Raw genomic sequence first — 72,089 nt, 5'->3', positions numbered from 1 at the left:
TATATGTTTATACGAGCAAATAAAGTAAGATAGTTGCCTAAAAAAAAGTAAGATAGTACAAGTTATTATTTATTTTGATGAATTTGTATCATGTTTATGGCCTGTTTGGTTTCAAGCATTTCATTTGAAATGCTGGATTTGGGCCAAATAACAAGTTTGGGTAATGTTATAATTTGAATTTGTATTTGATTTAAATCCAGCCCTTAAAGAATTATATCCAATTTATCAAAATTTCAAATTCCATCCCAAAACCTATAATTTCAAATTCTTACTTTCTTATAAAAAAAAAAAATAAAAAAAACTGACTTTTCTCTCTCCTAGGGTTAGACCCGATTTCCCCCCTTTTGATTTTCTCTCTCCTCAGCTTGATTTCTCTCTCCTCCATTGAAGCATTTTATGAGCTCTCTACTCCATTGAAGATTGATGTGGTTTTTCGTACTCAAATTCTCCATTAAAGCAACAAGTGAGCTTTAATTTGTCTTCTCCATAAAAGTGTACTCTCAATTCTCCAAGGAAGCGTTTGAGTTTTTCTCTCTCCTCCATTGAAGTGGTGTATTAGCTTTCTCTCTCCTCCATTGAAGTGGCGTATGAGCTTTCTCTCTCCTCCATTGAAACGGCGTGTGAGCTTGATCTCTCCTTCACTGAACAGACTATCACTCCTCCACTGAAGAAGCTTTTGAGCTTTCTCTTGTCCTCCATTGAATCAGCTTTAATTTCCTGATGATATTGATTAATTTCACAGCTTTTTGGTCAAAATTATCAATTGTATATGTTAATTTTTCACTAATTAATGTTCAGGTTTTTCGATTAAATTTTTAATTACTGATTATAATTTCCTCAAATGTTTAGTTAAATGTTAATTACTTGATTAGCTATTTTTTTTAAAAAAAATTCTACTTGTTTTATTTAATTAATTATCTATCATGACTCATGAGTATTTGTAGGCGTCGTTCGAAGTGCGCCTACGTTAAAGCACGTGTGAATATGCTTGGCACTCAAAGGAAGTGGGAATTGACATTACGATTAAGGACAACGATTAGGGACAAATAAAGTAGGGAGCCGCCAACAAGTTTTTAAGGAACTTGTAAACCGTTCACGGATCATAAAAGGCAACCACGATAGGCAACAACGATTGACCCGTGAAGGTTACACCCCATTCATAATCCATGAGATTACTAACTCCATATGGTTCGGAACCATGAAAGAAGGATCGGGGATGATGGTACGAAGTGAGTCATGGAGTCACATTCGCCCGTATTAGCCTCTACTCGATTCTTATAGTGAAAAGTGATTCCTGCGATCTCAAAGGCATCCAAACAAAATATTCAATTTGCTCCAAACTATTATTAAGTTGAATTGGTTGAATATTAATGCAACATATTATTCTAAAATATTGTGATCACTTGATTAAACAACAAGATTAAAAAGGAACCTAAACCGGTCGTCCAAATTATCTTATTAGGCGTGATTTTCAATTACATATTCCCTTTAAACATGCAATATGGTGATCATAAAAATAATAGAATAACATCAATATTGGAAGCAATTCAACAATAAATTGTTAGTCAAATCAAATATAAAAAGACCTAATCATGATACTAGCAATATTAAAATAAAATAAGAGTAGTTAAATTAATTAATTACTCACATTCTGCGCGTTCCTTTAAATTGCTACATCATGAATAAACTGTTAGTAGTTTCAATAAAAAAATATAAAACAAATGAAAATTAAATTAAATAAATGTAGATTTGATTTGGTCCAAACCCTCAGTTAATTATAACTTTCACGCCTTGGTTAAAGTAAAGAACTTCGGGTATTGTATGAACTCCTTGGAGTGCTTAAGGGAAGAATGGTGAGAAAATAGGGTGGCTAGTGTTTAGGCTAAAGAGAGAGAAGAGAATTATTTGATGATTAATCTTGTTGATGATTGAAAAAGGGGTGATATGACCTCTATTTATAGAGAAAAAAGAGGGGTCGAAGAATTAAGATAAAATCCGAATTAAATCGGAATAAAACTCGATAGACTGCAGTTTTTGCGGGTTTTGTTTTTATCATATCTTTTGATCCAGAAATCGGAATAAGATAAATAAGATATCGTTGGAAATATCTTGAAGTCTACTTTCTAACCTAATTAAAATCAGATTAAAATATTTTGTAGAATAAAATATATGGCCGAAATAGTGAGACGGTGTAAGTTTTGGATAGAGTTTGACATTTTATTCATATCTTTTCCGTTATAGCTCGGAATAGATATTATAATATATCATTGGAAAGATAATTTCAAGGGCTATCCAACCATATAAAATTTGGATAAAAAACTTGAGGAACAAAAATAATATCTGTCTATCTTTGAACGTCTTTCAATTCGGATATAATTAGGACTTTCAAAAAGAAAAGTTTTATTCAATTTCAAACTCTTTAATCTTATCTTTTCAAAAAGGATAATTAGGATCTTTTAAAAACTTATAGAAGTTTATAATTCATCCTAATTGGTTTAGGAATTGGATTAAATCATTTGGACCCTCCACATGATCATTGGGTCGTAGGTAAGGTGGACTTAGGTTCGGTTTGGGCCCAGTTTAATATTTTGGCCATAACTTATTCGTTATAACTCGGATTTGGGCTTATAATATATCGTTGGAAAGCTCTTTTAAATACCCATCCAACTATTCAATCATTAAACCCTTATTATGGACCAAAATAAACTGGATCAAGCGTTTTTATAAAAAGGACACGAAATGAATGATTTTAAAGGATACGAAATGAATTATTTTTTGTTTAAAGGCACGAAAAGAGGAAAATAAGTTATGGTTTGGGGAAATGGGATAAAATTGGGTTGGTTTATGAAATGTAAATATGGATTTAAGCACTCTAAATATTAAATACTCAACCCGACCAATAATGGTGGTGAAAGGTTGTTCATCATCAGGTTTGGTTTTGGGGAGACATTTTTATTAGGTGTCTATAGTATTGATTAAGTAGATGTAATTTTTTATCTTAATGAAAATCTTATTTTCTTAATTCAAAATTTCACTCATCTCCAAACATAATTTAGAATTTGAAATTTTGGAATTGAAATTCTAATGTTTCCCTAACACCCAACAATGGAATTGAATATCATGATTTCAATTTCTGAAATTCAATTCCAACATTTGAAATGAATATCATGTTTCCAAACACAACCTTATATGATTTTGTGGTTAATTTGTACAAGTTATTTTCTGCAGTTGCCTTTTCCATTTCCGTACATGTTTTTGCTTTCTTCTCCGATTTCTAGCTGTGATTTTGTGTGTTTAATATGCATTTATGCTGCAATTTTGTGTAATTATGTAATTTATGTTTATTTTTTTGATTAATTTGCAATGTACTACTGTGAGGTTGATTAGGAGTTGCCCAGTTACTTTTTTTTTATTTTTTTGACAGAATGCATAGTTACTTATTACTTTATTGCCAATTACTAATTCTTCTCTTTGTTTGGTTTGTTTTTTTATTCGAGGATGTTGAAGATGTTAGCAGTGATGAAGATTAGTCCTTTCAGGATAAGGATTTTGGATGCTCATATTGGACTTGGTCATTTGTAACATCGTACTTTTTTTAATGTTTGGAATTTTATTTTTTCAAAGACAATATGTGTGTTACTTTGTATTTTTAGTTGTATAATCCTAATTTATGTATTGAACTTGGTTGAAATGCATTTTTATCACATTTGTTTCAAAAAAGTAGGCAAAATCTACAGGACCCGTTTGATCCGACCCGTTGCCATCCCTAGTTGCAAGTGCTCTAAACACTTATGAATAGTGTTGATGAGACAGTTATGTCCCTCAAAAAGATAATTTACATATTTACCTCTATATTTGTTACTTCATTTTAAATTATGAATAGTGTGTGTTAAGATAATTATACCCTTTAAAATATTTATTTACATATTTGCTTTTAAACTATATTTGTTTTTTATGCATAACGTGAGCTAATTATGCCCTTTTAATATTTATTTGCCTTCATTGATGTATATAGACTCTTTTTTGAACTCTTAATAAGTGTGCGAACATTTATATGCTAAAAAAATTATTTACATATTTTTTCCTTATTAATATTGGTAATACAGCCACACCAAAAAAGTTTTCCAGATATGGCTAGCTATGGCGTGTGCGTTAGGTACCCTAATACTTTGTAGGAGATAGTTGCAAAGGAGGATAGTCTCAAAAAATGGATTATAACATCACAAAAATCTTAGACTTTTATAAAACACCACAAATAATTCAAAAAAAATGGATTTCACAACCAGTTAACGAATGACATCCAAAAACCCGGCATGGGGCCCCACAACACGCACGTGTCACTTATTTATTGGATTAAAAAAGGAAAAATAAAAAAAATCCCTAACCCTACTACCACCACCCCCACCCCCGGCAGCCCTACACCCCTATTGCTGCCAAGCCCACCCTGCCGCCGGAATCTCCTCCTCCATTGTCGTAATCTCCATTTAACCCCACACAAATCCCATCTCCACCAACCCAACCCAACACAACCCTCTAGAATATAGTGATACAGTTAATGTACTTCGATCTATTGTAAATAATAAATGCCCCTATCTTAAATGAACACAGTATAACAACTAAACAACGATCACATTTTACAAGACATCGCTCCCTTTTTGACGTGCATGGAAGGACGATATTGCCCTTTGTGTAGGTTGTAGTTGTACATGTACCATATAATTAATGGTCCATTATGGAACATATTTTCATTATAATATTGTTCCGACCCCTCCACTTACTACCACGTGGTTAAAAAAAATTCTCGAATCCACCACATTTGACCCCACTACATTCGATCCACCACCAAAAAATTCGATTTTTTTTTTTAAAAAAATTTATTAAACTTTAGCGACGGGTTTAGGGCGATGGATGACAACAACGTTTGTACACCATTGGCATCGTCGGAGGATTATGTAAGTCGTCGTACTTTTTTTTTTAATTTTTTTGAAAAAATACATCTGCCTAAAATTTCCAGAAAGACCTAGGTGGATCCACTAAAATTTCCGGAACCACTTAATTAAGGAGATCCAGAAATTTAAGGCGGATCCCTTCATCCGCCCAGAATTTCCAAATCTACCTAGGTGGTTCTGAATATTTTAAGCGGGTCCACCTAGATCTTTCTGGAAATTTAAGACGGATGTTTATTTATTTATTTATTTTATTTTTTTAGCTGATTAATTAATCAAATTTATTAATGTAATCTTTTGTATTATTATTATAATTTTTATTGTGATTATTATTAATTTTTTAATTAATTGAGTAATTAATATTATCATTGTTATTGTGACAATGCTGTAATTTTATTTGTTGATATTAATTATTGTTGGAATTTTTTTTATTTTTTTTTATTTTCCAATGTAATTAATGTTTTAAATATATTAAGCTTATTAATATTATTATTGAACTTGTGATTAGTTATCTTATTATTAATATTATTGTTGTTTTATATATATTGTTATTAACATTATAATAAAAGAAATAATATTGATTATTATGTGCTTTATTTTATTTTCAAAGGATTTGGAGTTTGAAGACGGCGGTGATAGTGTGAACTATAGTGTCAATTTCGTCACGAACACGTTATTTCCAACGTTTGATGATGCAGTTAAATGGGCGGATGCTGTTTCCATAAATCTTGGATTTATTTTGGTTAAATCCTCTTATAACAAAACTAGAGATGGTCGGCCGTATCTATATTTGAAATTTTATTAGGGACGAAAGAGCAAACCAAGAGACTTAGAGAACGCGATACGCAAGGACACAAAAACCAAAGCTAATGCTTGTCCTTTTTACATCGAGATATATTATGAATTCACCACATGCAGTTGGAAGATCCGTGCAAAAAATGATGAAAGTGGGACACATAACCATCCAATGATTGTGTATCGGGAGGGTCATCGTAAAATTAGTGGCTTGAGCCCAGGTGCAAAAAAGGTTGTGCGTGACATGACAAAGTACAAGGTTGCACCGCGTGACATCATGGCAACTATTGCAGAGCAATTTCCTGATGATCATCCAAACATCAAACACATTTACAATTGCTAGAATGATTTGAGAACGGAGATGTCTGAAGGCAGAGGAGTTGTCAGCATTTTTTTCATTTGGCGAGACAGAGTCAGTACATTTACTAGGTTATGGCCAATGACCTCGGTGTTCTACAACATGCATTTATGGTGCACCCAATCATGGTAAACATACTATGCACATATCCACACGTAATCGGTATGGATTCCACTTACAAGACCAACCCATATGAGATTTCGTTCTTTGAGATAGTAGGTGTAACACCGACAAATTAGAATTTCCTCATTGGTTATGTGTTCATGGGCAATGAGTGCACGACAAGCTATCTGTGGGTGTTGCAGAGATTAAGAGAGTTGATTGAGTATGATAAAGAACCATCGGTATTTTTGTCTGACCACGAACTTGGCCTCTGTGCGGCATTGAGAGAAGTGTTTCCAGGGATGACCCGATCATCATGACTTGCGAGCTCTTTATCCTCATCGTCAGATGTAGGCAGTCCACCCAACGAGTACATGGGGCGGTTCCCTTGTGATTGATGCTCTCCCAACCAACTACTAGAGAGCCATATTGCTGCTCATGACGAAACGATGCCCCTCGTAAATACTGAACAAGATGACTCACTCCTAACGGACGCATTCAAACGTCGTGATATTGCATGACAAGCACTCGAACCCTCAATCTACATTAAATAAGTACAAAATCAAATATTAGAAATAATTACAAATATAATTAACTATTTCATTATAGTTGAACAATCCATATTAATATTGAAAAAAAAAAGAATATTTCAGAACAACACCACCACCACCAACACTATTAAAAATAATAAGGACGATAATAATAATAATAATAATAATAATAATAATAATAATAATAATAATAGTAATAATAATAATTATAATAATTATAACAATTATAACAATAGTAATAATAATAATAATAATAATAATAATAACATTACTAATATAATAATAATATAAATCAAGACAAAAAAATCACGAAAAAATAGCTCACAGGACTTCCGCCTAAAATATTCGGATGAACTAAGGAGGATCCGGATATTTTAGGCGATTCCACCTCGAACATCCAAAAATTTTAGGCGGATGGGTAGATTCACATGAAAATTTCGGATCCACCTTGGTTTTCCAGGATTTGTTAGGTAGATCCCACCTATATATATATATATATACCTTCTCGGACATACCTTCTCACCTTTGGTGCCGCCGCCTCGACCCCCGTAGGTCACCCAGATTCGCCGCGGGTCTGCCATCGCCAAAATTCTGCCGGATTTCTGCTCGCCTTCCTAGATTGGTGGCTGTCGATGGTGGGTTGTGGGTGTTTCAGTTTTTTTTTCTTCTGATTTTACTAATTTTATTTTTAAAAAAATTTAGAGAGATGAAATGAGAGTGAAGTTATGAGAGAGTTGTGATTTCAGAAATGAGTGTCGTGAGTGAGTGTCTTGGCTATTTATTTATGAGGGGTAATTGTTAAATAATTTTGAGAATTTAGACAAAATGTCAAGTTAATTAATTAATTTACTTAGGCAATGGTGTTGTAAATTAATTAAATAAGAATATTAAAGCAAATAATATGTTGAAGGAATTTTAAGAGTTCTCGGCAACGAGAAACGGTTACTCATACTATGGTAATTATTTTAACTCCATATGACGGTTTTTTCTTCCAAATATGGCAGTTACATATGACGGTTTACATTTGTAAAAATGAAAGTTATTCGCGTGAGTGGGCAGTTATTCGCGTGAGTGGCTGCTATGTTTGGACGGTTACCTTCGAAAATCAAGGACGGTTTTCATATGTCCGTTGATATCCATTTGCTTTGGTATATATATGCTCTTGGGAACATATGTGTCAGAGGCTTTTCAAGAAGGAAAAAACTTGTTTCCTTATTTTTCTTTCTTAAAAATACCGATTGCAATATTAAAGTTATCATCATCATAATTTCATAATTTTGTTTTACATTTTAACCACAAATATACTACACATAATTGTGGTTGTCTTCATTGTATCTTCTAGTAATTTCGTGATACCCGGTGTATTTAATCAAGGTCGAAATATTACTTTGGGAAACTGATTTTGTTCAGGCCTCGAAGTGTTAATTTATCCAATTTCGTGTCATTTTTGTGACCCGGTAATTCGTTTTCTCCAATAATCCAAAGTAATAATTCCAGCAAAAATGGCAACGGTGAAAGAATTGATGTCAAACTTTCAAAAGTTGGACAAATTTGAAGGAGTTGATTTTCGAAGATGACAGAAGAAGATGCATTTCTTCTTGACCTCGATTGGGGTGGCTTATGTTCTCGCTACTCCGAAGCCCGCGGAGAAGGAGGATGAATCTTTGAATGAAACTAGGAAACGCAACAAGTGGGAAAATGACAATTACATTTGTTGTGGTCATATTCTCAATGGTATGTCTAATGAACTCTTTGATGTTTATCAGTTTAATGATTCTGCTAAGTCTCTATGGGATGAGTTAGAGGCTAAATATATGGCTGAAGATGCTTCTAGCAAGAAATTTCTTGTTAGCAAATTTAACAATTACAAGTTTGTTGATAGTAGGCCAATTATGGAGCAATTTCATGAAATTCAAAGAATATTAGGAAGTCTTAGACAACATGACATAAATCTTGACGAGACCTTTATAGTGTCATCTATTATTGACAAATTGCCTTCCTCTTGGAAAGACTTTAAAAATGGTTTAAAGCATAGAAAGGATGATGTAAATCTTGAGGGTTTGGCTTCTCACATTCGGATTAAGGAAGAAATCCGGGTACAAGAGGGAAGTAAGGATGCAAATCCAAGTTCCATTACGGTAAATGTAGTGGAGGATGCCAAGCCAAATGAGAGGAAAAAGGGTAATGACTCAAACAAAAATAAGGGCAAGAAGCCTAAATTTAGCGGTGACGGTGCAAAGTCACGTGCTTGTTGGGTTTGTGGAAAACCCGGACATTTCAAGAAGGATTGCACAATCTGGAAGAAAAAATTGAGCAAGAAGAAGGCTCAAGATGGGAATGGCAATGCTAGCCAATCCTAAGACAAACAAGGTAAATCTTGTGCACAAATTTCATTTAATTCATTTATGGATTATGTATGTATGATTTCTGAAATCAATTGTGTACAGGCTGATTGTTCCTGGTATATCAATTCGGGCGCATTGAGGCATGTGTGTAAGGATAAATCATTGTTCAAGACCTTTTTGGAGGTTGATGATGGAGAAATTCTCTATATGAGCAATGACTCTACAGCTAAGGTGCTTGGAAAAGGACAAGTGGAGCTAGTCTTTAGTTCGGGAAAGTCTCTTATTTTAAGAGATGTGTTGTATTCTCCCGAACTCAGGAGGAATCTTGTATCCAGTGCGATCTTGAATTGATTAGGTTTTAAAATGGTGTTTGAGTCAGATAAGTTTATTTTGTCTAAAGGAGGTCAATTTGTAGGACTTGGTTATTTGTGTAATGTTATGTTTAAGTTAAGTATTTGTAATACTTTGAATGATGTTGTGTATGTTGTTAATGACAATTCTTCTCCATGGCATTTGAGACTTGGTCATGTTAATTATAAAAAGTTATATTTTATGTCTAAGCATGATTTGATACCCATGTTTGATCCAAGAGTAGAGAAGTGAAAGACATGCAAGTTAACCAAAATCACAAGAAAACCATTTCCTAAAGTTGTTGAGAAAAATACTTCATTGCTTGATTTAGTGCATAGTGACTTGTGTGATTTTCACAACACACCTTCTTTAGGGAATAAGAAATATTTGGTAACTTTTATTGATGATTTTTCAAGGTTTTGTTACATTTATTTTTTATTCTCTAAAGATGAAGCCCTTGACAAATTTAAAATCTACAAAAATGAAGTAGAATTGCAAACTAATGGAAAGATTAAATATTAAGAACCGACAAAGGAGGTGAATACTTTGACCCAAGTTATTTCCAATCTTTAGGTTTAATACATGAAACTACCGCGGCATATACATCACAAAAAAATGGTGTAGCAGAAAGGAAGAATAGGACACTAGAAGAAATGGTAAATTCTATGTTGTCATATTCAGGTTTGAGTGATGGATTTTTGGGTGAAGCCGTTTTAACGGATTGTTACGTGTTAAATCGTGTTCCTGTGAAAGGGAAAGATATTACCCCATATGAGCTATGGTACAAAAGGAAACCAAACTTGAGTCATCTCAAAGTTTGGGGTTGTAGGGCAATTGTAAAAGTGTCGGAACCTAAACGTAAAAAGTTAGGTGAAAGAGGAGTTGAATGCATTTTTATAGGATATGCGGGTCATATCAAATCCTATAGTTCTATGTAATAGAGAAAAATGACTTTTGGTCAGTTCACACCACCATTGAGTCAAGGGATGCATTGTTTGATGAAAATCGTTTTTCTTCAATTCCTAGACCAAAGGATATAACTCCAAATACCAATGCTCAAAGTTTTGATCAAGGTTTCATTGATCAAGAGGTAGATGTCCAAACTCATTTAGAGGAGGCATCTATATCATCATCACAACCTAGGAGAAGTAAGAGGCCAAGAAAAGAAAAATATATTTTGGCCCGGACTTTCATGTGTACTTGGTTGAAGTATCAAGGAATGAAGTTTCAATACAACATCCATACATTTTTAATGTGGAAGATGATCCTTTAACGTATGAAGAGGCTATGAAGTCTCGGGATGCTCTATTTTGGAAGGAAGCAATTAATGATGAGATGGATTCCATCATGGGAAATAACACTTGGGTTTTAGCTAATTTACCGCCTAATTTTAAACCAATAGGGTGCAAGTGGATCTTCAAAAAGAAATTGAGGATTGATGGAACTGTTGAAAAGTTCAAGGCCTGGTTAGTGGCACAAGGTTTTACACAAAGCCTGGTATTGATTATTTTGATACATATGCACCGGTAGCAAGAATATCAACTATTAGATTGTTAATTTCACTTGCGGCAATTAAGAATCTAGTGATCCATCAAATGGATGTCAAGACAGCTTTCTTGAATGGAGATTTGGAAGAAGAGGTTTATATGCGACAACCGGAAGGATTTGTTGTGGAAGGCCAAGAGGAAAAAGTTTGCAAGTTAATTAAATCACTGTATGGGCTAAAACAAGCACCTAAGCAATGTCATCAAAAGTTTGATGAGGTTGTGTTGTCTAATGGATTTAAGTTGAATCATTCTGACAAATGTGAGTATAGTAAATTTGATGACAACGGTCAAGGCATCATAATTTGTCTATATGTAGATGACATGTTGATCTTTGGAACAGATTAGTCACAAGTTGAGATGACAAAATCCTTCCTTAGTTCTCAATTTTCCATGAAAGACATGAGAGAAGCGGATGTCATCTTGGGCATAAGAATAAAGAGAGAAGAAGGGAAGTTGATCTTGTCACAATCTCATTACATTGAGAAAGTGCTCAAGAAGTTCAATGTTAATGAAAGTTCAATCTTTCTTTACTCAACACCTATGGATACTAGCATAAAGTTGGTACCTAATGAAGGTAATGCAGTTTCACAACTGGAATATGCTAGAGTTATAGGATGTTTGATATATGCCATGACAAGTACTAGGCCGGATATCGCTTATGTGGTTGGTCAATTGAGCAGGTTCACTAGTAACCCTAGTATGCTCCATTGGCAAGCGATTCGTCGTTTGTTGAAGTACTTGAAGAAAACCATGGATTATGGTTTGTGCTATAGTGGATATCCATCGGTTGTTGAAGGTTATTCGGATGAAACTTGGATCTCAAATAGAGATCATTCATCCACAAGTGGATGAGTATTCCTATATGGGGGAGGTGCCATTTCATGGGCATCTAAGAAGCAAACTTGCATTGCTGATTCTGCAATGACATCGGAGTTTATTGCATTACATTCTGCTGGTAAAGAAGCAGAATGGTTAAGGGATTTAATGCATGAGATACCTTTGTTGCAAAAGCCAATATCGCCAATTGTGATACATTGCGATAATAATGCTACATTGGCTAAGGCATTAGCCAAGTTTTTAATGGTAAGTTAAGGCATATTGGAGTGAGGCATAGCTACATCCAAGGGCTTATCAAGAATAGTGTGATCACTATTGATTATGTTCGAACAAATTTCAATCTAGCCGATTGTTTCACCAAGGCATTGGCTAGAGATGTGAATAATAGGATGGCAATCAATTTGGGATTGGAGCCCTAATTAATTACCAATGAGGGAGTCTTAACTTAACGCCCAATAAGACTTTGGGTCTTAAGTTCAATAAGATTAACTTTCTTATTTGGTAATTGGGAATTTGTTTAATCATCCAAGGTAAAGTTCCGGTTTACTGTGATGTAAAGAGGTTGTTTTAAACTTAATAGAATTCCTGATAAAGTGCTTTGGTCACAGGAGCATGTTGGAAGTCTACCTATATAATTACGAAGTTTAGCCGCTTCAAGAAGCTATTTGGGCATAGTTTTGAAGTACTTATGAAAAGATAGGGACACATGGCTTTACGTGTCAAGTATAAATGTAATCAAGTAATTTATCTTGTGTGTGTAATATCTTCATGAATTCAATATGTATTGTTTTGGTTCAATCGCTTTATGACACCGAATGGATACGGATTCTTGAAATGTGTATTGCACTAAGTGGAAGTTCAAGTCTTTTTACACTTTCATTTATGCACGAGATTGTTTTTTATGATGATGATGTTTTTGCAATGTGTCTAGTTTAATTCTTAAAATGGGGGAGGATTTTTAAATAATTTTGAGAATTTGGACAAAATGTCAAGTTAATTAATTAATTTACTTAGGCAATGGTGTTGTAAGTTAATTAAATAAGAATATTAAAGCAAATAATATGTTGAAGGAATTTTAAGAGCTCTCGGCAACGAGAAAAGGTTACTCGTACTATGGTAGTTATTTTAACTCCATATGACAGTTTTTTCTTCAAAATGTGGCAGTTACATATGACGGTCTTCATTTGTAAAAATGACAGTTATTCGCGTGAGTGGGCAGTTATTCGCGTGAGTGGGCTGCTATGTTTGGACGGTTACCTTTGAAAATCAAGGACGATTTTAATATGTTCGTTGATATCCATTTGCTTTGGTATATATATATGCTCTTGGGAACATATGTGTCAGAGGCTTTTCACGAAGGAAAAACTTGTTTCCTTATTTTTCTTTCTTGAAAATACCGATTGCAATATTAAAGTTATCATCATCATAATTTCGTAATTTTGTTTTACATTTTAAGCACAAATATACTACACACTATTGTGGTTGTCTTCATTCCTTATCTCTCTCTCTAGAATTTAAGAGAGTGTCTTCCTTTTCTCCATCGCATTGACTGGAGAAGCTTTCATAATTTTCCTTTAATCCTCAGAAATTTTGCCTTTTTCTATTACTGCCCTTCCTTAGTTTACTACCTCACAAACAATGAGCTATCAAAATCACCCAATCAACCTCAATAGAATGGGAATTGGAATTCCAAAGCTCCCAATTGATGAAGCAGAGGATGTTGACAAGTTTAACCTGGCAGTAGTAGCCAAAGTGGTTGATGCCAGAGTATTTAGCGAAATTTAAATCCAGAATTGGGTGGACATTATCTGGAAAACTAATAGACCCATTATAGTGCAAAAGGTAAGCCACTCAAAGGACCTCTTCTTCTTTTTCTGTACCGGCTCAGAGGATAGAGACAATTTGATGTCACTAGGGTCGGCATCATATAAAGGAGCACTGGTTGTTTTTAAGGCCTTGAGAATGGGAGATAAGATATTGAAAATGGACTTCTCGCAAGCCTCAGTCTGGGTTAGAGTGGATGGAATTCCTACAGAGAAATGTCATTCGTTTGTAGCTAGGAGAATGCTGGAAAGATTGAGTAGGGTAATTAAATTTGACCAACCGTCCCTAGAGGATAGACCTCACAGCATCCTGAGAGCAAAGGTGGAGATTGATGTGTGCAAGCCATTAGTTTTGGGATTCTTTTATGAACTCTCACCAGAGAGAGTTTTGTGGGTCTGGTTAAGGTATGAAGGAGTTTTCATTTTTTTGTCACGGTTGTGGAAAGGTAGGACACAAACACCCAATGTGTAAAGTTCCAATTGAAATTGCACACAGAGAGGTGAGTTACAGAATTAGGAGTCTGTGTGGCACAAATCACGACCTACTACTAGCAAGCATCAAACTCCTCTGTTTTCGAAGAAGGTAATGAGACTAAGGATATTGAAAGGTTCAGAATGACTAGAGTAAACCTGAGAGTGTTTCCCCACCCAAGCCCGGCTTCGAGCACTTCAGAGAACACGCCATCACATCACTCTCCAAGAAACCATTCGGAGAATGGTGAAGGAAGAGAGGAAAATACAGGGGATTCATCTAACTCTAACCAGAAAATATTTCTAGTACCTCAAGTTCGTCCAGTTCCACTGGTAACTCAAGTGGATCTGGTCCGAGTACCAGACCACGAAAGAGAACTTTATCACACATGCTTTCGATAGGAGAGTTTGGGGAATCAAGTATGAGCCAGCTAAAGAAGATCCGAAGCATTGAGAAGGTTCCACTTCCTACATCAACCACAGCGGTGGAGAGAGCAATTTCACTCAGGGAAAGGAGAGGTTTAAGCCAATTACAACCAATCATAATCCCAGCCCTACAATCGAAAAAAAATAGAATTACTTTGTGGAATTCAATTAGACAATCAGTCCAAGACCCTATAAGGAAGAATAAGACTTTCGCCAGGACTTGGTGCCAAAGGACGAGCCCGCCCACCACTTCTGAGAGTGAAAGGGCAAGGAAGCGGTGGAGGTGGGGTTCAAATTCTAGTAACTCCAGTTCCCCTAATCCAAAAGCTTTGAGGGAAGACAGAGATGGGAGCAGATGGGAGGGTGAAATTCTGTCTACAAACAAAGGGAAACGAGGAGAAGAGCAGAACGGAGTTCAATTACAGTTCTCTATGGCAGAACAGGGAAGATCAACGGAGACAGTTAGTCAAATAGAATCGGAACAGACTCCTCATATCCCAGGTAATAATATCTTCCCCTCCGAACCCCCAACTGTCGATTTAATTCACCTGGCTGCGACTGTATTCACTCAGTTTTGTATGACTTGAGAGGCTTTGACCATGGAGGGGTAAGGGAGGAGAGAGTGCCAACTCAGCTTCCTCGAGCCTCAGAAAGTCTTAACGTTGACCGTTTGACTTCCCTTAGTGAGCTAGCTCCCTGGAGCATTCATTACACTCTGTCTCCACTCAAAGTGTTTAACTCCGGGTATTTATTCGCCCTAACTACCTGCTTTAATGGTCCTTTAGAGTTTGATTCTGATATCCTCCTTTATTCTCTGAGGGAAGATGTTCATCCCCCTTTATTCACGCTACAAAGCCCCACCAAAGATTACTTTGGATATTTTTTCCTTTTTCATCCCCAACCTACTTGTCCTCTACAAATATGGGAATCACAGATGAAGTGGGTGTTCTCTTGTCCCAATCAGATAGAGTTTATACTAAAAATCCTTTTTTGGACCACTTTTGCCCAAAGAATATTTTATTGGATCCAATTATTAGGGGGGATAGAATTTACTTTTCCTATTATAATGATGAACAAGGAAGAACTTAATACCTATCGTGAGTTTCAAGCTTCTCACTCTTATGTTTCCCTTCAAACCCTTCTGTCTTCACCCTCACCAAATCCGAGTGACCCTTCCCCTGCCGAGTCCTCAAACCCAGCCCATAACTGGCCTAAGCTGAAAGGGCCTGTTGTCTACTCACCTGCAAGCTCTTTCAAGAGCATGGACATTTCTTCGGAGGGGGTGCTGAGCCCTCCAAACTCTCCTCACTCAATTGAATCCTTTGCCACTACACCCTCTTCTATTTCTTCTGACTCCTTCTTGTCAGTTTTGGGCTTGGGTAACTTGGATATAGTATCGAGAGAGGAGTCCTCTGACTTTAAACTTGAATATTACTCTCATGAAGAGAAAAAACTGTTGTTCAAAAGGAGGAAGGGTATACGATGCTCGGAGGAAGGGCCAAGGAGGAAGAAGTGGGGAAAAGCTGTAGAAAAGGATCTTACTGGGGATAATATGAAGTCTCGTCAAGGCTGTGACACAAGCACCAAGCACAAGGTATGCAGGATGGAAGGATCTAGAGGGAATGGTAACACAGCAACAGGACAGCGGGAGAAGATCAGTTTTGGGGTCAGCAGGGAAGACGACCTGTGGGAAAAATTTGCTGATGAAGAGAATATAGGGAAACTTCTTGTTCGCATCCAGGTGCTAAGAATGGTGGTCAAGGAAGATACAATGGATTCTGGGGATGAAGTCTCAAGAAGGGAACCTGTCACTCCTGCAACTTACAGCTTGGAAGGTCTATCGCAGTTGAAGCATCTCAAAGAAGGAGGCGCGGCTGGCCGGAACAGTCTTCGGTCGGAAAATGAAAGTCTTAAGTTGGAATTGTAGGGGGATGAGTAACCTAGCATCCCCAATTTTTGGTTATCTGTTCATGTTATTGGATAGGTTTAATGTTGATTTTATTTTTCTAACAGAAAGTAAGTGTAGTGTAAGCTCCCTTGAGCCCTCTTTTGCTAGACAGGGCTTCAAAGGATGTATGGGTACTAACGACATCAACGGTGGAGGAGGCAGTATTTTGTGTTGGTCACACCGTTGTAACGTAGAAGTAGTTAGTATTAACCGTAATGTGATCTTGTGTAAAATATTATTAACTAGTGGAACTGTTTTCTTTTATGCCTTTGTGTATGGAAGTCCGTATCTTATTGAAAGGGGGGTGGTGTGGGAAAGACCAATGGAGCTAATGATAGATATTAGGGAGGGATTAGCAATCATTGGATACTTAAATCAATTAGACTCTCTAAGTCAAAAATCAGGATGAAATGATTCGATCATCGTGTAGGGAAATATAGGTACTACGCAGCGGAAAAACCATGAATCATATTCATATAGCACCTAACCAAGGATATCATGCATAACACATAAAGAGTAAGAATAATACCTTTGAAGCGTGATTCCACTAGCAATCGAGCAAGAACAAGGGAGACAAAGAACCTCAAACGTGATTCCTCTACTTGGTCCACAGACACAGATTAAGACCTCCACTAATGCTAGTTAGTCGCGATCGAACTCTTCAATCGACCTTTTACGGAGAGGTATGAGCAACGAACTAGTCACGAACCACCACGAACCACCGCGAGCACCACCAAGGGTGGTCGGCCGCAAGTCCAAGGGGGGGAGAGGGGTGCCGTGAGAGAGAGAGATGGAGATGAGAGTATAGGGATTTGGTTGCCTTGATTCACAATTCACTGTAAGTTGATTGTGACTCTTGTATCATGCAACCCTAGGCATATATCTTATTTATAGATCATATCCATAAATAAGAGTCCATGACCAAGCCCAATTCCTAATCCCAATCAAACTACACTAGCCCAATCCTATTCACGATCAGTTAAATACTCATAAGGCCCAATAATGGGCCTCTTACTTTCTTAACCCAATACCTTTGTGTGTGACCTCATAGGATCCATTCTACCGGGCTTTGGACTATTTTACTAGCCCAAAGATCATCTCTCATAGTCTAGCAACAGATGATGACGCCCCAAGAGAACGAACTTATTATCTCCATAATAGTGATCCTTGATATATCTAGTAATTGCACTTATCGAAGACATAACTCCTTCAATCTCCCACTTGTCTGAGACAAGTGCGCAATATTCAAATTCCTTAAGTCAATGTGTGTCAATTTGATAATGTGATTGCATTTCATGTCGTGATCATATTAATCCACAAATCTTTTCTTGAAAACTGAGTGAGAATTACAAAACAAATTGTTATTGTGTAATCCATTTGAGCACAGCCATGCATTTTTCTGAATCCTCCCTCTTCAAGGAGCCAAGACACATTCCTAATTAAATAGGTAGACTCAATCCAATCTTGTGGCAACCAAAGCTCCCACTCAATTTCAGAAATGACCGAGAAACACCCTTTATAATCTCCTACGGGCAGACGTTTGATGTACCACAGCCATAACATCCATTGAATGAAATCAATGTTCCACTCATGTCAAAGGAATCCACTAATATATCCGAAAGCTCTATACTTGAACTTCAAAGTAGGTCTATAGTTCGATCATTCATATCCATGTGATTGACCGAGCCTCACTATGCTCCTATAGCCCATGAAATTGCGCTATCCAATCAATCTTACATGCTAGTCCATTATTAGAAATCATTTATGTCCAATTTAATGATTCTGAACTAGGAACTTAAATAATATATGGATTTTGTTCACCTGTGGGGTTTCATTCACCAGGTCATCAACCTGATGAGCCCATCAATCCATAATTATTTTGGACATTTTATTTAATATTGAAAACCATCATTAAATAAGAGAAATAATAAAATTTCTGATTAAACATAATTCTGCAAATGAGTGTATTACATATGTAACTTATTTTTCTCCAAAAATAAATACAACTTCTAATTACATCATTTGCTTCAATCCAGATTCACTAGCATGTTTCTCATGCTTAGGTAGTTGAAGGGGTTTAGTAAGAGGATCAGCGATATTCTCATCCGTATGAACTTTGCACATCTTCACATCTCCTCTGTTAACGATTTCTCGAATGAGGTGATACTTCCTCTCAACATGTTTGGATTTAAAATGTGACCTAGGCTCCTTTGATTGGGCAATGGTGCCATTGTTGTCACAATACAATTCAATTCCTTTTTGAGCACTTGGTACGATATCCAGCTCAGTTAGGAACTTCTTTATCCAAACTGCTTCCTTGGCTGCCTCAACTGCAGCCAAATATTCTGATTATGTTGTAGAGTCTGCGACAGGGCTTTGCTTTGAAATCTTCCAGCTCATTGCTCCTCCATTCAGACAGAAAATGTACCCAGATTGTGATCTAAAGTCATCCCTATCCGTTTGGAAACTCGCATCCGTATAACCTTTGACAACCAACTCATCTTCGCCACCATAAACTAGAAACATTCCTTTAGTTCTTCTCAAGTACTTAAGGATGTTCTTGGCAGCTGTCCAGTGTGCATCACCTGGATTTGCCTGAAACCTGCTACACATGCTTAGAGAAAATGCAACATCCGGCCTCGTACAAATCATGGCATACATTATCGATCCTATTGCAGAAGCATAAGGAGTGATAGCCATACGTCTCATCTCATCCGGCATAACCGGACATTGATATTTACTGAGCGTAATGCCGTGAGACATGGGGAGAAATCCTCTCTTGGAGTTCGTCATCTCAAACCTGTCAAGAACCTTATCAATATAAGTCTCTTGACTTAGTCCAATCATCCTTCGAGACCTGTCTCGATGGATCTTGATTCCCAAAATGTACTCGGCGTTACCCAAGTCCTTCATGGAAAAACAACTCTTCAACCTTCAACCATTCCTTGACTAACTCAAGCATTGGTATGTCATTTCCCATGAGCAGTATGTCATCTACATACAAGACTAGGAAAACTATGCTGCTCCCACTAGACTTCTTGTATACACAAGGTTCTTCTTCACTTTTGAGAAAATCAAACTGTTTGATTGCTTCATCAAAACGAAGATTCCAACTCCTGGATGCTTGCTTCAATCCATAAATGGATTTCTGAAGTTTGCATACCTTACTAGGATTTTCTGGATCTTCAAAACCCTCAGGTTGTGTCATATACACTTCCTCCGTCAAGAACCCATTCAATAAGGCGGTTTTGACATCCATCTGCCAAATTTCGTAATCGAAAAATGCAGCAATCGCTAGAAGTATCCGAATGGACTTAAGCATAGCTACTGGGGAAAAGGTCTCATCATAGTCAATACCATGAATCTGTTTGTATCCTTTCGCAACCAGTCTTGCTTTATGGATGTAGGCATTTCCATCCTTGTCTGTTTTAATTTTGTAAACCCATTTACAACTAATAGGTTTTTCCCCATCAGGCGAGTCAACTAGGGTCCACACTTTATTTTCAGACATTGATTCCATTTCGGACTTCATGGCCTCAAGCCATTTATCTGAGTTGGGGCTCGCCAAAGCTTGCTTGTAGGTAGTAGGTTCTTCATTCTCCAATAAGAAGATTTCAGAATCCTCAGATATCAAAACCTCAACAAACTGTTTGTTTCTGATTCTGGTAGATCTACGTGGGGTAGGAGAAACAATAGAAATATTCTCTCCAACTCCTTGAAGATTTTCGCATGAACTAGGTTCAAGTAGGACGATAGGAGTCTTGCTAGTCGAATTAGCTTGCTTCGACGCATGATTAATCGACTCATGCGCCCTCGCCTCTGATGTGGTGTTATCCACATCCATTTGTTGCTCGTCTCGAATTTCTTCGAGAACTACTTTACTCCCACTTGGCTTTCTAGACAGGAATTCCTTTTCTAGAAAGACAGCATCGCGAGCAACAAACACTTTGTTATCTTTGTAATTGTAGAAGTAGTACCCTTTTGTTTCTTTTGGATAGCCCACAAAGAAACACTTGTCTAATTTAGGTTGTAGTTTATCACCTTGTAAACGTTTTACATAGGCTTCACATACCCAAATCTTGAGAAAAGACAATTTTGGTTCTCTTCCATTCCATATCTCATATGGAGTCTTTTCAACTGCTTTGGACGAGCTTCTGTTTAGTATTCTAGCAGCTGCTTCTAATGCATATCCCCAAAATGATATGTGAAGATCAGTAAAGCTCATCATGGACCTCACCATATCAAGTAAAGTCTTGTTCCTTCTTTCTGACACACCATTCAATTGTGGCGTTCCTAGAGGAGTTAACTGTGAAAGTATTCCACAATTAATCAGATGTTCATCAAATTCTTGGGTTAAATATTTACCACCACGATCTGATCGTAATGCTTTAATCGTCTTCCCAAGTTGGTTTTGTACCTCATTCTGGAATTCTTTGAACTTTTCAAAGGATTCCGATTTGTTCTTCATTAAGTAGACATAACCATATCTAATTAAATCATCAGTAAAAGTAATGAAGTAGTTAAATCCACCCCTTGCTTTTGAACTCATTGGTCCACACACATCCGTATGTATGAGTCCCAAAAGATCACTAGCTCTTTCACCTATACCCGTGAAGGGTGACTTAGTCATTTTCCCAAGCAAGCATGACTCACAATTTTCAAATGATTCATAATCAAATGAAGAAAGAAGTCCATCCTTGTGTAATTTCTGGATGCGCTTTTGGTTAATGTGACCAAGCCTACAATGTCATAGGTAAGTTGGGTTTGAATCATCTGTTTTCTGCCTTTTATGATCAATATTGTAGACATGGGTTGTATATTCTAATACATACAAACCATTAATTAATTTGGCGTTAGCATATAACATATTTTCTTTCGAAATAAAACAACACTTGTCTCTTATTTCAAATGAAAATCCTTCAGAATCTAAAACAAGAACTGAAATAATGTTTTTAGTTATTGTTGGTACATAATAACAGTTATTAAGCACCAAAATAAGTCCAGAAGGAAGTCTTAAATGATAGCTTCCAATAGCAAGTGCAACAACTTTTGCTCCATTTCCTACTCGAAGCGTTACTTCCCCTTTTGCTAACTTCTTACTTTCTTTCAAGCCCTGCACGTTATTAAAGATATGAGCACCACATCCGGTATCAAATACCCAAGTGGAAGATGAAGTAAGATTAATTTCTACAACGAAAACATCAAGTAACTCTTTACCTTCAGTTTTCACTGGTGTATAGTGGGGACACCCTGGTCTATGGCATGGCCAACTACCGCAAAAGAAGCATTCGCTTCCTCTCCTCTTCAGGAACTCCTCAGCATGGTTAAGCAACAGATTGATCAATGTCACCGAAGATCCCTCATCATTATGAGTGAGCTTGACAATATCAAAACCATCATGGAGTGAGAACAAAATAATATCATGAGCAGAGTCATCATCGATCGGTTTCCCAAGGACATCCATTTGATTGAACATTTCAATCAATTCCCTTACATGGGCCCTTACTGACTGACCAGGCATGAGTATTTTAGCCATTATCTTACAATGAATATTGTAAGCCTCATACCTGACACTGTCAGTCCAGGAATAGTAAATCTGAGGGATTGAGTTAACGACCTCTCTTACATTTTGATCATTTATGCCTCCACTTCCTAGTGCTCCTATGCCACCTCGACAGATGGCACGAAGACATTTGTACAATATGGTTAGCTCATAGTGCCTGAATCTTCTTTTCCAACAAGTTGGAATAGATTCTAAAATGAGCTCTCTGATTTTCTCTGTAGCTGAAACAATTTCAGCATGCCTTTCAGCTCCATACTTTTCTGTGTATTTGCTCTCAACAGGAATGTATAAACGAGATTCAAGCCCATGGCTTGTGAGAACATTTCTCAACTCCTTTTCCCATTCCCTGAAGTTTCTGAGATTTAGCCTTAAGTTAAGTTTCATTGGTAAAATTGTGTTGTCGTATAAGTTATTCATCTACAAACAAAAACAAACGAGGCAAAGTTCAATAAGTATTAATAAACTTTTAAAGTACCATAAGCGATTATAAAACTGGTAACTTTAAAACATTCATTCAATCTTTAATTGATCCCTATTGAATAGAATGATTCCAAGATCCTTTATTTGTGCAATAATTGACCGGTATTCATCTACAAACAAAAACAAACGAGGCAAAGTTCAATAAGTATTAATAAACTTTTAAAGTACCATAAGCGATTATAAAACTGGTAACTTTAAAACATTCATTCAATCTTTAATTGATCCCTATTGAATAGAATGATTCCAAGATCCTTTATTTGTGCAATAATTGACCGGGCTGAGGCCCTACCATCAACTATTGCATTTTCAAGGTGAGTAAACTCTTTACTGATTACAACTCTTTGTAATTCTTGGTTGAATAATTAACCATCACATGTTTAATTATTACCCTTATTTTCAAGGTTCTAAACTCTTTAGGTAACCTCGTTGAGTATAACCAATTAAAAGTGTAAAACGTGATTTACCCCCACTCCCCTAAGATATAGTATGACACCCAGCTGAGGCATGACCTGCCATAAATATTGAAGGTTTCATCGGGTTTTTAATTGGGAAAGCAACCTCAATATTACTGGGACCTAGATTCATTATGTTGTGATTATTTAGTGAACTCTAGCGCATCATCAAACAACATAAATAAAATCTAACATGCATAATCTACTAATGCATAAATAAAACATGAAATAGTATGGCCCCTTAATCCTAAAAAAACTAATAAAGCAAAAGCTCCCACTTGAACCTTCATGGATCTCATCCATCTTGCTCCTTTGGGCCTCCACTCCATGGATTCTTGCATTAACTGCAACCTGTAATTCTATTCTATTCTATCTACTACTTAAATAAAATAAAATAAATTACAAAAATACTTAACGGTACGCAGACCGTATTTAGATTACAAAAATACGAAACGATGCGCAGATCGTATTTAGAATCTATGGGCCATACTAGTCTATATAGCAATATATAACAACATATATTATAAAATGCCATATAATAAATCACTCATCATGCTTTCCTAAACTACAACATCGAATATTCACAATAAAGGAAACATGGCTCCTAAAATATCTCATATTTTAATTAATTACTGTAATTAGATAATATCATATATTATTCATAACCAATTATAAAATATCATATATTTTAATTTAGGTATGAGATAGAATCAAATCTTATTTTAATTATGGAAGATAAATCATATTTATTTTCCATGATTATCCTAACTCTTAGGAGATTCTATCCTAATTACTTGCCAATCACATATTTTAAATCAACTAATATCCTAAAATAATTATGGGATAATCACATTATTTAATCAATTATTATCCAAATAGAATCTTTTGCTCCATATTATCCTATCTTAACAAAATTAACAACTTTAACTTTGTTAATTATCCTTTCAAAATCAAAACTTATCTTTAATTTTAATTTTGAAAACTGATTTTATTCAAAATAAAATAGATTTTTTTTTTTTGAAAAAGCGGCGTCAGCCACCGTGGTGTGGCCAGCCGAAGCCGGCCACGGTGGTCGCACACCTTGCGGTTCGCGCTGCCCCTGCAGCGACGCGCGGACAGCAGCAGCAGCACACACATCGGGGTGGTGCACTGCTGCGCTGCCCCCTTGGCTGACCCGTGCCCAGCCCACCCTCCCTCCTGGACCACCACCGGTGCGGCAGTCGCCGTGGCTGCCGAACCTCAATCCCCTCCTTTTCACTTTTTTTTTGATTGATTTTTAATTTAAAACAAAACATATTTTTTTATTAAAATTAAAATTAATGTGGTCCATCCAATTTTAAAATTAAATCATATTCAATTTTAAAATTAGGGTTCTTCATGAATTTAATCCCAATTCAATTTAACTTTTAAATTAAATAGGTTGATCATGAAAAATTCATAATTTATCATGAAATCAATTAGATTAAATTCTTTAAACATAAAACTTTCGAATTAAATCAAAATTAAAAACACAAATTTCATAAATTGGGGTTAATGATTTCGAAAATGTCGAAATATTAAGGGGGGGGGTTCGAATTTTTCGAATATTATAGGGCTATTTTCGGATCAATTTAGGGCTAATATGGAGCAAATTAAACAACTTTAATGATTCTATATTGTTAAATCGCATTTAATATAATAATTGACTCATAATTAAATTATTCTCCCTCCTAATTAAATTAAAATTGTGGATTAACAAAGGCTTAATACTCAACATATGTAATTGCAAGAGGCTAACTGATACCACTGTAGGGAAATATAGGTACTACGCAGCAGAAAAACCATGAATCATATTCATATAGCACCTAACCAAGGATCTCATGCATAACACATAAAGAGTAAGAATAATACCTTTGAAGCGTGATTCCACTAGCAATCAAGCAAGAACAAGGGAGAAAAAGAACCTCAAACGTGATTCCTCTACTTGGTCCACAGGCACAGATTAAGACCTCCACTAATGCTAGTTAGTCACGATCGAACTCTTCAATCGACCTTCTACGGAGAGGTATGAGCAACGAACTAGTCACAAACCACCGCGAGCACCACCAAGGGTGGTCGGCCACAAGTCCAAGGGGGGGAGAGGGGTGCCGTGAGAGAGAGAGGGGGAGATGAGGGTATTGGGATTTGGTTGCCTTGATTCACAATTCACTGTAAGTTGATTGTGACTCTTATATCATGCAACCCTAGGCATAGATCTTATTTATAGATCATATCCATAAATAAGAGTCCATGACCAAGCCCAATTCCTAATCCCAATCAAACTACACTAGCCCAATCCTATTCACGATCAGTTAAATCCTCATAAGGCCCAATAATGGGCCTCTTACTTGCTTAACCCAATACCTTTGTGTGTGACCTCATAGGATCCATTCTAGCGGGCTTTGGACTATTTTAATAGCCCAAAGATCATCTCTCATAGTCTAGCAACAGATGATGACGCCCCAAGAGGACGAACTTATTATCTCCATAATAGTGATCCTTGATATATCTAGTAATTGCACTTATCGAAGACATAACTCCTTCACCTCGGCCTTAAAAACTTTGTGGACTGGAAATTTAATTTGGGCCTATCTTTGATCCCTTCTAAAGGAGCCCAATTCACTTGGTGTAACAACAGATCCAAGAACCCTATTTATGAGCAGTTGGATCGGGCCTATGCAAGTGAACTATGGAGAATCAATAACCCAGACGCTCTAGTTTGGAACTTACCAATTATCTTCTCAGATCATGGCCTAATTATTTTGGACCCAAGGCCCAATAAAGGAAAGAAGAAGACGTCTTATATAATGGACGCATGGAGCTTACGGAGGATGGACGTGGGCCAAGAAATTAAAGAAGGTTGGGGTAGAAGGGTGCAGGGCTCACCTCTTTTTAAGGCCCAAAGAAAGATCAAGAATGTGAGGGAGGACTTGAGAAGGTGGAGCATTGAGCATAAACTCCAGCTAGGATTCGAATGGAATACTATCCACGAGGAGTTAGAGAAGGCCTAAAACGGGCAGGACACCAGGGGCTCTGAGGAAATCATCTTGAGGAAAAGGATGGAAGAAGAGCTTAACAAGAAGTGGTGGTACTAGAAATAAAGAGCGAAATGCAAGTGGGATGCGTATGGAGATAATTGTACCTCTCTCTTCTATAAGAGTGTCAAGTCAAGAATGTCAAAAATGGAGATAAGAGCTCTTAAGAAAGGGGATGACGAATGGATTTCAGATGCTAAGGAGATCAAATGTGAATTAGTCAGTTTCTTTAAGCAAGGATATGAAGGTGTGGAATGTAACTCAAATCCTTCAGCAGAGGAGTGGTTACAACACTTACCTTGTATTTCCCAAGACCATGTCAACATGCTACACAAGCCTTTTAGTACGGAGGAAATAAGAAAGGCAGCCTTTGCCCCACACCCTCTTAAATCCCCTGACCCGGATGGTGCACCACCACTGTTCTTCCAACGGCATTGGAATGTCATCAAAAATGAGGTGGTGGAGGGGGTGCAATTCTTCTTTAGAAGAGGGCATATGCTGCGGGAAACTAACAGAACCTTTCTGGCCCTTATTTCGAAGTGCTCAAATCCAGAAACTGTCACGGATTTCAGGCCGATAGGCTTGTGCAACTCTCTTTATAAGATCATCTCTAAGTGCATGGTGAATAGATTGAAGCCGATATTAAAAGAAGTCATTGGTGAGTTCCAAAATGCCTTCATCCTAGGGAGAATGATGTTGGACAATTGCTTTATTGCTCATGAAATCTTGCATGAAGTTAAGCATAGGAAGAAAGGTGGGAGGTTTGAGGCAATTTTGAAGATTGAACTGAGCAAAGCCTATGACAGGGTAAGATGGGACTTTCTTTTTTTTTTTATCCTAAAGAAACTGAATCTACCTGATTGCTGGATTGGGTGGATAAAAGAATGTGTTAGCACAGTTGTAGACACCCATTTGTGTCTCCCCAAAACCAAACCCAGTGATGAATACCTTTTACGTCGAACCATAATCGAATGAGGTGAAAGTGTGGAAAATTCTAGTGTTGCGGTTAGTTTTTGTTAAAATTCTTTCTTTCTGTTTTCGAAAACCCACTCTATTTTATGAAAACGTCCATTCCAGTTTAGTTTGGTCCATGATAAGGGTCCAATAGTGGTGTAGTTGGATGGGGCTTGCAAAGAACTTTCCAACGATATATTATAAGCCCAATTCCGATGGATAATGAGGAAGTTATGGCCAAAATACTAAACTGGGCCCAAACCGGATTTTGCCTACGACCCAATAATCATGAGGAGGGTCCAAAGGTTTAATCCTATTCCTAAACTAATTAGGATTGATTAGAATCTTCTATAAGTTTCTAAAATATCTTAATTATCCTTTTCTGAAAAGATAATATTAAGGAATTTGATTTAAATATAAACTTTCCTTTTTTATAAAACTTTCCATTTTAAAAGTCCTAATTCTATTCGGATTTAAACATGTTCAAAGAAAGTCAGATATTATTTTCGTGCCTCATATTTTTTATCAAAATTTGATATGGTTGGATAGATCTTGAAATTATCTTTCCAATGATATATTATAATAATAATTCCGAGCTATAACGAAAAAGATATGAATAAGATATCAAACTCTATCCAAAACTGACACCGTCTCACTATTTCGTTCATATATTTTATTCTACAATATATTTTAATCTGATTCCAATTGGGTTAGAAATTAGAATTCAAGATCTTTCCAACTACATCTTATTAATCTTATTCCGATTTCTGGATCAAAAGATATGTTAAAAACAAAATCCGCAAAAGCTGCTGTCTACGAGTTTTATTTCGATTCGAATTTGGATTCTTTTCTTAATTCTTCGACTCTCTTTTTTCCTATAAATAGAGGTCATATCTCCTCTTAATCAATCATCAACTCTCATCAAGATTTTCTTGATTATTCTCTCTCTCTTTTCTAAACTAGCCTTTTCTCAAATAAATAATTCCGCATTCACAAGATCTAGAAACACCTAGCCATATTCGAAGTTGCCTTCGCCCTAGACGTGAAAGGTTTTAATTTCTGAGGGTTTGGTCCCAAATCTCTATTTCAATTATTTAATTTAATTGTTTTGATTATTATTTTCCTTGAAGTTACTAACGTGTGTATTTTGTAATTAGAAAGAGGTACGAGGCATCCAAGTAAGTACTTTAATGGTTTAATTGATTTATGATGTAGAAATCATGCTTAGATTGTTATTTTGATTCTTGGTATCATGTCTAGGGTATCTTTAATATCAAGTATGAATAAAAGTATGATTCTTCCTATATTCTCCCTAATATTTATGATTATTATTATTAATTATCATGATTATTTATTATGTTGCTTGATATGCATATTATTTTATTGTTATTGCTTGATCACCTTTATTGCTTGTTAAAGGGAATTGGTACTTGCAATCACGCTTAATAAGATATTTAATAATCTTGTTAGGTTAATTGTGATTATAATTTCAAGTGATCGCCAATAATAGTTTATTTGTGCATTAATATTCAACCAACATAGGTTAAACAGGTTTAGGGTTAAATCTATTGATTGTATGTTAGTCAGAAAGCGCACATGAATACGAGCAGAATAAAGTAGAGGCCTATTATTAGGGCAGGTTCAATCTCTTTTAGGTTGGATTTGTACTATCATCCCCGAACCCTTATTTGGTTCATGAACTTATGGAGTTGACGATCTCTTGGATCGTTAAGGGGTGTAACCTTCATCCTGTGAACGGTTTACAAGTTCCTTAAAAACTTGTTGGCGACTCTTTTGCTCTATCTTCTTCCCTTTTGGACGCCGCCGTACTTTAGTGTATGATCACAGTGGGGTTCAAGCTAGTGGGATTTTAAAGGCTTGAAACTATTCCCTACAGTTTTTGGCGACTCCACTGGGGACGATTTCTATTTTAATTCCTGAATTTGTTTCGGCAATGATTTAGAATGAGTGGATGAGACTCAAAAAGTTCTAAGTATTTCATGTGCGTAATTTTGATTAACATTATTGTCATATGCATAAAAAGGTTCTCATTGGAAAGACCATCCGTAATGAGTCAAAAACATAGGATTTTACACGTAGGAAATTTGAGAAATGTGTTTTACAACTAGGACTGAAATAACACCGCGCGAAACTGGATGATTTTATTGAGCACAGAAAGCTGCTGAGGCATGTGGGAAGTAGCGTCAGGGGCCAGAACTTGGCGCCAAACTTTTAGCCGTAGCGCCAGACGCCAGTATGGGCGCCAGGCGCTACAGTTAAAAGTTGGCGCCAGTCTCTGTTTGCTGGCGCCAATTTCCCCCAATACCGAGCCAGAAATATGCGTTCTAATTTCGACCGGTTTTTCGTATTGTTTGCTCGATCCTACTTCCTGATTGAATTTTTTCTCACTTTTCTAAAACCCATATGTGTTCTACATATGGACATAACCCTCTGGGAATTCATGCTCTATCTACCCGATTGAACGCTCCTGGCAACAAAGGGTACATCTGAGATGTTGAATTCACCAAACCATGGAAGTGAGTTTTTTCTAAAACTCGCGGTGTCCCATCCACACGCGCTAACCCTTCACGGTTAGGCTTCTGCGCGGTGCATCCGGACAATTAACCATGGACCCTATTTGACTAAACCATATCCCGAACTTTAGAGAACTAGAGCCATGGTTAGGTTGCGAACTCATTGCATCATATTGTGCCTACTTGACTAATTGTGCATTATTTTTTGTGCATACTCTATGTGATTTTTTATAACCATTTGTTTGACTTGTGTTAAGACTAAATAAACTGATTAATGACTAAAAGACTTTGTTTAATTAATTAATTAATTAATTTGAGCTAATAAATAAACATAAAATCGAGTCATAGTTCCTTTAAGTCAACCCGGATTTTTATTCCCGTATACTGCACAAATGTCAACTTGTTTTGGTCATAGCTGGAGTTCTAGAAAGAACTACTAGTCTTACAACCTATGGATCTGTAGCCCCGAGTTTTATCTTTAATTTGGCGTTGGTTTCATCCCAATCAGAGTCGCAGATCAAAATTTATGACTAAAATACCACAGTCTGTCCAGTTTAATGCATATACGTGAAGTCTTAACTTAATCTTTGCTTGAGTCTAGTCACATAGTCTAGCCACATGGTCATGACACGAGTCTTAAAGTACCATCTACACTCACTAGTCTTAGCACACACTTTGAGCACATGTCACCATGGCCATGTCTTAGGTTCATGCATGAGTCGGTCTTTTCCGTCATTTGAGTTGGGGGGTACATTCTATCCCTAATTCTTCATATCCCTCCACCTCCATCATTTTTTTCTTTTTTCACTTTCTATTCCATCTTTCTTCACTTCTTCCATCCATGTGTGTTGAATCAAGTTTGAGTCATATGATTGACAAACAAAAAATGAGGGTAATGATGAAACAATACAAGACAAGAGGCGAGTTTCAACGAAAAGATTTCATGACCTCTTTTTCTATTTCTTTTTCATTTTTACCTTTCCCCAATAAGTCTAGCATAGGCACCTTTTCTTTTCCTTTAGATTATGTTTGTAATTTTTCTTTTCTTTTCCCTTTTTAATAAAATGAGCATTTATTTCCTTGCATATGATCATTTCATTACAGTGCATTTAAAAAAAAAAAAAAAAAAAAAAAAAAAAAAAAAAAAAAACCATGTCGAATTAAGCACAAGGTATACTAATGATTTGAGGCACCCCTTGTAGCCACATCATATCTCCTTTCTCCCTTCAATTATACAATCCTTTCTTCATAAACCACTTTGAGCCTCGTCTAACGATAGACCCTTCTTTTTTCAACTTACATCTACCTAACCTTGGGATGGGATGGCGTGCAACTTATGCAATTCTAAAGAAAGCTTGAGCAAATTTAAAAGAAAGCGATAGCAAAAAAATAAGCAATAATAAAAAAACGAAAAACAAGTGTACAAAAGGGTAAGTGTTCCAATGTCTTTGATATGAAAGTATCTTCGATAAGAACATGTCTCAGATTGCGTCTCTTATCGAGTACTCGGTACCGTGCCTGAGAAACATGAATGCCAAATGAGTGATAGACCGCATGATCGAGATTGCCCACACTTATTAAAATAAAATAAATGCTAAAGCAAAAGAAAGAGCTAAAAAAAAGAAGAGTAGAAAACCTCAAGCATGAAAATACAAATATTCAAAAGCAAGGTTGCACACCTTGGGGGCTTATCTAGGGTCTTGAGCCTTTATCCCCTTCTTCTTTAAACCTTTAGCCTAACCACGTTACAACCCTTAAAAAGACCTTTTTGAGGTATACACACTTGTGCGAGGTTTGGCTAGAGCTACGTTCGGCCTGATTCCTAACGGATACGTAGGCAACCTCACATCGAGGTGCGGCCGTAATAAACATGCATTCATATTCACATTCACACACTTACACCATGATCATATCAAGGGATCTCCAATGCTCATCCCTATTCACTTAGAGCTAGACTTGGGGGCTTGATCCCTACATCATTAGCTTACCTAGCCTAAGAGTCACCACCATTTGACTCTTTTCAATAATATATTTTTCCACACATTTAGCTCTTGCGGCCTAGCTTTAGTGTCACTATCACACACATCACGCATACATGACCAAATATATTTCCCTTAGGAACCCTTTGTCATGAAATCTTAACGCTGAAGCATGCTTCGTCAAAATCAATCATAATTGTCATTACATAGAAGTATGAAGTGCTTAGCCTCCGTGCCTAAGTTACCCAAATACTTTCATCATGGAGTCAACAGTTGAGATAGCCTAGTATGGATTAATCCTTGCACCTTGAGAGATAGTATCAAACAACATTTGACTAAGCTCATTCAACATGCATCTTCAAACTTTTGATTTTTCTTTTTCACGTCTTTCTTTTTCGGGAGAAAGTCGGTACCCTCCACAAAAATGACAGAAAAAATTTGCTTTTTGCATTTTCGAGTCGCACGATCACATTACAATGCACACACGGGTCACGAGTCACATGTGTCATGTTACTTCGAGTCGAGTCAACCTCGAGTTAGTCAAACATATCGAGTCAAGTTTATACCTTGAGTCGTGTCAAGTCGATGAGTCAAGCAACATTAAACCTTAGGTCAACCCTAAGATAATTTTAAGCCTTAGGTCAACCCTAAGATAATTAAAAAGATTGGCAAAGTTCTATAGTCAAAATAAATACAGGTGCAGCAGAATAGGGAAAACCCTATCACAGCGTTCAGCGAAAGAGTCAATTCTTGACGCCAGAGATATTTCAGCAGTGAAAAAACAGAGCTCGAAGCCTCTTAGAATGGTGATTTCGACCTCATGCAGCAATTTCGAGTTCCTTGGTATGCCAGTTAGCCTCTATAAGCAATTTGACATGATTAAGTAGTCGGTTTGATTACAGTCTAAGTGATCGACCTGACGAAAGATCGTCTCACTTAGCTTAAGCGCCTAAGTATTGGCTCATTACAAACACCAAAGCATCGGTTCAAAAGCAAGCACTTAAACGACAATATTTCCAAATATGGATTGTCGCGCATTCTTATTAAACGACAAAGTTTTCCAAAAATTGGATTGTCATCCCCAACTGACAATATTTCCAAAAATGGATTGTCGTGCATCTTCTTCAACGACAATTTTTCCAAGATTGGATTGTCATCTCTGGCAAAGTTTCCAAGCGTGGATTGTCGTGCTCCTTCTTTGTTTGGAAATTTTTTCCAAGTTCGAATTGTCATCGCTGGCAAGTTTTTCCAAGTTTGGATTGTCATACACCCAGTTCCCTATGGCAAAATTTCCCAAAGGATTGTCGTAGGTCTCTACTCATCATAAATTTCGGCAAAAGTTCCTGAACGTGGATTGTCATTCATTTCAGTAAGTGGCAAATTTTCCCGAAGTGGATTGTCGGTCGACTCTTTTTTGCAAATGTTCCAAGATGCGGATTGTCAATAGTGGCAATATTTTCCCAAAAGGATTGTCGCACAGCGTTGGCGAATTTCCAAGGTGGATTGCTTTCAAGAATTATATTCCATGATGTGGATTGTCGATCGTAGCAAAATTCTTATGAAAGATTGTTACGAAGCATTGGCAACTTTTTCCAAAAATTGGATTTTGGCAAATTTTCCGAGGTACGGATTGTCGCTTCATCGTGGCAACATTTCCAAGGATGGATTGTTACATAGCATTGACAACTTTCCCTAAATCGGATTATCATACATCATACAAGAATTGTGTTGGCAACTATTCCCAAAAAAAAGAGGATTATCATCACAACAAAAGCACCAACATACTGGTTCACAAGCAGCAAAGCGTCGACGTACTGGCATGGCAGTATTAAGGATTAAAAAGCAGTGATATTTTCGAAGACTATCACAGCGGAAATTGAACATATCAAAAAGGAGCTCTTTGTTCAGAATGTCAAAGCAGCAGGTGGCATTCCCTAAATTGTGGAGAGTTGTCACAAACAACTAAAGGTAATTTCGGGCGAAGTTGTCTTTGATCATATTCCCTAGGATGTGGAGTATTATCAATGCGGATGGAGATTGTTTAAAGAGAAGCAATCTTCGATAGTATTCCCTTAGATGTGGAATATTATCAAAGCGGAGAGGATAGTTTCAGGCGAAACAATCTTCTAATTTGGAAGCAGTTACAGGCGTAGCAGTTTTCAAGCGGGATGGCATTCTCTAGCTTGCAGGAGGTCATCAAAACAACAGTACAACAACAATCGGTTACTTTCAGAGACGTGTGCTCGACGGTGCAAGATACGCGTTTCTTAACTCTTTTATCTGTTTAACTAACGCTAGTTTTGCAGGTATCGGCGTTACAAGATTGATTTAGGATCGCAGAACGTTCTGAATCATTCTCCGTCCCTATCGATACTTTGACTTTTGTTTTCGAAACTTGCGTTTCTCCAAACTCAGTCAAAGTGGGGGCTTCTGTAGACACCCATTTGTGTCTCCCCAAAACCAAACCCAGAGATGAATACCTTTCACGTCGAACCATAATCGAATGAGGTGAAAGTGTGGAAAAGTCTAGTGTTGCGGTTAGTTTTTGTTAAAATTCTTTCTTTCTGTTTTCGAAAACCCACTCTATTTTATGAAAACGTCCATTCCAGTTTAGTTTGGTCCATGATAAGGGTCCAATAGTGGTGTAGTTGGATGGGGCTTGCAAAGAACTTTCCAACGATATATTATAAGCCCAATTCTGATGGATAATGAGGAAGTTATGGCCAAAATACTAAACTGGGCCCAAACCGGATTTTGCCTACGACCCAATGATCATGAGGAGGGTCCAAAGGTTTAATCCTATTCCTAAACTAATTAGGATTGATTAGAATCTTCTATAAGTTTCTAAAATATCTTAATTATCCTTTTCTGAAAAGATAATATTAAGAAATTTGATTTAAATATAAACTTTCCTTTTTTTATAAAACTTTCCTTTTTTAAAGTCCTAATTCTATTCGGATTTAAACATGTTCAAAGACAGTCAGATATTATTTACGTGCCTCATATTTTTTATCCAAATTTGATATGGTTGGATAGATCTTGAAATTATATTTCCAATGATATATTATAATAATAATTCCGAGCTATAACGAAAAAGATATGAATAAGATATCAAACTCTATCCAAAACTGACACCGTCTCACTATTTCGTTCATATCTTTTATTCTACAATATATTTTAATCTGATTCCAATTGGGTTAGAAATTAGAATTCAAGATCTTCCCAACGACATCTTATTAATCTTATTTCGATTTCTGGATCAAAAGATATGATAAAAACAAAATCCGCAAAAGCTGCTGTCTACGAGTTTTATTTCGATTCGAATTTGGATTCTTTTCTTAATTCTTCGACTCTCTTTTTTCCTATAAATAGAGGTCATATCTCCTCTTAATCAATCATCAACTCTCATCAAGATTTTCTTGATTATTCTCTCTCTCTTTTCTAAACTAGCCTTTTCACAAATAAATAATTCCGCATTCACAAGATCTAGAAACACCTAGCCATATTCGAAGTTGCCTTCGCCCTAGACGTGAAAGGTTTTAATTTCTGAGGGTTTGGTCCCAAATCTCTATTTCAAATATTTAATTTAATTGTTTTGATTATTATTTTCCTTGAAGTTACTAACGTGTGTATTTTGTAATTAGAAAGAGGTACGAGGCATCCAAGTAAGTACTTTAATGGTTTAATTGATTTATGATGTAGAAATCATGCTTAGATTGTTATTTTGATTCCTGGTATCATGTCTAGGGTATCTTTAATATCAAGTATGATTAAAAGTATGATGCTTCCTATATTCTCCCTAATATTTATGATTATTATTATTAATTATCATGATTATTTATTATGTTGCTTGATATGCATATTATTTTATTGTTATTGCGTGATCACCTTTATTGCATGTTAAAGGGAATTGGTACTTGCAATCACGCTTAATAAGATATTTAATAATCTTGTTAGGTTAATTGTGATTATAATTTCAAGTGATCGCCAATAATAGTTTATTTGTGCATTAATATTCAACCAACATAGGTCAAACAGGTTTAGGGTTAAATCTATTGATTGTATGTTAGTCAGAAAGCGCACATGAATACGAGCAGAATAAAGTAGAGGCCTATTATTAGGGCAAGTTCAATCTCTTTTAGGTTGGATTTGTACTATCATCCCCGAACCCTTATTTGGTTCATGACCTTATGGAGTTGACGATCTCTTGGATCGTTAAGGGGTGTAACTTTCATCCTGTGAACGGTTTACAAGTTCCTTAAAAACTTGTTGGCGACTCTTTTGCTCTATATTCTTCCCTTTTGGACGCCACCGTACTTTAGTGTATGATCACAGTGGGGTTCAAGCTAGTGGAATTTTAAAGGCTTGAAACTATTCCCTACAACAGTCAGTTATTCTGTTCTTGTAAATGGAGAACCTTCTGAGTTCTTTTTCCCGATAGTGGGCCTTAGACAATGGGATCCTTTATCCCCATATCTATTCATCATCCCCATGGAATGTCTGTCAAGGAAGTTGAGGTTTTTAGAACAACAGGGCTTACTGCAAGGAATCAAAATCTCCAGAAGGGCACCTTCCATTTCCCACCTATTTTTTGCGGACGATGCTCTTTTCTACTTTAAAGCAACCCCTGCATCAATTAGGGTGGTGAAAGAGACTTTACAAGACTTTTGTCAACTGTCGGGAGAGGTCATCAACATGAAGAAGTCCTCTATACTTTTTAGTCCTAACACTCCCTCGAGATTTGTGAGGATTCTGAGGCAACCTTTGGGAATAAGAAGCAACACTGAGCTAGGGACTTACTTAGGGTGTCCGATGGATATTGATGGAAGAACATTTGCAAAGCTCAAAGGTGTACAAGAAAAAATAATGAAAATAATATCCTCATGGAAGTTTTCCCACCTCACTATGCCTGGTAAGATAATTCTTATTAATGGGGTGCTAGCAGCATCCCTTCAGCATATCTTGTCAGTCTACTGGTGTCCTAAATCTCTAGCAAATTCTATTATGTCCATCTTGCTGAAATTTTTATGGAGAAATTCGACTGCTAAAAAACCAATTTATTGGGCAAAGAAAAGTCTAATTTGCTCTCATAAAACTAGTGGTGGTCTAGGGATTAGGAGTGTTATGCATTTGAACAAATCTCTTTTAATGAAACAAGGATGGAGAATGATCACTAATCATGGCCTTTTAGTAAGTAGAATTTTCAAAAGCAAGTATGGAAATGATCTCATCAGCCTTGGGCATAAAGATTTAGTTCCAAAATTTGGCTCTTGGGCAGCAAGAAGTATTGTGAAGGCAGCCTCGGAACTAAAACAGCATATTGGTTTCTCAGTGGGAGATGCAAGGAAATTGATATCCAAAGGAATATTTGGGTGGGTATGAATAGGGTGACCATGAGGAACTTCAAAGGGTGTCAAGAGGTAAAGAAAGTCTCTGATTTAATAACTCCTGGCACACATGGAACAATAGTCTAGTTTGGAGAGCTTTTAATGAAGAGGATACAAGAAATATTCTCAGTATTTATCTCCCTTCTGCGCGTGAAGATAAAAGAGTGTGGCTACCAGGCCTAAAAGGGTCCTACTCTGTAAAATCGGGATATTGGAGCCAATTTAACCAACAACCCTTAGCAGAGGACAACTGGTTTTGGAGAAAATACTGGAAGATAAACATTTGGCGGAAAGTTCTTCTAGGATGGAGAATCCTTCAAAATAAGTTACATACTAAGGACAATCTCAACAGACGAGGAGTAAAGCTAGAGGAGTATTGTGTTCTATGCACAAAAGAGGAGGAGAATGTGGCACACCTCTTTAGGGAATGCGAGGTCACTAGAAGAATATGGTGGGGATTACTGGGGATTAGAACTATGAGCAATAGTCATATCCCCTTCCAGAAATGGCTGAAGGATCTTCTGGCTTACTCTTTGAAGAATGATAAGGGAAGTGATACTTTTCTATCAATGCCGCTGATAATGCCGGCAATCTGGCTGCATAGAAATGATATTACTTTTAGAGGCATGAGTGCTAACCCAGCAGACATTGTAGAGTTAGCACAGGTACATGCTCAGAGATGAGACATTGAAGGAAGAGGAGCAGCTTCACACGACTTTGGAAGACCATAATCATGCAAAACCACCTCACTTCTTCTATGCAGGTACCCCTTCAGCAGGACCAAGGACATCAATCATAGTGGATGCAGCATGGAAAAGGACAAGAGTTAGGGATAAACTAGGGTGGAGTGCAGCAGTCGCATGGCAGAGAGAGGAGCAAGGGCAAAACAACATGGGGAAGCAAGGAAAATCCATGCCCAAGATGCGATTCAGGCAGAAAGCTACGCGGTTCTCTAGGCCTTAAAGGACAATGTGGAGGAATACAAGAATATAGTCATCAAAACAGATTGCGAAAGGGTGGTCAAGGCGATTCAAACTCCATACAAAGCTCCCTTGCAGATAAGAAGCATAGCAGAGGAAATTAGAACAATGGCAGGAAGGATAGACTTCTTTTGCATCAAAGTTCAACGAGAAATAGTTCAGCCAGCCCATGTTGCTGCAGTACAAATGAGGAGAGGATAGCTTGTTTCTTTGTTTCTTTGTAGCCACTGTCTAAAAAAAAAAATTTGTGGTTGTCTTGTTGTATCTCCTAGTAATTTCATGATACCCGGTGTGTTTAATCAGGGTCGAAATATTACTTTGGGAAACTATTTTTGTTCAGGCCTCAAAGTGTTAATTTGTCCAATTTTATGTCATTTTTGTGACCCGGTAATTCGTTTTCTCCAACAGTAAATACAGTATTTCATATTAAAAATGCGAGCGTGTCTAGTGAAAATGTAAAATGGGAGCGTTATTTAACAACCCCATAAATGAACATATATAATTGAATGTGTATGTTTACCTTTATAATTGTATTATTGCATGTGCATTTTTTATGTAGTAATACTTTTTTTTTGACATGTTTATTTTTAAATGTATGAATTTTTTTATTTAAAGTGTACTAATTATTTTATTTAAAGATTCTTTTATAATTTACTAAAAAAAATTTCATGCACATTTTTAATTTACTATTCTTAAAAAAAAAATTACTATATACGAAATATTTATTTATTCTTGTGCATGTTTAATTTTTAAACTACTACCAGTTCATTTTACAGAGTCTAATTTAGCTATTCTAGCTATAGCACGAACTCAGGAACTACCATATAATCCTTAAAAAAAAAAGGTAAAAAAAAGTACTAGTACCATACTACCATATAGCTATTTCCCTCAAAAAAAAAAAAAAAAAAATATAACTATTGCCCAACCCGAGCTTTATTATCCCAAACGGGTCAACCCTTTAATCCTCAACCCGGACCATGATCGGGTCAGACATAATCTCGGGTAATTGGTTGACACTAGAGTACTAGACAGACACTACAAGCGTGTCAAAAATATTCTCACGCTGACTCTGCTCGCCGCACCCTTCCCCTTTCTCTCTCCTCCATTGTACTCTACTGAGTCTACTCTCACTCCTCCATTACACTCTACTCTCACTCCTCCATTAAACCACCTTCCGAGCTTTCTCTCCTCCATTGAAGCACCTTCTGAGCTTTCTATCCTCCATTGAACCAGCTTCTCAGGTAAGATGCTCCTTTTTTCAACCATCGAATATTCTTTTCACAGTGTAGTGTTATTCGCTAATTCAATTGTTAGTATAATCAGTTTAGGGTTCTTCTATGTCGGATTATTGGACTTATTAGTTGTAATTGCTGAAGTTATGATAGATTATACTGTGCAATTTCTTTGTTAGAGTTTTCGCTGATTCAATGGAGTTTTCGTTTTATTTTTTTTACAGTAATGGCGACTCGGTCTGATTTTATGGGTTCTAAATTACTCAACTCAGAATTTAAGGTAATAAATTCTATTTTGTTTTTCATTGATTATGTTACTTATATTGCCTAGAATTGTCATGTACGGCCGTTTATTGAAAAATTTGCATGATTTTGTGTCGAATAGAGTTGTTTAAGTGTCGTACCTATGTCCGAGTGATTTCGAGGGTGTTTTGTTGTGTAATTTGATTTATCTATGATTATTTATTTATTTATTTATTTAATTAATTAATTTATTATTTTTTTTTAATGTATACAGGGTTGTGCACAACGTAAATTATTTCTGTCTCGAAATTCGATTAGTACTCGTAGGCATTTGGGTGTCGGGTTAGGTCGATTGCCAAGTTTGCACACTTGTAGTGTTGGGTTGAGAAGTTCTGGATTGGGGAAGGTGAAGGCTATTGTTTCAGGAGATGTGAGTGTCACATTAGATGATGAAGTACAGCTGTCAGTTGACAAGGTTATACATTTCTTCCGTGTTCCGCTGATTCAAGATAATGCAGCTGATGAGCTACTGAGGACAGTTCAGACGAAGATATGAAATGAGATAGTTGGTTTGAGAACTGAACAGTGTTTCAACATTGGGGTGGATACCGATCTTTCTTGATAAGGAGGTAATGGAAGGTTGTGCTGTTGTAGTTGTTGAGGTAGGACCTAGATTGTCCTTTACGACAGCATGGTCCACTAATGCTGTATCTATTTGTCGATCATGTGGTTTAACTGAAGTAAATCGTCTGGAACGTTCCAGGAGGTATCCGTTGTTTTCTAACAATCCATTGCAGGAGCAGCAGATAAATGACTTTGCTGCCATGGTTCATGATCAAATGACTGAATGTGTGTATACTGAAAAACTTACAAGCTTCAAGACGAGTTTGGTTCCAGAGGAAGTTCTGTATGTGCCGGTTATGGAGCAGGGTAGGAAGGCTCTTGAAGATATTAATGCGAAAATGGGTTTGGCATTTGATGAACAAGATCTTCAATATTATACTTGGCTTTTCAGGGAAGATATTAAGCGGAACCCAACTAATGTTGAATTATTTGATATTGCACAATCTAATAGTGAGCACAGTGGGCATTGGTTGTTTACTGGTAAATTAGTCATTGATGGGAAACCTGTTGATAGCACTCTTATGCAGATTGTCAAGAGTACACTAAAGGCGAATCCTAACAATTCAGTGATTGGGTTCAAGGATAATTCTAGTGCAATAAGAGGCTTTTTGGTGAATCAGTTACGCCCTCTTCTTCCAGGTTTAACCTGTCCATTAGATGTGCAGATGCGTGATCTTGACATTCTTTTTACTGCTGAAACCCACAATTTCCCATGTGCTGTGGCACCTTACCCTGGCGCTGAAACAGGTGCTGGTGGCAGGATCAGGGACACACATGCAACTGGAAGAGGGTCATTTGTTGTTGCTGCTACAGCTGGTTATTGTGTTGGAAACTTGAATATGGAAGAATCTTATGCTCCCTGGGAAGATGTATCATTTACTTATCCATCAAATCTGGCTTCTCCTTTGCGGATTCTTATTGACGCAAGCAACGGTGCCTCAGATTATGGGAACAAATTTGGGGAGCCCTTGATTCAGGGTTATACTAGGACCTTTGGGATGAGGCTTCCAAATGGTGAGAGACGGGAATGGTTGAAGCCAATTATTTTTAGTGCTGGAATAGGGCAGATTGATCACACCCATATAACGAAGGGAGAGCCTGAAATTGGCATATTAGTTGTAAAGATTGGTGGCCCTGCATATCGCATTTGAATGGGAGGAGGTGCTGCTTCTAGTACGGTGAGTGGCCAGAATGATGCTGAACTTGACTTTAACGCAGTACAATGAGGAGATGCTGAGATGTCACAGAAATTGTATCGTGTTGTACGTGCTTGTATTGAAATGGGTGACAAAAAACCTATTATTAGCATCCACGATCAAGGTGCTGGTGGTAACTGCAACGTTGTAAAGGAGATAATATATCCAAAGGGTGCTCAGATTGGTATCAGGGCTATTGTAGTTGGTGATCACACAATGTCAATATTGGAGATATGGGGTGCAGAGTACCAGGAGCAAGATGCCATATTGGTGAAGGCTGAGAGTCGTAGCATGTTACAATCAATTTGTGATAGAGAGAGGTTATCAATGGCTGTAATTGGAACAATAAATGGTGAAGGGTGTGTTGTTTTGGTAGACAGTGCTGCTGTTGAGAAATCCCGTCGTGATGGAGTGCCTCCTCCTTCTCCTGCTGCCCCAGAAAACCTTCGAGTTCCAGCGTATGACTCATCCTCAAGAGCCACTTGATATAGCTACAGGAACAACGGTGATGGATTCCTTAAAGAGGGTGTTGAGACTCCCATCTGTGTGCTCAAAACGCTTCCTAACCACTAAGGAGGATAGGTGTGTCACTGGCCTTGTGGCACAGCAGCAGACTGTGGGCCCCTTGCAAATTACTCTAGCTGATGTTGCAGTTATTGCTCAGAGCTACACCAACTTCACTGGGGGTGCATGTGCTATTGGCGAGCAGCCTATCAAGGGTTTGTTCGATCCTAAAGCAATGGCCAGATTAGCTGTTGGTGAAGCACTCACGAATCTCATCTGGGCAAAAATTACATCTCTTTCTGATCTTAAAGCCAGTGGCTACTGGATGTATGCTGCCAAGCTTGAAGGGGAAGGTGCAGACATGTATGATGCTGCCACAGCGCTTTCCGAGGCCATGATTGAACTGGGCATTGCTATAGATGGGGGGAAGGACAGTCTTTCAATGGCTGCAAATGCTGGCGGTGAGGTTGTCAAAGCTCCAGGAAATCTTGTAATCAGTGCCTATGTTACTGCTCCTGATATAACAAAAACAGTCACTCCAGATCTAAAGCTCAGAGATGGAGTTCTGATTCATGTTGATTTAGCCAAGGGAAAGCGTCGCCTAGGGGGTTCTGCACTTGCTCAGGTATCTTTCTTTCTTTTCAGGACCCTATTGGAAATTTCTCTCTGTGCATTCCTACTATAGCAGTTTTTATCTCATGGCATATGTTTTCCTTGTCTCTGTTCTTGGTTAAACATTTAGTTATATACCACTGATACTCTTGTCTAAAACTTCAGTCACTCTTTCTTCTGTCTTTTGGAATTTTTCAGCAGCTTTCTTTTTATATAGATATAAGAACATAGTGGACAATGTGGTGTTAACCAGTACCTCATGAATTTGCCATGCATGAAGTTGCTAACCTTTACTGGACTAGCAAAATCAGAAACTGCTTTTAGAATTGGAACTGTGGGGGTGAAGTCTATAGTGCTGTATCCTAAAATGTAGGAATTATTGATTGAATCCTTGTGAGGATGCCTTGTTTTCCTTTTTATTATACCTTGGATATGTTATTAAATTGCTAGAGAAATATTATGTAATTATTAGTTGAATTGTGTCGTAATGTTTAGGCATTTTTCTTGTTATGTGAACATTGTAGTGTGACTGGTGTTTCATGTCTTAAAAAAGCTGATTGCGTGTCTGGGTGTGACCACAAAGAGTAGTTTGATCCATTTGTTTATACTAGTTAGCGGTCTTATTGGTAATATACTTGTGATGATTGTGAATCGGGCTTTATAAGGTATTCTCGCAATAGCAATTCAAAAAGCTCATGTGTTTTCTCAAAAGTTGGAATAGGATGTGTTACAATCAAGTAATAAGTAATGTTGCATATGATTTGTTGACATTTCAAAAGAATAGTTGTATGTTTATCTAAATTTTGAAGTATGATGATGAGAAATTGAGTCTGATTATGTTTTGGAAATATTAAACCAAAAATTGTAGCCACAAATCCCACAAAAGTAGAAACTAATTATAATACTTTTAAAGATTTGACGAATTGTATGTATATGAGTAAGCAAGTTGTCTCAAACTCACAGCACAAGCTCAATTCTTTAGCCTAGTCTAGGATTCCTCCTCTTCGTATTCATCCTTGTCTGCAGTTCCATCCTAGTATTTCTGGTGCTCAAGGAACTAAATCGTTCATGTTACCTTTTGCTTCGGTAAACTCCATCTCATCCATGGATTCCATCCTTTCACCTGTGTACCAATGTAAGAACACCTTTGAAGTTATGGTTGTATGAATTTTCCACATTCTCTATGTCCTAACTTGGTTGAAGCTTACAAACGAGGTTTCTGAACTTAGAATTTCCACAACCGCACCAAAAGTTTCTCTTGGTCCAGAGCTCCACAATCTACAAAAATAACAGTACGTAAAGGTTAATTAGCTAGCTGTCTCTGGTGCCACACCTCCAGGCACCAATGTTATATGCAGTTTAACAGACTAATGTGAGGAAGGGAGTGTTAGTGCATGTCAAATAAAATGCTCAATTGTGCCACAAAATAAAAAAAAAAAAAAAAAAACAGTCAACATAGAAACAGGAAAAGAAAGATCATAGGGAGTTTTCGTGAATATAAATGATAATTAAATTTAAAAAAAAAAAAAAAAAACTCACAATAAAACAAAATCCTAGATTCTAGTTTGCTTTCTCTATAACTTCGTTTAGTTTCCTTTTCAATCCCAACTCCCAAGCATATGAAAATCCGAAGGCTAAACATAGCAGCAACAACAATGAGAAGGGAGGTTAGATAAGAGGAGGCGAGTAAGATGAGAAGGGAGAGAAAGTTGCTGTGTTCTAAATTTCTATTCCTTGTTAAAGCATGGAGAAAGGTGAGAGAAGTTTGAGGAGAGTGATAGCTGAGAATCTGAGATCAGAGTAGACAGCTGTAGTGCAGATAAAAAACTGAATGAAAGAGAAAAGTAGCCTAGCTTGAGTAAAACAAAAGCAAAAACAGTAGTTAGTAAAACTGTAAAAAGGCAAAAACAATAAACATTATTAGGGGTAGAACCGACGGAGCACTGTTTATTAGCTTTTCTCAGTGTCAAGTTGTGGCTTTTTAAAGGTTATTATAGATTCCTGATTCTCTTTCTTTGGCTTTGTAACAAACCAATCAAGGCCGCCTATTGTATACACATATCACAGGAGAAGGCAGCAAGTTCAGGAGGGTACAAGCAACACAAACAAACCGAGCATACCACAAGACAAGCAACAACAGCAGCCAGGGAACAGATTCACTTTTCAGAGCTTTATTTTGGCACCAAGGGAAGAAGACAAATTTAGTTGTTATTAGTAATTAAGGCTAGTCACATGTAGTATGTTAGAAGAGACTTAAATAGCTAGAGGGAAGGAAAGAGGGATTCATTCAGAAAAGTTGTAACATCTTAGTAGTAGCCTTAGTTGTAGTAGAAAACTCTTCAAGCCTTTCGGCCAAATCAATTCATTCAACTGTCTTCTGCCTTGCTTCTCTTCTTGTTGTTTAGAATTTATCTGTGTAGAGCGCGCTTCGTTGCAAGTGGTATCAGAGCACGTATGGCTCCGGCATCGAACACTCAACGCATTGAAGCCCTTGAGGGTCATATGTTGGAGATGGCCTCAAAGGTGGGAGATGGTGAAAATTCCATCCAAGCCATTTTGTCCAAAACCATCACAGAAAGTATGGAGGCTCTCCAGAAGACCTTGACAGAGCAGTTCACCAATCAACAGAACACCGAAGCTCAGCGGCTTGATGGGAGGGTTGAAAGATTCCGGGAGGACCACACCCAACACGTGGCCTTGGTGAGGCGTGACCAGGATAATTTTTTCGAGGAGATGCGTAGGGCCATTGAGTCCATACGTACCTGACAGAAGCCACCGGTGACGTTGGAGGATGAGGCGAAAGCGTCGGGCGCCGGTGGGTTTGGTATGAACCACGGCGAGGGTCAAAACAGAGAGACGCCCATTCGACCGTTCAGGGGGCAAGACCAAGGGGAAAACTTCGGAAGTCGGGGAAATTGGAAATTTCGGAAGTTGGACATGCCCACTTTCTCCGGCGACGATCCCGACGGGTGGTTGTTGAGGGCAGAGCAGTATTTCCAGTTTTACCAATTGTCAGGAGCAACTCCAAGCCGCGATGGTGTCAATGGAGGGAGATGGTCTGAGGTGGTATCAATGGGAGAACCGTCGGCGGCCATTGCGAGGGTGGGAGGATCTGAAGCATTGCATCCTCACGCAATTTCGTCCGGCTAACGTTGGGTCACTGCACGAGCAGTGGCTGGCAGTCGAACGCACCTCCACGGTGGCGGAGTATCGAAGGGAGTTTATCGAGAAGGCCGCGCCGCTTTCCGATGTGCCGGAGAGTCTGATGAAGGGTCAATTTTTGAATGGGTTGAGGGAGGACATACGTGCGGAAGTGCGAATGTTAAATCCTTTCACCTTGGAGTAGGCCATGGACCTGGCTACTCTGGTGGAGGAAAGAAACCGAGTCCAAGGAATGAAGAAGCCCTATGGAGTTTTCTCTAAGCCCAGCCCATACTCTTTTTTCAACAAGAGCCCGCCCAGCACAATCTTGGGAGGAAGTGGGCCGGCCCAGCCTACCCTTTCCCAATCTGGGCGTCAGCAAGTAAGGCCCAAAGTTCCATTGGGTCCACTGGATCAACTTCAAACAAAGCCACGCCAGAGATTCAAGACAAAAAGGCTAAAGGTCTTTGTTTTAAGTGTGATGGGAAGTGGGATTTCAACCATGTGTGTCGTTGTTTTAAGTGTGATGGGAAGTGGGATTTCAACCATGTGTGTCGTGCCAAGGAGTTTAGTGTGTTGTTGGTAGAAGAAGAGGAGGAGGAAAAGGAAGGGCATGAGTTTGCTGCCATTGAAGCCCCTCCAAGTGAAGAGGTCGAGGTTCCCGCGTCTATGTCGATGCACTCATTAATAGGAATTACGAATCCTAAGACAATGAAGTTGACCGGAGAGATTAATGGAGTAAAGGTGGTGGTGATGATAGACCCGGGGGCTACTCATAATTTTATCTCTTTGCATACGATAGAGAAGTTGGGGATTGTGGTGGAGGGGAGTTGTACTTTCGGCGTGTCACTAGGAAATGGCGAAACCGTAAAGGGGCAAGGCTTGTGTACGGGGGTGCACCTCAAGTTGGGTGACAAGGTGGAGATTGTGGAGGATTTTTTTCCTCTACAATTGGGAAACTCGGAAGTTATCCTTGGTGTGCAATGGCTTGAAAAATTGGGAACGGTCCTCACAAATTGGAAGACTCAAGAAATGAGCTTCACATTGAATGGCCAAACCGCATGTGTTAAGGGAGATCCTTCCCTAGCATGCACCGGAGTCACTTTAAAGGCCATGGTTAAAAACTTGCGCAAGGAAAAAGGTGGGTTGTTGGTGGAATTTAGCCACATGGAGGGCGTGGGCAGTGAGGATGGAGAGGGAATTCCAGAATTTTTGAGGCCCGAAATTGAGCACTATACGGAGGTTTTTGAGAGTCCTAAGGGATTACCCCGAGCCGAGGGCGAGATCATGCTATTGTTCTTAAAGATGGGAGTAATCCGGTGAGTGTACGGCCTTATCGATATCCTCAATTTCAAAAGGATGAGATAGAGAAGCTTATTGGTGAAATGTTGGCCGCCGGAATTATCAAGCCATCCACTAGCCCCTTCTCGAGCCCGGTCCTTTTGGTCAAGAAAAAAGATGGTTCGTGGAGGTTTTGTGTGGATTCTAGGGCCCTTAACAAGGAGACCGTACCGGATAAATATCCGATCCCGGTCATAGATGAACTCCTTGATGAGCTCCATGGGGCACAAGTGTTTTCTAAACTTGATCTCAAAGCCGGTTACCATCAAATTTTGGTAAAACCCGAAAACACTCACAAGACGGCTTTTCGCACCCATGAGGGTCACTATGAATTTTTGGTCATGCCATTTGGCCTAACTAATGCTCCGGCCACCTTCCAATCACTCATTAACGAGGTATTCCGCCCTTACTTGAGAAAATTTGTACTTGTATTTTTTTGATGATATTCTTGTTTATAGCACTAGTAAGGAAGATCATGTCAAGCATTTACGTGTAGTGTTAGACACGTTGAGGGAGCACACTTTGTATGCAAATAAGAAAAAATGTGAATTTGGGAAAGAGGAAGTGTTTACTTAGGCCATATAATCTCTAAGCATGGGGTGGCAGTAGACCAAGAAAAAGTGAGGTCCATGCTTACTTGGCCCATTCCCAAAACCTTAAGAGAGTTCAGAGGCTTTTTGGGCCTAACGGGCTATTACAGAAAGTTTATTAGCCAATATGCTCATATAGCCCATCCCCTAACAGAGCAGCTTAAAAAGGATAATTTTAAGTGGTCAGTGGAGGCTACTCAAGCATTCGAAAAGCTCAAGCACGCCATGGCAGAAGCACCAGTGTTAGCAATGCCCGATTTCCACAAAGAATTCATTGTGGAAACCGATGCTTCAGGGTTTGGTCTTGGGGCCGTTTTGATGCAAGAGGGCCGACCTATTGCGTTCTACAGCAAGGTTTTAGGTCCGACGAGCCGCGGGAAATCAGTGTATGAGAAAGAATTGATGGCGGTCTGTCTCGCGGTACAAAAATGGAAACACTATCTATTGGGCCGTCGATTTATAGTGAGAAGTGATCAGCAGAGCTTGAGATTTATCACACAACAGCATGAGGTTGCCATGGAACATCAGAAATGGATTCGCAAGTTAATTGGGTTTGATTTTGACTTGCAATATAAACCCGGCACGGCAAATCGGGTTGCGGACGCCCTCTCGAGGCGCGGCGAAGATGAGGGCGAGTTTGGTGCCCTGGTCAGTACCAGTGAGTGAATTGGGAGTCTCTAGAGGCGGAAATTGAAGAAGATGCAGTGCTGAAATCTATAAAAGACACAAGTTTGGAAGGAACAGGGGTTACGGGCTACTATGTTGAAGGAGGTCGGTTGCTGTATAAAGGGAGGGTGCTGATTCCTGAAAATTCCGGCATCAAAGCCACCCTCTTGCGGGCTTACCATGACTCCGTGGAAGGGGGTCACGCTGGGGAGACAAAAACCTTCTTGCGAATGGTTGGGGAATGGTTTTGGCAAGGGATGAGACGAGATGTCGCGGAGTATGTGCGGGCTTGTGATACCTGCCAAAGAAACAAACACTCGCAACAAAATCCGGTCGGTTTATTGCAGGCGCTGCCGATTCTGAGTGAGGTTTGGGAAGATATAACAATGAACTTCATAGAAGGTCTTCCGCGCTCTAAGGGAGTCGACACTATTTTGGTGGTGGTAGACCGACTGTCTAAGTATGCCCATTTCGTTGGGTTGCGCCACCCCTTTTCTGCCATGACCGTGGCAGAGGCCTTTGTAAAAGAGGTGGTTCGGTTACATGGTTTTCCGGGGAGTATTGTGTCCGACAGGGATAGGGTGTTCTTGAGCTCGTTTTGGAGGGAGTTGTTTCGGCTACAGGGTACTGATTTGAAGAGGAGCACTTCCTACCACCCCCAAACCGACGGTCAAACAGAGGTGGTTAACAAAGGGCTTGAAACTTATCTTCGCTGTTTTGTGGGGGATCACCCTAAGGCATGGGCTAAGTGGCTGCCTTGGGCTGAGTTCTCTTATAACACGGCCATCCACTCGTCTACACTGATGTCTCCTTTTCGGGTGTTGTATGGGCGGGATCCACCTAAACTCATTAAGGTGAGCACGAGTGGGTCTTATGTGGGTTCATTGGATGAGTTATTGAAGGAGCGTGACTTAATGCTTGATGAGCTTAAATTGAATTTAATTCGAGCTCAATTTAAGATGAAAAAATATGCAGATGCTAAGCGGAGAGAGGAGGAATTTCAGGTGGGGAATTTCGTGTTTCTGAAATTGAGGCCTTATCGACAGCGCTCGTTAGCTAGAAAGCCCTTTGAGAAGCTCGCTGCACGCTTCTATGGGCCCTTCGAAGTCATTCAACGAGTGGGCAAGGTGGCGTATAAATTGGCGCTGCCAGATCAGTGCCGCATCCACCCCGTCTTCCATGTGTCACAGCTCAAGCGAGCAATCGGCAGCAACCCGAGCTCTCCCACGATTCCTGATCAGATCACTCCGGAGCTTGAGTTGGAAGTCGAACCTGAGAGCATCCTTGATAGCAGGCTGGTACAAGGAAAGTCTGTTGTGCAAGAGGTGCTAGTGTAGTGGCGTGGATTACCCGACTTTGAGGCTACATGGGAGGAGGCTACTTCGATCCTTGATCGCTTTCCCGACTTCCACCTTGAGGACAAGGTGGCTCTTTGGGGGGGGGGGAGTAATGTAACGAACCAATCAAGGCCGCCTATTGTATACACATATCACAGGAGAAGGCAGCAAGTTCAGGAGGGTACAAGCAACACAAACAAACCGAGCATACCACAAGACAAGCAACAACAACAGCCAGCAGCAGGGGACATGTAATCAGAACAGATTCACTTTTCAGAGCTTTATTTTGGCACCAAGGGAAGAAGACAAATTTAGTTGTTATTAGTAATTAAGGCTAGTCACATGTAGTATGTTAGAAGAGACTTAAATAGCTAGAGGGAAGGAAAGAGGGATTCATTCAGAAAAGTTGTAACATCTTAATAGTAGCCTTAGTTGTAGTAGAAAACTCTTCAAGCCTTTCGGCCAAATCAATTCATTCAACTGTCTTCTGCCTTGCTCATCTTCTTGTTGTTTAGAATTTATCTGTGTAGAGCGCGCTTCGTTGCAGGCTTCTGTTTTCTTGTAGGCGTTTGATCAAATTGGCAGTGTGTCTCCTGATCTTGATGATGTCTCCTACTTCAAGAGAGCATTCAATGCAGTTCAAGAGCTTATTGAAGATGATCTCATTTCTGCTGGTCATGATATTAGTGATGGTGGGTTACTTGTCAGTATCTTGGAGATGGCTTTTGCGGGTAACTGTGGGCTTTCCTTAGAACTAAATCTGGAGGTCATAGCCTATTTGAGACTCTTTTCGCTGAGGAGCTAGGTTTAGTTCTTGAAGTTGACAAAAATACATTGAAATCGGTAATGGAGAAACTGAATACTGCTGCCATTTCGTCAGAGATCATTGGGCAAGTCACTACGGGGAGGACTATTGATTTGAAGGTTGATGGGGTTGCTCATTTGAATGAAGATATGACGTACCTGAGGGACATATGGGAGGAAACTAGTTTTAACCTAGAGAAATTCCAGAGGTTGGCCTCTTGTGTAGATTTGGAGAAAGAAGGTTTAAGGCACAGACAAGAACCTTCTTGGTCATTGTCCTTTACTCCTGCCTGTACAGATGATAAATACATGCTTGCAACCTCGAAACCAAAGGTGGCCATCCTCCGTGAGGAAGGTAGCAATGGTGATAGAGAAATGTCTGCAGCATTCTATGCTGCTGGTTTTGAGCCATGGGATGTTGCTATGTCAGACCTGCTGAGTGGAGCTGTCTCTTTGAAAGAGTTTCGTGGAATTGCGTTTGTTGGAGGCTTTAGTTATGCTGATGTTCTTGATTCAGCAAAGGGTTGGTCAGCTTCAATTAGATTTAACCAACCTCTTTTAGATCAATTTCAAGAATTCTATCATCGACCTGACACTTTCAGTCTTGGGGTTTGTAATGGGTGCCAGCTCATGGCTTTACTTGGCTGGATACCAGGCCCCGATGTTGGTGGTGTGCACGGGAATGGTGGTGACACTGCACAGCCTAGGTTCATCCACAATGAATCAGGGCAATTTGAATGTCGTTTTACAAGCGTGACAATTGGAATTTTGCGCAGGACAGATATAAGGTAGTAACAAGCAACAATTTCTTGTTAGATGATGTTTTACTGATTTGTGATTCAACAATGGGAAGTGTAGATGATTTTTTTTTTTTTTTTAATAAATTTTTTGGAAAATATCGCTGTGATTCTTAACAGCTGTACTGTTTCTTGATGTTATGGTTGCTGCTGCTGTAGTTTTGTTATGTGTGCCCTTTTTCTGATCGACGAAAAGTGTAAGAAGAAAGTTCTGAAATGTGTTTATCAGTGTTCATCTGATGTTGCAAAAACATGATCCAGTGGGGAGGTTTCTTAGTATGCTCATTCCTATTGGATAGTGACATTGGACACAATAGAAGCTAGCAATATGGGCATGCAATTTTTGCTTTGAAAGTCTTCTGTTGGACTGTCAATGGCAAAATTATCTACTTCAGCTTTGCGTTGGCTGATTGTCTGGGTAATGATTCTGTTTTACTCTGTCAGGATGCTCGAGATTCTGTATTAAAAGTTTAGGCATCACAAGTTTTACAGTCCTCCATGCTAATCAAGAGCTCTCATATTGATATGTACTTAAGTAGTTCAATGTTGCTTTCAACGGTCATAAAGTTCTGGACGCTATGCGACATTGTGAGTTTGTGATGTGTAAACCACATCCACTTGGCAGCTGGTGTCCCATTGGTAGAGAGTTGGACTACGAGTTCTTGGGACAGGTAAATTTTCTCTCAACTTCGAATTTTATGTAAGGAGGCTAGGTAATCTTTATTATCCCTCAAAGATTGCTTACCGGTTGCTTTTGTTTGAAAGGGTACATGATGACTACAATCTTGGTAACCAGGCTTAGTTTGGCATGGAACTTGTTTATTAGCAAGCTTGCAGCCTCATTGCCCAGGCAAATGAGTATGCAATGTAGCTCAGAAACAAAGAAACCAGGAAGCCAAATCAATAATTCTGCTTAGTAATCTACTACTACTGTTTTGTTTATTATTACCAAAAAGTAATTAACACGTGTTAAAGTTTGTTTGGTATTTGTTATTAAAAGTGATTCTATGTAGACTTAGGGGGCGTTTGGTTGGTGTATTTTTTTAATTGGAAACGGATTCAATTAAACCAATACCGTTACCATGTGTTTGGTTTGAAGACATGGTAACAATTACCATTACCTAAGAATTATGACTACCCCTTATTTGTTACCTCTCAAAAACTTGGGGTAACAAATACCCTTACCTTCCTCTTAATAAATATCCTTTCTATGGTTAAACCAAACAAATGAAAAGGTAATAGCTAAATGATTCCTTTCTCCCCTCTTATTTGTTTCGTTTCCACTTTTCAAACCAAACGCCCCCTTAGTGGTTTTCTATAAAAGTACATTTGTTATTCCCTGACCTTTTTTTATTTTGGTTTTTGGGTTTCCAAGTTTCACAAATGGAAATCATGAACTTGATGAGAATTTGTGTGCTACATAGTACCGAGTAACTTCCTTCAGTGGGTTTGATTAATGATGATAATCTACAAATTAGCCTGTTGAGGAGCTACTCTTATTGCAGTAAAAAGTATGTCCTAGAGTCAGTTTTTTTTTTTTTTTTTTTTTTTTTTTTTTTTACTGCAATAAGAGTAGCTCCTCTGCAGTACAAATTAGCCTGTAGAGTCAGTTTGGTTTTCTTGATCCTATTCGATTAATCCCCTTGTTTCGTAGATGTTGGAGTGCATCTCTGTATTAATTTTGGTGGTGGTGGAATTGATTAGCTGTGCATGTGAAAGTCATAACTCGAGGCTAAATTGCTATCCTAAGCCTGCTCAAAAATCATACTTCAGTTTCTATTGATCCATTACTACTATGTTAATTACCATTTGCTGCATTTGTGTTGCCTGCATCTCACCCAGGTTTGTATTGTTGGTATCAATTTATAATTTGTCTTGCATTTTGTTTAACTGTACTGTTTGGGCCAAGGATCTTCTCTTCACCAAGTTGTTTCGTGATGATATTCAGGAAAATGATTCATTGTGCGTTTCAAGTGATGGCACTAGCTCCTTGGGACGTACTGATGGCATATTTGAGTGCAAGAATGGTGAAAATGAGTAGGGCTGTGGACAGAGATTAAATGAGCATGTATTTGGCTACAACATTGGATTAGCTTTGTCTTGTACTCAAGTCTCTAGTGAGACAGATTAGCTTTGTCTAGTACTCCAGTCTCTAGTGAAGAGATATGGATAATCGTACCAGGCCAAGGCATATGTACTAGTACGTGATTGTTCTACTTGATAATCAATCATTTGATAAGTTGGATAAAAGTTGTTCTATTTGTTAATCATTTAATTGATTAACTGTGGATAAGTAATTAAAGCAACAAATAAAAGAATAAAAAAATTCAACTTCAACTAGTAACAACCTCTAATTATATTTGATTTAGGAAAAAATAAGCCCTCAAAAAAAAAAAAAAAAAAAAAAAACCTGAAAATTGTAATACATATAAATAAAAGACCCCTTAAGTTTCGCCTTTTAATGATTGAGAGTGATTTCATATGTGTAGCACAGTAATACTAGAATATCTGTTTTCGCTGAGATCTAAGTGGAGAAATTCGGGCTACGAATAAGGTTCTTCGGGAGCGTCTTTCTCAATCACCATCATCCGACTTGATCATGGCAGCATCTTCTAGTATCTCCGCTCCAGCAAGGAAGTATCAGAGAAAGAAAATTTGGGCCTCGAAGGGCTTCCTCGCAGGGATGCTACATAAAACAGGGCAAGCTTGGGAGAAATTGAGCGGGTGTGGAAAAAAGAAGGGGAAAGAGAGGCGCAAATCGCTGGGGCAACCGGAGAAGAAGAGAAGTGGGAACTTTTCATGTTTCATGGGTGCAAAGAAGCGAAGAACTAGCCAGAAGAAGGATGCTTTACCTGATCTGAATTTTGATCCCATCAACCCTGACCTTGTGTTTACAGAGTTAACTCTTGGCAAATCGAATTGGGAAGCTGGGGAGGGTACCCAAAAGACCCCCCCAAGGGGCCCATGAGGATCCTCGCTTGGAATTGTAGAGGATTAAAATCAGCGGACACCTCTACAATTCCATTCCTGCAGTGGCTAGTCCGCAAGTTCAAACCGCAAATTTTGTTTTTGATGGAGACTAAGGGTAGTCTCGGTGGTCTGAATTGGTTACTAAACGGCTATGGTTTTAGTAATATTGTAGGCGTTGATGCCATAGGCCTTAGTGGTGGATTAGCCATACTCAGTTTCTCTCTAGTTTCCCTTTCTGTAATTTCAGTTTCCTGCAATTTCATTTCTTGTAATGTGGTAGATGTTTGGAATAAAGAGTGGTCCCCTGTTTGCTTGTACGGTGCTCCGGTAATGTCGGATAGGCTAGGTGTTTGGAACAAACTCACCATTGAACTCTCGAATTTGCACAACCGCACCTTGATAATGGGCGATTTTAATCAAGTGGATAAATATGAAGATAAGAAAGGGGGTAGTGACTTGATCAGTGGGTGGACGGATTTCATTGTCTGGAAGATTGCGAACAATCTCATTGACGTGCCGTATACAAGGGTGCCTTTTACTTGGTGCAATAATAGGAAAGGATGAGACATAATCTATGAACGAATCGATAAAGCCTTATGCACGGAGGGATGGATGGATTCATTTTCGAATTCAATTCTTCTGAATCTGCCTACTCTCATATCCGATCACTCGCCGATTATTTTGGAGTTGGACCCGCCAAAAATAAAGAGAAATCGCCCATATAAGTTCGAAGCTTGGTGCCTATCACATGAGGAGGCTTGTGAGGAGATCCGAAAGGAATGGGGGAAGCAGTCGCAAGGCTCCAATGATGTACTCAATTGCGAGGAAGCTTGGGAAAGAAAAATCAGTCGCCTTCCATTGGTGTCGCTCCTATAAAAAGAGAAACAATGTCAATTGGGAAGATTTGTGCTCGGTTGCTACAATCAATCAGAAGGAGATTACTAATTTCGATCCTCATGGTGAAAGAGGGAGCGAAGCTTCGACCAATGCCACGAACAGTTCTGAGCTTGAGATGAGATTGGAGGCGCAAGAAATGCTAAGTTCGAAACTTATGTTCTGGAAACAACGATCTCGTCTTAATTGGCAATCTTGGGGGGACTCTAACACATCTCTCTTCTTTCGGGCCACGAAGCAGCGATCGCGAGTCAATGAAAGTTTTATGATTAAGGATGACGCTGGTAACTGGATCTTGAATAAACCGGATATTGAGAAGGAATTTGTGCGACATTTTGAGGGTTTGTTCAGGTCTAACGAGGAATTTTCTCAACAAGACTCAATGAGCAGAGCTTCGGATTTGAACAGAGTGGCCTTTGGGTGGGAGGAGATGCGGTTAAGCGAAGAAAATGTGACAGTGCTCCAGGAACCTTTCAATAATGGTGAGATTACGGAAGCGATTGTTTCTATTTCAGCTGTGAAATCCTCGGGTCCAGATTGTATCCCCAGCGAGCTGTTCCACAAATTCTGGAAGAAGATGGGACACGAGGTGATTGCAAGCATTAAGTTTCTTTGCTCAAAAGAAAATTCTGAGAGAATGGAACCACACCTTTATAGCACTGATCCCGAAAGTCTCTCGGCCTGCCTCGGTTAGTGATTTCCGGCCAATCAGTCTTTGTAATATGGTGTACAAAATAATCTCAAAATGCCTCACCCTTCGGCTGAGGCGAGTGTCGGGTGATGTGATTGGTCCCTTTCAAAATGCTTTTGTTCCGGGTAGACTTATGGGAGATGCTAGTTTAGTAGCCCATGAGCTTCTAACCCACATCAAGCGGAAGAAACATGGCAAGCAACCCCTGACAACGGTGAAAATAGACATGAATAAAGCATATGATTGGATAAGATGGGACTTCTTGGAGCGGGCGCTGATAGGAATGAGGTTCCCAACGCAGTGGGTCCAATGGATAATGGAGTGTGTTTCAACTATCTCATATAAGGTCCTTCTGAATGGTGAACCCTCTCAGGTGATTAATCCCAGGTGTGGTCTACGCCAAGGCGACCCCCTCTCTCCTTACCTCTTCATAATTTGTATGGAAGTCTTGTCCCATATGGTGCGAGATCTTGAGGAATTGGGGAAGATTAAAGGAGTCAAAGTTGCCCGTAGAGCAAAGCTGATCTCCCATCTTTTCTTTACAGACGATGCTTTGTTTTTTCTCCAGGCTGATATCGACGGTTGCCATCACTTTCAGCATACTATGGATTTGTTTTTGCAGGGCTTCTGGTGAGATCATAAATTTGAAGAAATCCTCAATAATTTTTAGCCCGAACATCTCCCCAGAGGTCAGAGGCACTATAAATAACGCTCTGCTGGTGCCTGAAAAAGAAGATGCGGGGATTTATCTGGGTAACCCAGTCACTTTCACTTCAGCAAAGACAAAGGACTTCCAGTTCATGATTGATAAGGTAAACGCAAGGCTCTCTTCCTGGGCGTCCAAATCACTCTCCCAAGCAGGCAGGCTGATGCTCATCCAAGGTATTCTATCAAGCATGTTCACGCATGTTTTTTCTGTCTTCCTTGTCTCGAAGAAAATTACAAATACTCTAGACTCTCTTTTCAAGAGATTTTTTTGGGCTTCTAAGGGCAAGGATAGAGCTATACATTGGAAAAATAAATATCTCTTGGAGCTCCCCCGAGGCAAATGGGGATTGGGAATAAGGAACATGGGATTTTTTTAACAGGGCCCTTCTGTACAAGTATGCCTGGAGATCCAAAATCATCAATCTAGCCTCCTCAGTTTGATCTACAAAGAAAAATACAAGCACCTTCCGATGGAGGTGGCTGTGAAGGATATGGAGAAGGGAAGCTGGTCATGGGGATATAAAGGGATTATTCGAGTGGCGACTCAAATGAGGAAGCATACCATTTGGAAAATGGGCAATGGTAACCTCATTAACTGCTTTGAGAGTTCTTGGGTACGAGGGAAGAAACCGATAGTAAGAAGTGATATTGGGGCGGCAGACAAGGAGAGAATCCGCATAGTGCAGGATCTAATGATGTCACCCTCGAGAAGTTGGAATGCGAGGCTAGTATGGAAATTGTTTAAATTTGATGATGCTAAAGCAATCCTTAGCATGCATATTCCTTCGAGAAATGTTGAGGATCATCAGATTTGGGGTCACACCCCTTCGGGATCCTACACGGTGAAATCTGGGTATAACATTCTTCTCTCTGAGAGCTCACGACACGCCTGCCTAGAAAGCCGCTCTTCATTATGGAAGAAATTCTGGGCGATACCCTCTATACCAAAGCTCAAGCTGTTCATTTGGAAACTCTGCAATAATGCTCTGCCGGATAAATCAAATCTGGAGAAAAGAGGGGTAAGACTTGACCCCGTCTGTGTTTTCTGTAAGAATGAGATGGAAATTTGGGAACATCTATTTAGAGACTGTGAATGGGCCTCCAGGATGTGGGCTGGATCATCTCTAGGTCTCAATACGAGAGCCAGCACAGGGATTCCTATGGACCAGTGGATACAGTCTTGGATCCTTGACCTCTTGAAGGAAGACAGGCCGAGGTGCGAAAGGATCAACTCTATCTTCGCGGGACAATGGTCGATTTGGACTTACAGGAATAAAGTCATCTATAAGGAAGCGGAGTTGGATCCGATTGTGCTTATGGAGACTATGAGATGGTGGGAGAACACTTGTGTGACCGCGATCCGTTATAAGCTGGAGAGTACCAAAGCCAAGTCTGAGAGGCAAGACAAGGCCTCTCCTGCGGTTGACCTAGGTCTTAGATCCACGGGGAGTGTGCAAGCAGTTATTCACGTGGACAGAGCATGGAAGAAGACCAGAGCTGGAACAGGCATACCTAGGTGTGGTATTGGATGGATATGTAGGGACACAACACAAAGGCGACTTCTAGGAACAAGAGAACAGGCGATCCTAGGCGAGTCTGCGTTACACACGGAGCTCAAAGGAATTCTAGATGTGCTGGAATGGTGTCACTCGAACCAGCTCAAGGAAATCCAGGTTAAAATAGATTGCCAACTGGCGATTCAATTCCTCCGACGCCCGTCCTCGGGGCCAGTCCAGCTACAACACCTGCTAGAGGAGATTTGTAATAAGGGTAGTTTATTTGTTTTCTGTAATGTTAGATATGTTTCGAGACAAATCATTAGGGACGCCCATGACCTAGCTAATAAGGCTAGGAACAGGGACACCTAATGTCTTTAGGTTTTTCTTAGTGCATGTAAAAAAAATAAAAAAAATAAAAAAAATAAACCCTAATTTTTGCCCTAAAATGTTACTTAGATAGAAATTAATAATTTAGATGAAATCAAGGCTTTTAAATCTTGAAATTTACCTCATATCGAATAATATAACTTATACATCAAGGTTTGTTTTCGAAAATAATAAAAAATAGAGCTTATACAACAAATAAATGATAAATCACTACCTTAACAATTACTGGCGATTATGGATGAAGAAAGAAGAATGATAGCAGTGGTGGAGGCATATTTGTGGTATTTGAGGAGAGAATGTGTACGAGAAGAGAAAAAATTTAAAATTACAGGATTTTGAATTGAATTTAAAATTTTAAACGATTCTCTAATTTGACCATATCAAAATCTAAAATCTTCTATTAACTAAACATTACACTTGGCCCAATTATAGCTTAATTTGAAACAATTCCATGTTTAAGCTATTGTGAAACAACTATATCCAGTTGCGGATCTTGAAGATAATTCTTCCAGGTTTTGTTTTTTGTTTTTTGTTTTTTTTTTTTTTTTGTTTTTTTTTTTTGTGTGTGTGTATACAATATTAAATACTCTATCAATTTTGTTTTTATAGTGTAAATTGATCTTTAGTTTTTAAAAAGTCACATATAAAAAATTTAGTCCCTAATAAACAATTTATATCAAAATTAATATACCCGTCTTGTAACAGATTGGAGGAAAAAAAACACAAAAGGTACCATGTATGGTAAATCTCGTACTATTAAAAAAGAGGTTAATGCTCATCCAAACAAAAAACAATAATGAAATTATTAACCAAGTCTTTTATTTAAAAAAGATAACACTAAGAACAAGAGCAAGTATAATTTCAAGGGGATAATAATGAAAAAAAAAAAAAAAAAAACCAAGATTATCTAATACTTGTACTCAAAAAAATAATAATAAATAAATAAATAAATGACATTTGCAGAAATGTGGTCATCGAAATTGCAAAAGCTCTGTAAGTGTGTAATGTGGGTAGTTAGGTAACTTTAGTTTTGTTAGCGTTTTTTTCTTTCCCTAACATTTTTCTTAATTTTGGGCTAAATAAACTGAAAATTTTTGGGCTTCTACCAGGGGCCAGGACCCATATGGCCCCTGTGGAAGATCCGTCATAGACTATATCTAATTAGTACGAAGTACTATTTTTAAATGACATGCTCTTATTCAAACAAGACATTGACTATTTGACTCATTATGTAATTTTCCTACTTTTGTTTTATTATTAAATTATAGGTGTGAATCCATTAGTCTCTTATTATTGTAAAGTTTATTTGGGTTTTGTAGTTAGAGTTCCAAAACATACATCAAAATACAATGCTAATTTACAATTTCCTATATTACTTGGCCATTGATTTTTATTAATTTATTGCTTATGGTTAGATTATTAACATGAAGAGCATTATCAAAGGGGTTTTTTTTAATTTTATTTTATTTTATTTATTTATTTAATTATTTTTTTTTTTTTTTTTTTTTTTTTTTTTGCGTGTGTATGGATGTTCTTGTTACTGAATCAGAAATCCCAAAGAAAGAGAGATAATGAAAGTGTGGAAAAATATCACATTGGAATAATACAAAACACTTAATTACCTTGATTACTTTTAAGCTTATTTAAGAGGTTATTCAACTATATAAAATTTGCATAAAAGTTAGGAAAAATTGCTCCCATTAATCTGAACTTTGCCTCGTCCGCCCAAATTAATCCATACTTTTGATTATTATTTATCACTCCCAACTTTAGGGGGTATTAATTTCTATTGCACCCAACATGTCATCCAACCTGATATAGCAGGTTACCTAGACATGTGTCAGCGTATGATTGACTTATTTTATTTTTTAAAAAAAAACAACTCGCAAACCACCCATGCCCAGCAGTTGCCACCACACCCCCACCCCCACACCTCCGTAAAATCATCCTCATCCTCGAAAACCCCACTGTACCAGAAACTGCCGCCAGCCACCCCTTCCCTTTCCCAAATGCCGAGCAAGGAGGCCACAAAATTAGCCACGAACGGCCGAAATTTGCCGATTTAGGGTTAAAACCAGCCCTTCAGCCCGAAATTTGGTTGATTTCATCCATTTCCGGTGTTTGTTTTCAGGGAGAAATGGGGGTGCGTTTCCTGGTGGTCGTTCTCATCAACAAGAGTTTTTAAAGGGAAAGGGGAGGGTGGTCGGGCGTCACCGGCACTAGGAGAGGGGAAGGATGACCGGACGGTGACCGGTGCTCGAGGGGAAGGGTGTTGGGCTGGTCGTGGGTTGCTGTGGGGTGGTCATTGGTGGCAGCGCGTGGGCTGCTATGGGTGGCTGGGTTTGGTTTTAGGATTTTTTTTATTTTTACATTTTTTTTTTATTTTCTCTATTTTTTTCAACCAATTACATATTGACACGTGTGCAAAAAAAAAAAAAAAACTAATTCACAAATGTGTACCTGATTGACCGATTGCAAGTCATTTGGGTGCAATAGAAATTAATACCTAAAGTTGGGAGTGATAAATAATAATCGAAATTATGGATTAATTTGGACGAACGAGACAAAGTTCAGATTAATGGGAGCAATTTTTCCTAAAAGTTATGAGGCATGAAAATTATATTTGCTTGATAAACGGGTATGGACTTAAATGAGTAAATTAGAAATGGTTTATGGAATAGGGTTAGTAAAAATGAAATAAAGGATATGCTAAGGGAAATCAAGCAATAGCAATGATGGATCAAGCATGTGATTCGCGTTTTGATGAGGAATAAGATGTGCGAGTGTATTGTGGGCAGCCCCTTATCTTTTTGGCGTCAGTCTTACCTTTTTTGGCTGCTTTATTACACCATTTATTTTGTACTTGTTGGTACTCAATTACCCTTAATGACCCACTATATTATCTTCTTAATTGACAAACTGTCACGAACCTTTTCTTTTGTTATTTAATGTCATATTCCAACTTCTAATTAGTCACACATCTAGAAACAACCTTTTCTCCTATCTCAAAATTACCTTCGTCTTTGGGAAATATTCTATCTTCATTCAAGTTTGTGTTTGCGCACAAATTCTAAAGCCATGCTAATCTTGGAGGGCCACCACTTCGTGTATACTATACCAAGATAGCACAAAATCATTTTTCATCATAGTAGTTCACTAGTCCATCATATCGTAACACTCGTTTGTTTGGCTCATCACACACCAAGATAAAAATATGCATTCTGTTTTTGCTTATTTCATATCATTTATTAGTAAATTTATAGAAGATTTTTATGTCAATGAGATTTAGTACTCCGTAATTGCTTATTAATGGTTTTTTTAATAAAATAAAAGTTAGAAAATTTCAAAATCATCAATTACTCTCAACCACTATGGACAATCATACTCCATAAGTCACCACATATTGGCCTTGTTTGGTAAATAACTTATTTGAGCAAAATTAGCTTATTTGACCAACAATAGCTTATTGACTATTAAATAAGCTAACATAAGGTGTTTGGTGGAAAACTTATTTAAAGAGTTTATTCCACTAAATAAGCTCTTATGCTAAAGGCAAATAAAGAAATGAATAAAAGTAAGGCATAAGGTGGTTCAACTTCAAATTCAAAAAATAAAATTAAGAGGTGATTTGAATGTTCGTGAATGTAAAATTAAAATAATGTCCTTTTAATGACAATATTCATTATAAAAAAAAAAGATAAATTTATGAGTTTGTCTACTAGTACTTTTGAACAATGATGCTTAAAATTTTTCCGTGAACATAAGAGATATTTTTTTTCCAAAATAAAAATGACAATGTCATAAGAGATAAGGAATTTAAAACAATTCAATTTCACCAACTCAGATTAACTAATTTATTGACATATTCTCTTTCGCAAGTAATCTATTTCAACTCTTTATGTATAATCAAGCGACCACTAAAGTAAAAGCGTGGAATTAAAAATCGGATAAAGAAAAGGAAATAAATAAGGACACAAAGAGCAACTTTCTATCAATCCAACAAATTATGGTCTTCGGCCAGAGTTGGCAAAGGAACAACAGCAGGAAACACTCAGATGCACTTCCCCACTCAAATCTTAGCTTCTCCAAACCCTAATATGTCGGGCTCACACCCTCTTTCCTTCCTTTCTCCTACTTCTACCAACTAACTAACTACCCAATTTACCAAAAATCCCCAATTTTTAATTGCTTTACTTTGCATTTCATATGATGCTGTTTTTCTGGTGATTGATTGCTTTTTCAATCAATCTGGGGTTTTATCAATTGGGGGTTGTTTTAATTGCTTTTTCTAAGGTTGAAAATGTGAAATGTTTAGTTTTTTAGATCTGGGTATTTTAGTTTCGTTGATTTTGTACGGGAAGAAATGAAGAAATTGGGGTTTATTTGATCATTAATTTTGATGATTAAAATTAAAGTTTGGAGCTTTATCTACTTTGTAGTAGTGGGTATTTGTTTAATTACTGCTAGCTAGCTTTATTCTCATTGCTGGGAATTTTTCATGGTATGATTCTTATGTGGGTCGATTTTTCGAAATTAGGGTTTTGTGAGTGTGGAATTACTTGGATGATGTTGTTGTATCAGGGTTGAATTATGGTGTAGGAAATGTGGAAGTAATTTGTATATCATAAGGTGGTCTATAAGGGTTAAGGAAGCAATATATAAACTATAGTATATAGGTTTAAGGTTATAACAATGTCTTTTAGGAGCATCTTACAAGACATGAAAGATGTAAAGTATAGTTTTAGATCAAGGTCCCAAAGAGTGGTCCATGATAATTTGGTGGTGGTTGATGCTATGGAGCAGAGTTGTTGGGCTAACATGCCGCCGGAGCTCTTGAGAGAAGTGCTTGTAAGAATTGAGGCATCTGAGTGTACTTGGCCTCCAAGGAGAAATGTCGTTGCGTGTGCCGGTGTGTGCAGGAGTTGGAGGGATGCTATGAAGGATATTGTCAAAACACCGGAGATTTCGGGCAAGCTGACGTTCCCCATATCTGTGAAGCAGGTTTGAGATGATACAAATTTTCCTCTTTTGTTTTTGTACTTGAATTATGTATGTTATGATATGATTACATTGTTGGAAGTTCTTTTCTATGGGTGCTTTCCTGTTCTATTTACCATATTTTGTGTTGTAATCGTATTTTAGGAAAGTTATGATGTAATTGTGTTTTAATAATATCGCCGTGAATGAAAATGGAGTACAAAACAAAATGCTGTGAAGGTTATTTACTTTCCATGTTTCCGGTATATATGATGAAACCCTGATGTGTTGAAAATGATAAATTGTTAGTTGATTATTGATATCTATAAGAAGTTATATCCTGCAAAATATTTATGAATTTGTAAAACATTTTTAGTATGTGATGGTGATCTGCTGTAGCTTGCTAGTTGCTAGTTGTTAGTCCATGTGTATTGTGCATTAATTTTAGACAATTAGTACTATTGTTTTGTAGCAAATATAGTCATTTAGAGAATTGATACTAATTTTGTTCTTTTGTTAACTAATGGGCCATTAAAGCTTTTAAAATCTTATTGCCAAATATATATCGATAACCGAGGCTATGTTTTACTCGTCTTCTTTAGGAACTTATTATTGCTTATACTAGGACAATTCAGACCACACTAGATTTCTTATTTGCATTTGCTTATTGCCAATTATCAAAATTTCTTGTTAGTAGAATTTTGAAAATTAGATATTTGAAAAATACACTTTGAACAAATCTAACAAGACCTCACTTAATATTATACAATTACAATCAAAGGTCAATCAAACTAGTTTATAAAAGCAATTCAAACCAAACTTTAGAAAAGTTAAGATTAGACCAGGTCAAACCTTTAAACTAATCACACCAAAACATCTTATTTCAAGCAAAGTAAACATAGCCTTAAAAACATTAGAAGAATGAGTATGTGATCTGAAGGGAATTTTTTGCACTTTACTGATGCCATATGGTTGATTGGTTGCTGAAGAATTTAATGTGATGAAAAAGTGTCTAGTTTCTTTCTCTTTGTGCATTTTTAATAATATATGTTTTCCTGAAAAAAATAAAGTAATTTTATCTCGAATTTAAGTATAAAAATAAATAGGGTGGCCACATCAGTTTAAGAATCTAAATATTTTGGTGACTATCTTTTTACTTGTGCCCTCAAAGAATGACATTGGTGATTGAGTCCTCAGTTATGAAGCCAAACATTTTACGAGGAAATTTAGGGAATACCTTGTTCGCTGTTTTAATGGATGAAATTAATGCTTGTTTCGACCTGAATTTTGTACTGGAAAAAGAACACGCTGAAGCTTTTGGTCTTTAAGGGACTGCTAAAGGCATCATTGTATTTGCAAAATTGATTTAAGGATGATGTGCGAGGGAACAAAAGAACATTTGGGCTTGCTCTTGTAAAATTTAAGTATGTGTGGAAGCATTTATTACAATTTCATAGTAAGGGTTGCATAGGAATGTTATGGCACCTTCTGCAATTGTTGTAACAGTTGCAAAGCCACTTCTGTTAATGATGCGAATGATTTATGATGAAAATGATTTTGTGGCTTTTCCAGCCCAATTTCACCTTGTGAGAGCTCAAAAATGACTTTGACATGGCTGTCATTGGTGTCTGGGCTGACACCTTTTCTTAGCCTGAAATCAGATTAAGTACTTGAGAAATTTTTGTACATAGATTGTATGAAAACTATGTATTCCATTTTCATACAAAGTTTTTAATTTGCTATTTCTAAAAGTTGAAAAGATAAATAAAATAATAATAATAAACTTAAAAATATATAAAAGAAAATTAAAAAATATAATCTGTCACATAGCCCTATTGCTGTGTAATTGTTGCTTATCTGTCAAGGCAACTTGCTACAAAACTTCAACCTTGAGTGATTACTTGTGAACACACTGAAGCCCACTTAGTTTATGAAAAAATTTTGAATTTATTTTTATATTAAAGGCAATTATTATCATTTTTTCTTTAAGGATCTTGCTTTTCAGTGGATGTGAGTAAATCTTTGGTTATACTTTCTATTGATGAATTTGTGGTCATAGGATTATTTTCATCATGAGTGGAAGAAATCTGTCTTTTGTATTAATAGCTAATGTTGGTTGTTATAAAACTAGATGCTTTTTGACCTGAGCTAATGTTTACTTATGCTGCTTTATTTAGCCTGGATCAAGAGACACTCTTATTCAGTGTTACATTAAGAGACATCGTGGCAGCCAGACATATTATTTATTCGTTAGCTCAAGCTCAGGTGAACTTGCTGTACCTTTTTGAATATTCAGCTTTCCATTTAAATAGATTTTTCAAAGCAAGTTTTGATAGGGAATGACTTAGGTCTAGAGCTTATAAATGCATAATAATAGACAATCCTAATAATGGGCATGATTGTATTTTCTGTTTTACTCCTTCTTCCCCACCCTTGTTTGCACGAGTCTCATTTACTCTCAAATTGATGTTAGCTTCATATGACGATGGCAAGTGCATTCTTGCTGCAAGGAAGTGTAGACGCCCGACTTGCACAGACTACATCATTTCCCTGAATCCTGAATACGTCTCCAAGGGAAGTAGTGCCTATGTTGGGAAATTAAGGTATTTTCTACTGCGTATTGACTTTGTTCTTACAGCCGAATTTCACTGCTTTAAACTTATTGGCCATTATTTGAACCTAAATTTTCAAGGTGAAAAGAACAAGGCACATCAATATTTAGTTTGGACAATTTCCTAAATTCTACTCCTATATTTTCAACCACAGATCCAATTTTTTGGGCACAAAGTTTACAATCTACGATGCACAACCCTCAAATGCTGGAGCTAGAATCATAAGAAGTCACTCTACTAGACTAGTGGGATCAAAGCAGGTTGCACCCAGGGCTCCTGCAGGCAACTATCCTGTGGCACACATCTCTTATGAGCTGAATGTCTTGGGCGCTAGGTAAACCATGAAGATTTATGTCTTTCTTCATCCTTAAAAATCATGAGAGTTGTGTTTGTGATTTCTGAAGAATGACTTCTTTATTGACAGGGGTCCGAGGAAGATGCAGTGTGTCATGGATAGTATACCTGCTTCTGCTATCAAACCTGGAGGACTGGCCCCCACACAGACTGAATTTCTGGTCAATAATGTGGATTCTTTTCCTTCAATCCCCTTTTTTAGGTCAAAATCTATTAGGGTGGACAATTGCTTGTCTGATGCTGCTCCCAATCAGCAAGAGGGAAGGTTAAACCTGAGAAACAAGGCCCCTAGGTGGCATGAACAACTTCAGTGTTGGTGCCTTAACTTCAATGGTCGTGTAACTGTTGCTTCTGTCAAGAACTTTCAACTGGTTGCTTCCCTAGAGGATGGATCTGAGCATGAAAGTGTTATTCTTCAATTTGGAAAAGTCGGAAAGGATGTATTCACCATGGATTATCACTACCCAATTTCCGCTTTCCAGGCTTTTGCCATTTGTCTGAGCAGCTTTGACACCAAGATTGCTTGTGAATGATATGCATTTGAGCCTTTGAGGTATGATTTAAGTTCATTAGCCATCCTTGACTTGCATGATGCCTTTTCGTTCTGGTATACCTTTTTGTTCAATTATTTAAATGGAGCTATTGCCATGAGACAGAAATACTAGATTTTTATGTTACATGGAATCTTCATGTTACCTCAAGTACCTCCAAGGCTCCAACACTATTCTTGACTAAAATCATGGAAATTTTTCACAATTTAGCCGATTTGGACACATACCCGTTCCAACACTAGTACCCAAGTCCATGAAACACAACTAGATTTATACTATTGAGTAGCTGACATTTAAAATCATAACATGTTTCTTACTCTGACCAAAGTTGGTTTGACCTTTTAATTATTATACCATATTACCATTCCTCTGATTGTTTGGTTAATGCCATTTTCATTATAATCTTCAAGATATTTTTGTACTATAATTGCACTTTGATTATTTTGGTTCCCTGAGGAAGAGATAAGGTATTATTTTAAGCCCAAGCAAAGCTTGCAAAGCAACTTATATTTTTCTTCCTGCTTGCAATATCTCAGGTAATTTAACATGTGTGTGAAAGGGTGAAGCTGTTGCACTTATCGGCATGTGGATGTTGGTGAGGAAGATTCTAGTTTGTTGGGCAGCGACTTCGCTACTGTGTGATTAGTTAGTTCATTTACTGTCAACTCTAATTTTCGCATCGTGTACATATAATTTGAAGTCTGTGTTAAAAGACAGGCTTTAGCTTACTTGACTGTTTGTTGGCTGTGCGCTTTTCTTTCCTTTTTGTGTTTTCTGTTCGGGGTGAGAAGGTGTGCTGAAACTCACCTGCCGGAGGATTTGTCGCCTTTGTCAACATTAATTGTCTTGCTGTAATGTTAGATTAGCGAGGTTTGTTGTATGGTTTCTGTTTCAGGAGTTTCTCTAAGTTTCTTGTCGTATGTGCTCCAATAGCATCACTGAGCTAATATAATTAGATCTTAGAACTTTAGAAGTATTTTAGTACGCTATACGAAAACTGCATCAACGCGATTTTCTTCCCTCGGCAAAATTACCACTAGGCTGATCAAATGGACTAGTTCTGTTTCAAGTTTTTGCCAGGGACTAAAGCAATCAAGGGGCATAATAAGGCGAAACCTTTGTCATATTCATATTACCCTCTAGAAATGTGGCTTTTCACCATTGTGTCTGTAAATTAAGTTTAATTCAGGGGGTTAAAGACTAATGAAAGTATTCTCATTGAGTTCTAGCTTGTGGTTCAAAAAGACAATTCAACATAAACATACTCATAGTAATGAATAAAGGAAGCTGAAGCGGCTTTTCTTTTTTGGAGACAACGAGCAAAAGTGAAATGGGATGAGTTTGGTGATGAGCATTCTAAGTTGTTTTTTTCTGCAGTTCAGGCCCGACGGCGGAAGAACACTATTATGGGGCTTAAGGACCATGAAGGTTCTTGGGTTTCGGATGCGGGGGATATTCGTTCTTTGGTTCTCAATTTTTACAAGTCTTTATACAGTAGGAATTTGGACCGACCTTCTGTTTCTGAATTCCCTTAGGATTCCCTTCAGTTCCCTTCTTTGTCTAATAGGCATCGTCAGTCCATGCTAACCCCCTTTTCAGCTGATGATATTAAGCAGACGATGTTTAGTATTGCTGATGATAAGTCTCCAGGATCCTGATGGTTATACTTTAGCCTTTTTTAAGACCTATTGGAGTGAGGTGGGTGATCAGGTGGTGAATGCTGCCCAGTTCTTTTTTGCTCATGGTTATTTGCTTAAGGATTGGAATCGGACATTCTTAGTTTTGCTTCCTAAGGTAGATCACCCTGAACTTGTTTCTCAATTTAGACCGATAGGACTCTGTAATGTTCTTTATAAATGCATAGCTAAGTGTCTTGCTTGTCGTCTACGTTGGATACTTCCAACATAGTTTCAGATTTTCAGAATGCCTTTGTTCCGGGTAGGTTAATGTCTGATAATTGCCTGATGGTGCACGAGATTCTTTCATTTATGAATGCTTCCAAAGCCAGGAAACGTTTTTATGCGGCCTTGAAGCTAGACATGAATAAAGCTTATGACAGAGTTGAGTGGGACTTTGTGTGTAGGGTTCTTCAGGTTTTTGGGTTTCCTCCCTACTGGATTCATCTGATTATGCAGTGTGTATCTACAGTGTCATACCAGGTATTGGTTAATGGGTCACCTACAGAGGGTTTTCGTCCTCAGCGTGGTCCACGTCAAGGAGATCCGCTATCTCCATACCTGTTTGTTTTGTGCATGGAGGTTCTTTCGGCTATGCTGCGTAAGGCAGAATCGGAAAATCTTTTTCAGGGTATTAAAATTGCTAGGGGGGCTCCTACCATTTCACACTTGTTCTTTGCAGATGACTCCTTGCTATTTTTCAGGTTTCTCTTCCAGCTTGTGAACAAGTGTTGAATGTGCTTTCTGCTTTCTGTGATATTTCGGGTCAAATGCTTAATTTGCATAAGTCATTTGTCAAGTTTAGTCCTAATACTCCTGAGGATTACTGAGCTTATCTGTCTGGTTGTTTGAAAATGCGATCTGAATCTAGATTGGGTTCATATTTGGGGCTTCCTGTTGATTTAGGTCGTAGTAAATGCTCTGAGTTCGGTTTCCTCTTGGATAAGGTGGCCAAACATCTACAAGCCTTTACAGCTCTCCGGCTTTCGCCGGCGGCTAAGCTTGTTATTATTAACTCAGTGCTCATTGCCTCCTTTAATCACATCTTGTTTGTTTTCAAAATTCCTGAATCTATATGTTCCAGAATGGATAATTTGTTAGCCAGGTTCTGGTGGAAATCTTCTTCTTCTAATCGAGGATTGGCTCTTCGGTCTTCGTCGTTGCTCCATCTTCCGAAGGGTTTAGGGGGATTAGGAATTCGTAGTATTTCCCTTTTTAACTCTTCCCCGTTGGCGAAGCAGAGTTGGCGACTTATTCACTGCCCTAGCTGTTGGTTTCTCGGCTTCTGTCTGCGAAGTATCCAGCTCTTTGTTCTACTAAATCCATCTCAACTTCTCGTCCCTCCTGGGGTTGTAGGGGTCTTATTTCGGGGATGTCCTTGTTGTTGAAGGGTTTGTGTTGGAAGGTTGGTTAAGGTTATTGAGTTCGTATTTTAGAGGATTCTTGGGTTCCGGGGGGACCAATTCATTTTAAGAATCTTCCGTCCGAGTCAGTTCGACCGACTCTTGTTTCTTCTTTACTTGATCCACGTTCTTGCGCGTGGGATGCTACTATTATTCACGGGTTGTTTGATTCTAGTTCTGCTGCTAGAATTCTTTCTTTGGATCGACCTATGCGTTTAATGGATGATTTTGTTTACTGGAAGTTTACTAGGGATGGAGTTTTTACAACGAAATCTGCTTATGCTCTTCTTTGTGAGCCTAGGGTCATGTCTGGTAGTCCATCTCAAATCTCTCAAGCATGGTGGAGGAAGTTCTGGGCTTTACCAATTCTTCCTCGTTGGAAAATATTTGGTTAGAAATTGTTGCACGACGCTCTTCCTTTAGCGACTATTCTCAATTCTCGAGGCCTCCCTGTTGATCCAGTTTGTGCATTTTGTCATGCGGATGTAAAATCTGTGTCTCATACATTCAGAGATTGTCCTGCTATCTGTAGTCTTTGGTTATAGAGGGCGTTGGGAATCCAATGGGATCTTATGCAGTTTCCTTCGTTTAGTATTTGGTTCTCAGGTACAATTTCTCTTTTTTCGTCATCTAGAAATTGGAAGGGCATTTTTTCGTTTTTTTTTCTCTCCTTTGGGCGATTTGGATTTCTCGTAATCACTTGAGGTTTAGGAATGTTGTTTGGTCGCCTGGGTCAATTGTGGGTTTGGCGTCAGATTGGGTTATTCGTAATATGCAGGCTCTAGATTGGAAGAGGTTTACGAGGTCTTCTTGTTCGGTTAGTTTGGAGGCTAGGCATGATGTCAAGTGGTTGTGTCTGCGGGGGTTACCTTATATTTCTCCAACGGCATGTTTGATTGTAGATGGGCCTGGGATTGCTCTACTTATAGGGCGGGAGCAGGCTGGATAGTCCGTGATCTTCATTCTTCTGAGGTCCTGGGAGGTGGTTCTCGGGCTTTTACGGCAAGTTCAGCGTTGCAGTCTGATATTCAAGCTTGTATATGGGGTTTGGAGTTTGCTATTCGCAAAGGTTTTTTAAAAATCCGGGTTGCCCTCCTTACTCTTCTTCCTCCTTCCGGCTCAATGGAATTTTATGCTTGGTGGCATATCCAGGAGTTGCGGGCTTCTGTTCAGTCTCTTTTGGTCTGTTAGGTTCAAAAGGTTCCTCGTATGTGGGTTACTCCTGCTTACTGGTTGGCTGGTTGTGCCCGGCGGCGTCAGTTGTTGTATTTTTTGTTTTAGTTTTTTTGGGTTGACATTTGTTATTTTTGGTATTTTTTTTCAATTTGATAGCTCTTTTGTCAAAAAAAAAAAAAGTCTATCCAACATAAACGTACTTATGGAGTTAGGGGTGCTAATTAGGCGTACCAAGCCTGGACTCAGCTCACCTTGTTAAGGTCTCGGGAAGAGCAACCTTAGACAAAGCTGAGCTCAAACTATTCACATAAACATACTCATAGACTCATAGTACCATCAACTCAAAAGTAGTTTCAACAGTACTTCATACTAGTAAAAGGCAATACATACAGAATTTGATCCAATATCATCTTATGTAGCCCGATGAAAATATTGATAATTTTTCTTAAATAAACCATTGTGGACCAAACTTATCACGTGACTTTACTCAGCTGGCTGAGTTTACTCTCCTCTCCTCTCCTCTCCTATTTTCTTACATATTAATTGCTCCAAATTACAAAATTAATTCTTTCCTTTATTTTGTCAATTTATCTGACACTTTCTCTCTCTTCCCTTCTTCCATTTTCTCTCTCCTCAGCTCGAGTTCTTCAATGGCGAGAACCAGAGGAGGTGGTACATTTCAACGAAAACGTGGCCTCCGTTCTTCTGCTACAAAAGTCGACGAACCACAACCTTCAGGTAATCTTCGTTTATATCTTTTTTTCTGCAATATTTAGTTGATTAATTGTTGTTTTCTTTAATTGAAATTATTTGGATGAATTTTGTATGAATTTTTGTTTGAATTTTGTTTCGTAGTGAAGATCTAGGGTTTTGCGATGCTTGATTGTTATTTCGTTCAATTTTGATTGTTTTTTGTTTTGTGATTCAATTTTATTGATAATGTGTTGTTGTCGATGATTATTTGTGTAAATTTGAACTGATTATTTGTTGTTTTTCTTTAATTTCAACTATTTGTATGAATTTTTGTTTTAATTTTGTTTTGTGGTGAAGATCTAGGGTTTTGCTATTTTCGATTTTTATTTTCTTTAAATTTTGATTGTTTCCTGTTTTTTCATTCAATTTTATTGTTAATGTGTTGTTCTCGATTAAGATTTGTGTAATTTTGAGCTGATTAATTGTTATTTTTGTTTAATTGAACTATTTGCATGAATTTTGTTTCGTA

At 38.0% G+C, this 72,089-nt stretch overlaps 2 protein-coding genes and 1 pseudogene across 2 annotated transcripts; all 3 read left to right on the top strand.

Annotated features, from left to right (window-relative positions):
• Positions 1-26,195: 26,195 nt before the first annotated feature.
• LOC110710043 lies at positions 26,196-37,585 on the top strand. Its single transcript, XM_021888304.1, has 3 exons — positions 26,196-26,855; positions 36,049-36,887; positions 36,985-37,585. The coding sequence occupies exons 1-3, from the start codon at positions 26,196-26,198 to the stop codon at positions 37,583-37,585; spliced, it is 2,100 nt and encodes a 699-aa protein (XP_021743996.1).
• Positions 37,586-38,570: 985 nt separating this feature from the next.
• On the top strand, positions 38,571-54,253 carry LOC110709945 (annotated as a pseudogene).
• An 8,557-nt stretch (positions 54,254-62,810) lies between these two features.
• On the top strand, positions 62,811-67,512 carry LOC110709944 (tubby-like F-box protein 3). Its single transcript, XM_021888194.1, has 6 exons — positions 62,811-63,119; positions 65,273-65,360; positions 65,569-65,698; positions 65,862-66,041; positions 66,132-66,614; positions 67,149-67,512. Exons 1-5 carry the CDS (start codon positions 62,811-62,813, stop codon positions 66,592-66,594), a joined length of 1,170 nt encoding a protein of 389 aa, XP_021743886.1. The 3' UTR covers positions 66,595-66,614; positions 67,149-67,512.
• Positions 67,513-72,089: the final 4,577 nt, after the last annotated feature.

This window comes from Chenopodium quinoa, unplaced genomic scaffold, assembly GCF_001683475.1.
Source record: "Chenopodium quinoa cultivar QQ74 unplaced genomic scaffold, ASM168347v1, whole genome shotgun sequence".
Lineage (NCBI taxonomy): Eukaryota > Viridiplantae > Streptophyta > Magnoliopsida > Caryophyllales > Amaranthaceae > Chenopodium > Chenopodium quinoa.
The sequence above is the reverse complement of the archived record's forward strand: the minus strand, read 5'-3'. Positions and strand labels throughout refer to the sequence as shown.

Coding starts and splice junctions, on each gene's coding strand:
- LOC110709944 (XM_021888194.1), top strand. CDS start 62,811: ATGTCTTTTAGGAGCATCTTACAAGACATGAAAGATGTAAAGTATAGT. Junction 65,361..65,568: donor ATTCGTTAGCTCAAGCTCAG/GTGAACTTGCTG, acceptor AATTGATGTTAG/CTTCATATGACGATGGCAAG. Junction 66,042..66,131: donor CTGAATGTCTTGGGCGCTAG/GTAAACCATGAA, acceptor CTTTATTGACAG/GGGTCCGAGGAAGATGCAGT.
- LOC110710043 (XM_021888304.1), top strand. CDS start 26,196: ATGGAGATAAGAGCTCTTAAGAAAGGGGATGACGAATGGATTTCAGAT. Junction 26,856..36,048: donor TGAGCAAAGCCTATGACAGG/GTAAGATGGGAC, acceptor TTAGAACAACAG/GGCTTACTGCAAGGAATCAA. Junction 36,888..36,984: donor ATATCCAAAGGAATATTTGG/GTGGGTATGAAT, acceptor ATGGAACAATAG/TCTAGTTTGGAGAGCTTTTA.